This window comes from Drosophila tropicalis, unplaced genomic scaffold (assembly GCF_018151085.1).
Source record: "Drosophila tropicalis isolate 14030-0801.00 unplaced genomic scaffold, ASM1815108v1 contig_108, whole genome shotgun sequence".
NCBI classification, from domain to species: domain Eukaryota; kingdom Metazoa; phylum Arthropoda; class Insecta; order Diptera; family Drosophilidae; genus Drosophila; species Drosophila tropicalis.
In genome coordinates this window covers 1090884-1162972 of record NW_027172444.1, presented here as the reverse complement: position 1 = coordinate 1162972, position 72089 = coordinate 1090884, and the positions used below count along the sequence as shown (strand labels likewise).

The window sequence follows — 72089 nt, the reverse complement described above, 5'->3', positions numbered from 1 at the left end:
GAACAAATTTGCGAAAATAAGAGAATAAGCCTAAGCACGAGTGTAACGCTTTGCTGTTAAGTGGTTCTGGGTATTCTTGAATAGCTTTTAAATGTGTATTATTTGGTAAAATTCCCTTTTCACTGACTTCATATCCTAAATAATCTATGCTCTTCTGTAGGAAAATGCTTTTCTTCAAATTGAGCTCTAAATTGTACTGAATAAAACGATCTAACAGTTTTGCTAACAACTTAAGATGCTGATCTACAGTGCGGGTGGCAAGAATAATGTCGTCCATATATACTACAAGTTCTCGATCTCTAATCATATCACTAAGTATGTTCGATATAAATCTCTGAAATACAGCTGGTCCGTTCTTTAGACCAAAAGGCATTCTCAGATATTCGAACTGCCCATCGGGTGTAACGAATGCTGTGTATTTAATTGAATCCTCTTCCATGCCTACATGGTAAAAGCCACTTTTCAAATCTATGACGGAGAAAACGGTCTTGCTCTCCAGGTATTCTAGGCAATCTTCTATCAAAGGCAATGGAAAATTATCCCTCACAGTCTTCTTATTTAAACCTCGATAATCAACGCACATTCGTATATTGCCATCCTTTTTTCGCACTAGGACGATGGCGGACGCATAGGGGGGAGTTGCTTGGTCGGATTACATTATTGGCTAACAACTCACTAACCGTTTTAGAAACGATTCCTCTTTCATAATATGATAACCTTCTAGGACTACTATGAAATGGTGTTGTATCTGTCAGACATATTCTCATCATATATTTAGGCAACCCGTAATTAATTGAAAATCGGTCAATGTAATGCTCATGCACAATGTCTCGGCACTCACGCATCGCGCCTAATCCAAATTCACTGCCAACAGTAGTATTCCCGGTATCTGACAGCGTTGCACAAACAGTTTGCAACTCTGTTAGCCATTCTCGAAACGGGGATGCATTCGTGTTTACATTAGGGTTATTACAATTATTATGTAGATCAGTGGTGTTATTACTAATGGTATTATGCTTAGGATATTTAGTAAACAGGGATGCACAGAAGGATTTGTAAACAAAAGCAATGGTACTCTTTAATGATGCAGAATTCTTTTCATACTTTCTTACATTTTCAATCAATGAGAACTTAAGACCTATTTTATTCAAGGCGTCTCTACCAAGAAGTAGTTGCGTCGGCATAATATTATCGGGAATAACTAAAAATTGAATTTCATAATATTTTTTGCAAAACAGAACTAAACATTTGACTGTTCCAAAAGTCAGAATAGAGCCACCGCTCAGTCCATGAAAAGAACTTTTAACTAATTTATCGCAATCTAAATGCGGCATCAACGCTCTACTGGCAAAACTTACTGGGCTTCCGGAATCTAATAGGGCAAAAATATTATTAACATCAGTGCATCCCTCTTTACAAGATATTCTTAAACTTACTAATTGAATAAATGACTTATCATCAATGGTGTCCGGGTCTTCACTAGAGCTCATGGCGGCGATCTGGGTTCGCATTGGACAATTCCGGTACTGATGGCCCACTTTGAAGCACCGATAGCAACTTCCTTTTGGTCTCTCCGGGCGTGGACAGTCAAACATTAAGTGACCAATCTGGCGGCAATTGAAACATCTCTTATCCTTTGCAGCAGGCGTAATGGCCTGCAAACGGTCTGAAGTCTGACGAGCCTGAGGAACGTAGTTTTTGGCTGGTGGCTGAACTGATTGAAAACGCATCATCTTCTCTCGCAATTCATTCAGAGAAGTACAATAATACAAAGGAGCTGACAATCCGGTTCGATCTTGTAGTCCGTCAACAATGTATTTGACCACATCGGTGTCTTCAAAATTGCCCTGCTGAGCAATATTTCGCATAATGATGAAATACTGCAAGAGTGACTCTCCTTTGCCAATTGAGCGCTTCCTCATCTGGTTAGCAATCTCGTAGTTTGTCATTTGTAGGCCAAATACCTTCACAAGGGCATCCTTCAGCTCGCTCCAGGTTGTAGTCTTTTCATATGTCATGTATGCTTTAGCAGATCCCTCCAGCAGTCGGTTGCCCAACGACCAACATTGGGCATCACTCAGTACATACACTCTTGCTGCTTTCTCCAGCTCACGAATCCATACGTGAATGGACAGATCACCATCACCAGAGAATTTAGGTACAGTAGTTTCGACATCTTTCAAGTTCATGCGGCAATTATATTCCGGTCCGCCTAAGTTCTCCTCCAGCTCCATAACACGTGTTTTTAGCTCCGCCAGGTTTTTACGTGCTGTATACAATTCGATGCTACTAAGAATCGAAGACAATTCGTCGGTTTCGCTCGCTTGTGCGCTTTCACGAACATGCACGTTCGCGTCTGGTCCTACAGAGGTCTCACGAGACATCGTCGGCGACTGGTTAGCACCCACTTGATCCGGTGTACTTGGCTGCTCAATGTTTCCCACGCCGCGCTGCTCAATAAGAGGCTCCGGACCAACATCCACAAGTTGTCCGGCAAGCACATTTGCAGACACTGCTGGGCTGACTGCCTGCTCTTCGGGTACATCACTCTCTCCAGACTGATTCTGTGCCATGACTTGTTTTACCAATGCTCGCAATTGGTAAATTGACGCTTCTTTGTCGCAAGGTACTTCCTTGGCCGCTAGCAACTCAAACAATGCGGTTTTGTTTAATTTAATAATCTCGGTGTATTTCATGAAAATACGTTTTTTAGGGCAAACCCCACACCTGATTTGTAAACTCTCTACTTTTTAAAGTAATTAATCCCTTGGGATTGATTTTATATTTCCGGATTTTATTTATTTTCAAATTAAGTGCACATGCGGTCTTATTCACTATATTCAAGAGAGTGTGCCCGTACCCCGCCTTAGCGTATTATACCCTTTTAGTGTGCCCAAATTCGGTTATCGGGGAAATTCACTGAGACGAGGAGCGGGCTTATTTAAAATACTCCTAATGTTTACAAAAGGTAAGTTTGCATGCATTTCAAAATAAATCAAATAAAGTTTCATGAAAATAAATTTTGAAAATAGAAGTGACAAATTTTAATTTTTTATGTTGCAGATGTCTGAAGGAGGACAGCCGGCGGAGAAAGTACATAGTCCGAAATGCCATCGGCTGCACCAAAAATAGTCAACAAAATGAAGAATCGCCGTACGAAGGCATTAGAAGTTACATAATTTATTGTTTATGTTTATTGTTATACCCTTGCTGTGAAGTAAAAATTTAATAAATGAATAAATTAATTAAAAGAAAATTTTGTATTTTGTATTTTATTTTTCTATGGACAACACTATCCACATTCAATGTAATTGTCGATGTAACATCCTCTGAAGCGCATGAAAAGAAGATCCGTCGATCAACAGTCGACATTCAAAGCAAATGTCGATGAAACGTCCTCTGACACGAACGCAAAGAAGACCTGCCGACGTACCGTCGACGTTCAGAGGAAATTTCTTTGCAAATGTCCCTCAAAACATTTTCGAAAAACCATCCGCGGACATACCGTCGACTTTGTCGCTCAGTTGTCCCGATTGTCCTTATTGCTAGGCCATCTAATGTTAAATGTCGCCGCAACTCACATGAACGTGTCGCCGCTATGTCCCCCAAGACAGCGGACATGTCCCCGTAAACTCGACGGAGAGTCTCCGCAGACGCGTACTGCAATATATGCTTAGGGAATGAGGGAAGAAAAAGAACAAATTGTAGTTTGTATGTATATTGATTAATTTTTAGAGCTCTCTTAGGCACGTCGCCGTAGGAAATTATTTTTAAAAATCGTCAGACGTCAGATCTGCAGCGCGTCAGATTTTTTTTTTCTTGTAGCGCAATAAAACGATAATTTATCCATTAACTTCTACATGCCAATGTAGTTCTGAAGGTGTGTGTTGGCCTCCCCTGCACCTGGCCCGTGGTTCAAATGATGTAGAGGGCGTCGAATATTTTTTTTTTTTTTTTTTTTTTAATTAAATGCTCTTATTATAAATATGTACATACATATGCATATATACATTGTACATAAATATATCATCTGTACTTATATATGTATATTTTGTATAATAATTATGCTAACAAATTTTTAAGAATATATGTATGTATGTATGTATATATATGTATGTATGCATTTATGAACGTGAAACTTTATGTATATGTATAAAATAGGGTTGTGAAAATGTGTAAAAAATATCGTATCGATGATTATCATTGTTTAAAAATATCATCAGGTCTTTTGCGATATTTGTCACCAAAATATATCGATATATCGGATATTTCTGATTTTTTTCTTAAATCTTAAACCCCCCAAAATAACATTAACTTTAAATGCATTCTAATTTTTGTTTATTAATTAAAAATAAAACAATAAACTTTTTTTCAATTAAAGAGATCTTAAGGTTGAAGCAAGGATATAATAAAATAATAAAACTTAAAAGACTTCATTTCATTTTTTAAACAATGAAAAATTAATTACAGGTTTGTAGAGTGGTGTAAGTAAAATTTGATATATGTATATGTAACATGATTTTACCTCCAAAATTCTTTTTTAAGGATTTCAAAAAAACTCTTTGTTTTATATGAACATCTGTCATGCGGTTTCGCGTGTCGTAGACAACGCATTTTATGGCGGAGGCCAGACGCTCTGAAGGAACCGAGCTACCTGGTGTTATAAGGTAACTCATGGCCAATTGATTTGATAACTTTTGAACAAAGGCTGCAGGTGGCATTTTGTGCGTTTATTTTTATATAAAAGTTTTTTGCCGCGCTCATCTTTCTTTAAGATTTCTGAGTGAAGTGTGACCAGCCATAATATCAAAAAATATATTTCCAAATAATATCGATATGCGATATATCAGGGAAAAAAATATTTCGATATAAATATTAATTTGTTTTGTAAAAATATCGATATATTTTTACATTGATATATTATCAACAACCCTATTTTGCATCTATCCAGGCAGAGGCCTGTGAGGAACATTATATAGACAAGAATAATGTCCCACACAACAAACAAGCTACAACAAACAAGCTACAAAGCCACAACAAACAGCCAGATACAAACGCAGCCAAGACACAAACTAAATACACGATATAAGACCAAGCACAGAATTGGTTGTATAAAAATAGAATTGGCGGTATAAGAGTGAAATCGGCTGTAAATGTACAAATGAAACAAGGCCGGTCAAACATGGCCGATCGAACCCCACGCAACCGCTGGCAATTTCGTACAAGCGGGAAGATGCGTGGGAAACATAATACGATAAGTTCGGTCGTATAAGAGCCAATGAAAGAGGCCGGTCGAACATGGCCGATCGAACCCCACGAAACCGCTGGCGATTTCGTACAAGCGGGAAGATGCGTGGGAAGCATAATGAAAAACCCAATATACACGCACATGCGATGGGCAACCAAGTCCAACATGGCTCGATCGAACCAATTCGAACCCATGATTTACGATCGAACATGACAGATCGAACCACATGCGACCGCTGGCAATTTCGTACAAGCGGGAAGATGCGTGGGAGGCATAATGAATATGAGTGGCTGTATAAGAGTAAATGAAACCGGACTTGAGGGCATAATTGCATGCAAAAAGGGGGCATTGGCCTCATTAGATAAATTAAGAGCATGGAGAGGCAAATATAAATGCATGCATTAGCGTACATACACGCACGTCACACGTACACTATGCGTGAGTGACGGCAAGGGAGAGTACCGGTGGCCAATGGGTCGCGCTATGCCTACGTCACGCTCATGAGAGCGAAAGCAGTTAGATTGCGAGCACCAAAAGAATTTCGTGAGCGAGAGAAAACAAAAGTGAGGGCCAAGCAAGCCCGAAAGACAGGTGCGGGGGACGCTTGGTAGATGCGAGAAGCAATAATGGTTTGTGGATTTGTGAGGGGAATATGCAAGCCGAAGGGGGAGGGATGAGCCATGGGGGAAGCCCTCTATCCAATAGATACGAGATGCGTATGAAAGTGTATTTGCATGGGGAATTAAATAATGTAATAGATTAAAATAATCAGGCTAATTATGTTTAAACGATAATTTAGTTATTACAATTAGTATATATGTATGTAAATAATAATATTGAGCAAATATGGGTGAAATTGGGTATGACGAGTGGATCAAAGGGAGCGACGGGCGACGGCAGCGCTGGCAGAGAAACGGGATACGAAGGGCGGCCAATAGAAAGGCGACGCCAATGCGTGAAAGTGATGGAAGCACGTAGATAAAAGGGAGCTAGACAAGGACAAGGGAATAAATGGGCGCTCAGCCACAAAGAAAGTGGACATATGCGCAAAGGATTTACGGCACTTTCACCACGCATAGCAACAAGTGGATGCGTGGGTGAAGGCAGAGGGCCGATGGAAATGTACCAGCTGTATAGCGGTACTACACCAATATATTCCTGAGGCCGTGGGATCTGCCTATATAAAGGCAACGCCCATCAAGCAAATCATCAAGTCATCAAGTCGTGATCAAGTAACAAGTAATTAAGGCCTTACGAGTAACCTTAAGAAACTTATCAAGGAAACACAAGGAGCAACAGAAAAACTAAGAACTATACAGGCCTTACGAGTAACCTGTACAGTTTCATTCGATAGTAACAAGTCCTTAAATAAGGATAACAAACACCGTACCCAAGCTAGAGTAAATTAGAGAGAAGCCAAGCAATCTCCAGGAGTGTCCAAAGTCAGTGGTAGGCACGAGGATATATCCTACTGCCGAAATTCAGGATCTATATATCCTGACGAATACCAATTTCTGAGAAACATCCTGCTTCGTGATAATAGCTACGGGATTCGTCCTAAAGCCTTAAAGCAAAAGCATTCTCAACGAATCTAGCGAAAAGGGTGCAGAGGTGTGTAGTGCAAATCAAGCACACTATACAGATCGAGACGGTAACCAGCAACGGCTACAAAAGCAAGAGGAAGACAGGAGAGTACGACGAGGGATTCGAAGTGATTCGCCAACGCTGTCCAAGCCCAGAACTACCATCGAGAAACCGTCATATCCAAGCGAGTCCACTAACGATTTGAATAAACATACAATTAAACAAACTAATAAAATCAAACGTGTTTTAATTTTACCGGGGCACAAAATAAATTTGTTGTGCCGAACCTGGCCCAAGAGATATTGTGAATATCCCGAAGGACGAAAAAGGATCGTTACAGGCCTTTTAGGCACTGCGATTGTGACTCTGCACCATCGTGGTGTGGATCACCATATTCGGGCGTTGATCGACTCTGGGGCTGATTCAACTTTTATCTCCGAGCGTGTCTTCAACATGGTCCAGCCACCCTGTTACCCAGTAGACGCCGCGGTTACTGGCATGGGCCAGAGTGATGGAGGCTGCGCCGACAAGGTGTGTCTGCTGGGGGGCCATTCCAACGGCTCCATTCCTTAACACGGTTCCGACGCAGTGCCTCGATCGCCTCCTGGCTGACCCGTACTACAACAAGCCCGCGCCTATTGACATGATTATCGGTGTAGACCTGTTTCCCCACATCCTCGGAGAACGGATCAAAAAGGATATTGGTGAGTTCGTCGGGCTAGAAACCATCTTTGGAGAGGTTCTATGTGGGGCTATCATGCCTGACCCTCCGGTGTCTCGATCAGTTTTCGCTGCACAGACGCGAGTTAGTCCAGAAGCAAAACTTGAGGTACTCCTCACGAAGTTTTGGGAGGTGGAAGACCTTCCCGCAAAGCCGGAAAAGGAGGATGACGTATTCTGCGAGCGGAACTTCCAGGAGACCACCCAAAGAGGGAAGGACGGCCGATATGTTGTGTCCCTACCGTTCAAAGGTCTGAATAGCGTCGACTTGGGCCACTCAAGACCGATCGCACTGGCTCAATTCCTGCGAAATGAAGCACGCCTTCTCAAGGATCCCGTCCTAAAAACGCAGTACGATGCCATTATTCAAGAGTACGAGGAATTGGGTCATATGATTCGGTTGACGCCGCCTCAAGATGGAAAAAACTTCTATCTCCCCCATCATGCGGTGTTTAAGCCCGATAGCACCACCACTAAGGTACGCGTGGTATTTAACACGTCGAGCCCCTCCACACGAGGCGTCAGCCTTAACGATGTCTTGCACACCGGGCCTACTCTTCAGGCCGATCTCAAGCTTCAGGTACTGAAATGGCGATTCGCTTCAACGCTGACATAACGCAGATGTATCGACAAATCCGAGTCGACCCCAGGCATACCCCCCTTTCAGCGGATCCTCTACCGAGATCGCTGCGGCAATATTCAGGATTATGAGCTACAAACTGTCACGTTTGGGGTTAACTGTACGCCATTCCTGGCGATCCGAGTCCTTTTACAACTGGCACAGGACGTGCAAGCGATGTATCCTCAGGCGAGCGAAATCCTTCGGAACTACATGTATGTTGATGATGTCCTTGCCGGCGCTCACACTGAAGCCGACGCCCGTCTCGCCATACGAGAGCTTCAAGCGGCCCTCCAATCTGCGGGCTTCCCGCTTCGGAAGTGGACTTCCAATAAGAAGGAAGTACTTCAAGCCATTCCGACAGAGCACCTGCTGCGAGAGGACTTTCTCGAGCTGGAAGACGCGAGCACTGCAAAAACCTTGGGCATTCGCTGGCAAGGTGCTGAGGACGTCTTCTTCTTCACCATAGCGGACCCCCCCTTGAAGGAGTCGATCTCCAAGAGGCAGGTTCTGTCCCATATCGCTAAGCTCTTTGACCCCGCTGGTTGGCTAGCCCCATTTGTCATCCGAGCGAAGATATTCATGCAGCAAATCTGGCTTACCGAACTGGGCTGGGATGATGTTCTGCCGCCTCTCCTGCTGCAGCAATGGCACGAATTCCTGCAGGAGTGGAGTCTCCGCGGCCGAGTTATCGGCCAGCAGCCTCTGGTGGCATGGGCCGGACTGGCTCCAGCGAGCCCCCGAGTATTGGCCAACTCCCCATAACGAACTCCCAGACACCCAGCTGGAGCAACGGGTCCAGTGCCACACCACCGCGACCACCCTACTCGAGGACGTCAGCGAACGTTTCTCGAATTACGAGTCATCGCGTACATCCTACGCTTCGCCACCAAGAGGATTTCGACGCCTTCCACGGTTCGCCTCACCAATGACGAACTTCTTTCCGCCGAGCGGTCCTTGATTCGGACCTCCCAGCGGCGAAAATACATCGCGGAGATACGGGGTGAAGGGCGACCCATCATCCAGCACGCTACTCAATTTAAACCCATTTCTCGACCAGCAAGGGATACTCCGCGCCTGCGGACGACTCCGGGCCGCTGAGTCCCTCCGGTATGATGAACGTCATCCTATTCTCCTCCCCCTATAGCACTCATTTCACTCGCCTGCTTGTCGAATTCTCCCACCGCATCACGTTGCATGGCGGCTATCAACTGATGGTGCGGTATTTGCGCACCAAATTCTGGATCCCACGGATAAAGAACATGGTAAAGTCCCACATCAAGGGGTGCAAAGTCTGCATCGTTCATCGTCGACGACTACAGACCCAGATGATGGGTGATCTCCCTCGAGAACGCATCACGTACTCCAGGCCCTTCACCCACACGGGCATTGACTTCGCAGGGCCGTTTGAGATCAAAAATTACACCGGGCGTGCGTGTCTAAGGGTTATGTCTGCGTCTTTGTGTGTTTCAGCACGAAGGCAATCCATCTCGAGGCTACCTCCGACCTCACCACTGAAAGATTTCTTGCAGCCTTCTCTAGGTTTGTCGCACGGAGACAATGCCCACAGCGCATTTACTCCGACAACGGCAAAACCTTCGTAGGGGCCTCAAAGGCGCTCGAAAAAGATTTCCTGAACGCCACCAAGCTTGAAATAATGAAGGCATTTCCCCAGCACATTTTATCCTGGCAGTTCATTCCGCCAAGCGCGCCCCATATGGGAGGACTGTGGGCAGCAGGGGTCAAAAGTTTTAAGACCCTGTTTTACAAGTCCTCGTCCACTGTCAAATACACCTTCGAGGAACTTTCCACTCTCCTGTGTAGGATCGAAGCGTGCCTAAGCTCCAGGCCAATCTCTCCCATGAGCGAGGACCCAGAGGATCTGCTGGCCCTAAGCCCGGGACATTTCCTGATTGGAGGACCACTCTTATCCATTGCGGAACCGGAGATTCTGGTCGAGCCTATGTCGCTGATCAACCGATGGCAGCGACTGAAGGCAATCCAGCAGGCTTTCTGAGTACCTCAAGGAGCTCCACAAACGGAATAAGTGGAAGTCATCGACTCGCAGCATCCAGACCGGCGACCTCGTGATCGTGTCCGAAGATCATCTCCCCTCCAACGAGTGGCGCTTAGGGCGAATTGAGCGCACTCTGCCCGGGGCTGACGGTCTCGTCCGAGTGGCTGATGTCACCACCGCGCGTGGGTCTATCCGAAGACCCGTAGCGAAGCTCATTCTGTTGCAAGACAGCAGGAGTCCTGAGTCTAAAACCTTATCGTGACTCCCAATCCCTCTATGTTTCCTCCGAATGTCCTCGTCTCCGTGCATGTTTCTCGTTCCCGTGCATAGACTAATCCACTCCCCCCTACGTAATTTCTTTCGTTACAGTTCGTTCAGCTCGCCCCTTCATAGCGACATGGCCCCCACGCGTCTGCCGCACGACCGCAGCAAACGAGCTCCACAGGGCACGAACGTGTACCGATGCCGGGTCTGTCGGGGGGTTCATGCACTCCGGCAGTGTCAGCGCTTCCTGAACCTCCGAGGGGAAAAGCGGCTTCGGGCGGTGCTCATAAATAAGTATTGTCCCAATTGCTTGGCACACGAGCATTCATCCGACGCGTGCCGGACTCGCCATGGTTGCCGACGATGCGGGCAAAGGCACCATACCCTGCTCCACATGGCCGACCAACCGCCGAGACAACGTGCCTCCGCCCGGCGTCGCAGCCAATCACCCCCTCCGGGCGTGCTGCACCCCCGCTACAACCCCGTTCCCGATCATCGTCCGACCGCTCCGCTTCCCCAGAAGGCGCACCTGAGATTTCTCTATCCTCCCTGCTCCACGCCAGGACGACGACTGTCCTGCCAACCGCAGTCCTCCGGTTGGGCAATGGCTCAAAATCCTTCGAGACCCGCGTCCTCCTCGATGCGTGTGCGGCGGAGAGCCGCATCAATCTCTCCTTTGCCCGGTCACTGGGGTTGGCTGTGACCAAGGTCTGAATATATATATATATATCTGAATTCCAAAGTGTTCCAAGTCGTTTCTTTGGTTTTATGTTTGAATTCCAAAGTGTTCCAAGCGTTCCAAGTCGTATCTTTTGTTCTATATGTGAATTCCAAAGTGTTCCAAGCGTTCCACGTCGTGCCTTTGGTTCTATATTTGAATTCCAAAGTGGTCTATGAGTTCCAAGTCTTATCTTAGGGTTCTCTATTTGAATTATAAGGTGTTCCAAGCGTCCCAAGTCGTATCTTTGTGTTTTATATTTAAATTTCCAGGCGTTCCAAGCCGTTCATAAGGTTTTTGGCAGCGTTCCAAGTTTTCCCAAACATTCCAACTCGTGTTTGTGGATTTAAGTCTGTGTTTTTCGCCAATAGCAAAGCCGTGCCAAACCAGCTCACTACCTTTATATCCGCCATTCTGTGGGGTTATGAGCACTAGACCGCCAAATTACGAGAAAGAGGCAAAGACCACTGCAGCCACGCGCAAATCTTCAATTGTAGCTTCAGGTCCCTACTACTCCTCCGTTACAAGCGTTTCCGACCCTTTCTAGTCCATTAACTCTCCCGTCCGCACCATTAAGTTCGACTTCTCAGCAATCCACCTCAGAGCAACGTCGGGCAGGCCAAAAAAAGGTCAAGCCACTGGTATCAGCTCCACAGATTTTGGTAACCGGCCCAAGAGTCACTCGGTCCGAATACAAAAAGACTTTAGTTGCTTCCACCATGACTTTGCAAAAGTTTATCTCGATCGGCGATAAACTGATTCAATTTGAAGTCGAAACTCACGTCACTTCACTGTCCGAGGTCAGCGTTTTTACGCTCCAAGTCATTCGTGATCGAGTACGAACGTTGTGGGAGAGGGTCGAGCAGGAATATGGGAAATGTGAGGCACTCCCAGATACTAAAGACGGTAGCTCTGAAAATTTAGCCATCCAAGCTAAATATGACAAATGCTATCAAGTTAACGAGCGATGCACGGCTCGATTAAGCGAGCTTATCCACGAAGTCTGCTCCCACTCCTCCGAACCGTCATGGGCCTTTCTCAGCAGAAAGAGGCTGTCGACTGCCACCCATTGACACATAAGTCTTTACGGGAGATTACTTAAAATGGCCTACGTACCGTGACTTGTTTACGGCCATCTACATAAGCGATTCTCGAATTTTCCCCCGTTGAAAAGCTGTACCATCTCCTAGCGAAAACGAGGGGTGAAGCCAATTTCATTGTAGCAAAATTCCCCCTTACAAATGATGGTTTTGAAACGGCATGGACTCACTCAAACAGCGTTTCGAAAATAAGCGACTTATCGTAAACAGCCAATTCCGAGCACATGAGTCCGGAAAGGCATTACAAGAACATCAGAATGCTCTGCAGGCATCCATTCGTGCTTTTGAGCACTGCGGCCTGCCAGTCACCACGTGGGGTGGCATGTTCGTATATTTCTGTTCCATCAAATTGCCGAAGAACACCCTTTCACTGTGGGAACAGTCTCTTGGAGTTAAGACTGCCTTTCCAGAGTGGCAAACGATGGACGATTTCCTCACCGAGCGGTTTCGTACGCTCGAAGCGGTTGAAAATACAACTGCAATGGCTATTTCGGTTCCCACATCTAAACCTTCGCAAAATCCTCTTCCAGTCACCCGAAAGGCTAATACATTTGAAGCTAAGGTGACCATCAAACCAAAGTCCTGTGATCTCTGTATGAAGGAGAATCACCCGCTGCCTCGATGTCCCCGGTTTCTTCAGATGCCGGTGCCAGAGAGGGTGGCATACCTCAAGAAAAAGTCCCATTGTCTGAACTGTTTCGCAAGAGGGCATCAAGTAAAAATGTGCCCGAGTCAACACAATTTCTTCACATGCAGGGTGCGTCACAATACCCTCTTGCACTAGGACGCCCGACCGGAGAATAGTCCAACGCCGGTCCCAGCGCAACCCAGTTCTCACAATATTGTCCGGACATACCTGAGGCAAGGTGCTCACCAGATAAGTTGCTAGGTACAGCCATCGTGGATTTTTGACACAAGGGCACTACTTATCCTTCACGGGCGTTATTAGACCCGGCTTCGGAAGCCAATAGCCCAAGCCACACTGGAATATTCCGCTAGCCGACGTCTCCTTTAGATTAAAGGCGAAGATCGATCTGCTTCTTGGTATTCATGTCATACTAGCGGTGACCATTTCCGGCATCCAGACCGAAGTGCGCGGATCTTTAATGGCTCAAGAGACGAAATTGCCAAGAGCCAAATTGTTTATGCAAGAGCTTTGGCTACAAGAGCTAGGGTGGGATAATCAATTACCCAGTGAATTCCATCACAGGTGTCAGGAATTTACAAAGAGCTACTCCTTTCTTCACAAGATTCGAACTCCACGGTGGGTCCTTCATGATCCGAGTTCCGATATCCAATTTCATTGCTTTTGTGATGCTTCACAGCGGGTAGGGTTGTTGATAATATATCAATGTAAAAATATATCGATATTTTTACAAAACAAATAAATATTTATATCAAAATATTTTTTTCCCTGATATATCGCATATCGATATTATTTGGAAATATATTTTTTGATATTATGGCTGGTCACACTTCACTCAGAAATCTTAAAGAAAGATGAGCGCGGCAAAAAACTTTTATATAAAAATAAACGCACAAAATGCCACCTGCAGCCTTTGTTCAAAAGTTATCAAATCAATTGGCCATGAGTTACCTTATAACACCAGGTAGCTCGGTTCCTTCAGAGCGTCTGGCCTCCGCCATAAAATGCGTTGTCTACGACACGCGAAACCGCATGACAGATGTTCATATAAAACAAAGAGTTTTTTTGAAATCCTTAAAAAAAGAATTTTGGAGGTAAAATCATGTTACATATACATATATCAAATTTTACTTACACCACTCTACAAACCTGTAATTAATTTTTCATTGTTTAAAAAATGAAATGAAGTCTTTTGAGTTTTATTATTTTATTATATCCTTGCTTCAACCTTAAGATCTCTTTAATTGAAAAAAGTTTATTGTTTTATTTTTAATTAATAAACAAAAATTAGAATGCATTTAAAGTTAATGTTATTTTGGGGGGTTTAAGATTTAAGAAAAAAATCAGAAATATCCGATATATCGATATATTTTGGTGACAAATATCGCAAAAGACCTGATGATATTTTTAAACAATGATAATCATCGATACGATATTTTTTACACATTTTCACAACCCTAACAGCGGGCTTATGGTGCCGCAATTTACGTGCGCGTTAGCAATGACCAAGGCATATCGCGCTGCCTTCTTGCAGCGAAATCCAGTAACAACGGTTTCATTGCCCCGCCTTGAGTTATGACGAGGCACGCTCCTAGCTGAACTGGCAGCTGAAGTTCTTCAACAACATCCAGTTGATAAAGCTGAGGCGTTTTATTGGTCAGATACCACCGTCGTTCTGTCGTGGTTAAATAAGCCACTCTGCACATGGACAACGTTTGTCGCCAATCAAGTAGCTAAAATCGTTACGGCAACAAGTAGCGCACCATGGAATCACGTTCGTTCAGTGGACAACCCGGTAGATCTCCCTAGTCGTGGCCTGAGTGCGCATAACTTGTAAACAAGTTATTGTGGTGGCATGGCCCACCATGGCTACGAACAACTTTGTAAAATGTGTGTCAGTGGCAACTATGTTTGCAATTAAAAAAAAACACCTAGAAGTGAAGAACAAAAAGGAGTATAATGAATTGGCCGAAAGTCAACCAACTGAAGCGCCTGAAAAAAAAAAGAAATTTTCTGTTGTTTTGGGACAAGAGGAAGTTAAGAATGCCTGTATCGACCTTGTCACCACCGCGAAAATACCGCTGGCTGTATTGGACTCGGAAGATTTAAAGACTCTAACAGTTCAAATATTTCAAGGATTCGACATGCCATCTGTTAATTCAAGGAATGTTATGAGATTAAATATATATGAGGTTTTTTTTATTTTGAATGTAGGTATTAATTACGGAGGAGCCATTGCCACAACCAATTTAAGATCTCGCGACTCGGTAGAATTCCACCTATAGTATGTTTAGTCAGCTTAAAAACCTTGAGGACTTTTGTGAAATGTTCAATGAGGCTTACAACGACTGAGTGAGATGACTTAAAAAGACTCGTTACCACCCTGGAACCGGCAAACACAGCTTATCGGCAAACCAAGCTTACTGTTGCATCAGTAAACATGGCTGAAAGCAAGCTTTGAGCGAAGTTGGCCTCTTAGGGACTGACATGGTGATTTGCAGATCACGGGTAACCCTATAAATGTTATGCTAGCTAAAAGCAAGCTTAAGCAGCTTTTTCTGCAAATATTTAATTTAAAAGAACCCGTAGTACTTACGTCATTGAAATATATAAAACGAATACTAATAATTTAATTTCTATTTTAGATCATTGCCTTGCTCAAGTACGTCCGTGGCATCCACATCCTATAAGGCGGACATCGCATTAACGCAAAGTGCAAAAACTTGCTCTCTGTTGAACGATTTTTTGCAAACCATTGAGGTAGCTTCGGAAGACGAAACTGACGATGAAGAGCGCCCGGAACTGCTAATGAAGGGGTATGCGGAAATTGAAGCCTATAGCCCGAAGCCAATTTTCTTGTCCTCCAATATAATGGTGTATTGGGAGGAAAAGCGCTACGTATATCCAACTCTTTATCAGCTGGCCAAAGTGGTGCACTCGGTTTCCGCAACACAAGTGAGTGTCGAAAGATCGTTTTCAGCCCTTAAAATGATTATGACGGATTAAAGATGTAACCTCGCCGATAAGTCACTGGATCAACTGCTTTTGTCAAATTAAACAGCAAATCATTAAAAAATATCAAAGAAGCTAACATCTGTAATATTCATATAGCAACGGTGTAGTGTTCTTATGATAAAGCCTTCACTGTATTGTGCGGTACACCATCGAAGCATATTCAATTTATCCATAAGTACACACACGCGCAGTGTAGGTTATTAACATATTCGTTGCAAGACGGCCAGTTATGTTGGCCTGCACACGGCCCCACTGCATTAGCTAAGATTGCAATGTAAGCATAACATTGGCCTATATAAAGGAACGATTTTATTAATAAAGAATCAATTATAAGCCTGACCATTGGCTAAACATAAAGCTTCCGCCTTTCATTACATGGCAATCCTGCCTAGTTGGCAAAACAGATCCTGCCTATAATTGGCAAAACAGATCCTGCCGAATACTGGGCGCACCCCTAGCCCAAGTAAACAGAAACCCACCACCACAGTGGGAAGAATCATGCCGAATCTGGCAGAAAATATTGGAACTAGAAGAGGAGCAACAACAGCAGCAGAGCACCAACAACACCAGCAGCGGCAACAAACAGGAGAGTACGAGTAACAAATAATACAAAATACGAATAACAAAAAAAAAAGTGGAAGTGGACGTGGCAAAATTTTTAAATAGCCAATATCTGCGCGTCTATTAAGCCAATCTACATACCAAATTTAATGTGGGTAGCTATCATAGTTTTTAAGAAAATCAGTTTTATGTAAATTCCGGGGGCGGAAGGGGGCGTGCAAAAAGTTTGAACAATTACTTTCTGCGCGATAACTAAACGAGTATATAAACTAAATTTGATGTCTAGCTGTTATACTTTTTAAGAAAAATAGTTTCATGTGATTCCTGGGGGCGTAAGTGGGCGTTGCCGAAATTCCAAATTAACTCTATACATTTACATACTACACGGGTATACATAGCAAATTTGGTGGCTCTAGCTCTTATAGCCTCCGAGATCTGCGTCTTCATACAGACGGACTGACAGAGGGACATGGCTAGATCGACTCGGCTGTTGATCCTGATCATGAATATATATACTTTATAGGGTCGGAGAAGCTTCCTTCTGCTTGTTACATACATTTTGGCGACTTTAATATACCATTCCACCCTATGGGTGTATACAACCATTGATGAAGTACACATACGCTGTCATAACGAGCACATGCAAAATATGTGGATCAAGCTACCCAACTCAAAAGCATGAGCCACAACAGAGTACATGCATACACGCAACGCTACATAAACTGTATGTGTATGCGTGCGTTGCTTTGCTTAGGGAATGAGGAATGAAAAATAGTACTAAAGAGTTGAATTGAGTTGCAGAAAACAAATTTTCAGCATGTAAAATTATTATTGCCAAGGACTGCAATAGCCGAAGTTAGCTTCTTTGATATTTATACCCTTGCAGAGGGTATTATAATATTGGTCAGCATGAGAAGCTGAGTTGCTTTAGCCATGTCCGTCGGTGCGTATGCGTTTTACTCAGCCATCTTAAGAGCTACCGGGCTGAATTTTTTTTCTTTGCTTTTTATTATCTGGAACAGTATTAGAATTATCAGGATCGGACTACTATATCATATAGCTCCAGAACAAACATTTTTATAAAAATTGGTGTATCGCTATGAAATTTACGTATGTGATAATATTAGATATAAAACCCCAGATCCCAATTTGAATCGGATAGGATAAATATAACACAAGTTACAGTCAATATAATAATACCTGCTCTGCTCCCAGCAGCGCTTCTTGCTGTCTACTACGTCATACGTCATCAACAGAGCACATGCATACACACACAGACGCAACGCTAAATAAACTGTATGTGTATGCTTGCGTTGGAAGAAGAAGAACAAATTGTAGTATAAAGAGTAAAAAATTCATTACCAAGTGGACTTCAGAAGCAACAGCTTCAAAGTATAGTGGTTCAAGTGTGAAAAAAAAGCGCTAAAATTTAAATCAAATTCCACAGATCAGTGGAAATAATTTTATTTCTTTTTTGTACAAGAAATATTATAATAAGTGTGAAACCAAGTGGAATTAATTCGTATTAAAACGGGTAAAACTACCCACAAAGAGATGGCCACCGATACCAGGGTGACACCCGCATCCTCGGAACGGTACTGTAACGATCCTTTTTCGTTCTTCGGGATGTTTTCAATCTTTAGGGCGAAGTTCGGCACAACAAATTTTATTTTGTGCCCCGGTGAAATTATAACTCAAGGATTTATGGGTATAAAGGTGTGTTTCTATTTATTTCGTATACTTTTGGGTTTGGTTGAATATATATGTATATGTATTTTCTTTACTGGTTTGGTTGTTGATTACACTGGATACGTGGTTAGTTGTGTTATGTTTCCGATTTGTTGATGCTCGTGGAGTTCATAAGGTTACTCGTAATGCCTTATAAACTAGGTCATCGAGTTTATACTTGTACTGGTAATTTGCTAGGCGCCAAATATTCTTAAGGTTACTCGTAAGGCCAAAAGAGATTTGATGCTTCGTTTCTTATCGATGACTTGATAGCTTGATCTTTACTCGACGACTTGATGATTTCCTGAGCAGCAGCCTTATATAGGCATCCTGGGGCCTCTAGATTCACTTGGTGTGATACCGCTATACAGCCGGTAACTTTCCATCGGCCCATCGCTTTCATCCACGCTTTTGCCATGTAGTAGTCCTTGGCGCAGCCGCATCCACTTTCTGGCCTGCTATGCGCCCATTGACTTCTTGTCCTTGTTTCTCTGCTCTGCCCATATAGCGCCTCTGTTGCTTTGCGGGCTTCCATCCTTCTCTCTCCAATTCTTGATTTCTCTTCGCTGGTAGCATATCCGCTCTGATTGCTAGGCGACGCTGCTTTTTCAAATGTCCTTCCCCATTTCGCTCGTTCTCTCAACTTTTGGGAATTGTTGCTTTTCTCCCTCAATTCCCCCCTTCTTCGGCTTGCACATACCCCCTTTGCCCATCGAACTTGATCGACGATATTCGTTTGACTTGGCATGCACACAGCCCCCACTACCCCTCGTTCGACTTGACACTGACAGTTGACGTCATGTCAAAAGTGGAATGTGTACTTCGTCGCGTCCTGGTTTTTTCTGTGAAATTTCTGCGTTATCCCTGATCGTAAATCTTGTAGTCCTACAACTTAATAGTTTGTTAGTGTAGCAGTCTCACTCTTGTTGTTACTCACGTTCCGCCGGCCGCCAGTGAAAAAATTAAATCATGTTTTTTTCCCGGCCTCCCGCCGCGTCTGTCTTTTGGTGGTCAGAGGGGTGCGGTGCGCCTTCTTTCTGCATCACCAAACTTTTTCCGCCATATTTGTGTAAGTGGGGTGCCAGTCGCACCTTTTAAAAAATTTTTCAACCACCCACGCTGTAAGTAAACACTCAATTGGTGCGATAACCAGCTGTTGGCGGACCTGCCAAGCCGGTCTCAAAAGCTCTGCAGGGTTGTCATTTGGGAGTCGAGCTTTCCCCGCAAAACTTCTGCCTCTCATCGCCTGGTGCCTGTTTCGAATCCGCCGAGCGGAGCGAACAAATTTAAAATTAGCATTTTTTTTTTTTCTTTCGGAAGTGGGCCTCCAAGTACCTGCTTCGAGGAATTAAACTAGAAAAGAATGTGAAATTCAATTAATACAAGTGGCATTTCTGCGATACTCCTTGGCACGGTGGGGGGTTCAAATCCGCTGCGGGTAATCTAGGATTCAAAAAAAATTATTTTTTATTTTTATTTTATAATATTTTATAATTTCCATATTCCCGCTGACTGCCTGAATTATCTAAAGGAAGGCGAGTCGGAGCGGTATAACTCCCAACGCCCACCAGGCTGAAGGAAATGGACGGCGAGGAGCTAATGGTGTTTGGGCGTAGTAGATTGCTGCTACATTCGCCTCCAATCCATGGCGAGTTGCCACTGCGAGCGGCTGCTAGACAGCAAGAGGACACCCCAAAGAGATCACGGGACGCCATGAGCCCAGACGGAGAAGCAGCTAATGCTAACGACTGTGCCCCACCGAAAAGGTAAAAATTGCAGCATGTCTGCAAAGAACTATCGGAAATGGGCGTACTGTTTGAGGAGATTTCGGAAAGGATCAAGCCCGAGAAGGAAGGAGGCAAGCGGGCCATCACCAACGCTCTTCGTGAAAAGGTGGAGAGGCTGAAAGAGCTGCAGGCGGAATTCAGCTCCCGGCTAGCGGACACCCGACAGATACAGTTTCATTGGAGGCATGTTCCAATTGCTTAAAGGCGCCACCTGAGCGTGCCAGTCGTGGGCAGCAGACCGACGCAATGTCTCCCATGACCATGCTTTCCCGGCCCACTCAGACTTCACCATTGGCAAAGCGAGAAGACAAGACACCAGGTCCGTCTGAACCCACAGGAAATCAACTGCGGCAGCCGAGTGCTCACGCATCTAAGCAGCGTTCTAAAATACGGCACCCTGTGGAACCCCAGCAGCAGCAGCATGAGTCACCCACTCCTCAAGGCGATAAACCGCACCTCACAATAGCGGACCAAGGGACATCCGAGGACAACCAAGGCTGGAAAACAATTGGTCCACCAAAGCTTTGAAGTGGTGGCTCTTCGAAGCAGGCCAAGCCCTAATAACGGACATTAAGTCACTCGCAGGTAGGAGGTAGGTAAGGGCTCTCCAACAGCAAAGGGCCATAGCGATCTATAACTTAGATGCAGCGGCGACTCGGGAGAAGTTACTGACTGCGATAGCCTCACAGGCTAAGGTCGACGAAAATGCGGTCTCAGTTAAGAGCCTACGGCCGGGCCTGCGGAACGGCCAGACGGCAATAGTGAGGGCGCCTGAGGCGGTAATCACGAGGCTCACTGATCTGGGTTTCGTGACGATAGTCTGGGGACGTGCCACTGACGTGCTGAGAGATGCTCAAGCTTGGAGGACAGGTCACGCTGCTGCTTTAAATGCGGCGAAGCAGGCCATATAGTAGCCAATTGTCCTTCAAAGATTGCCAACTGCTTCCTATGTGCTGGACAAGGCCTGAGTCCAAGAAATCACTAGCGGGCAGCCGCCTATTCACAGCGAGGGGCGACCCGAGGACTACAAAGCTGCTCCAATGACCTCGTCAGCACTGAATATCCTGCAGCTGAACCTAAACCACTGCATCGCGGCCCGGGACCTACTGCAACAGACGATCAGAGAGCAGTCAATCGACATAGCTCTTCTAAGCGAGCCCTGCTCTATAGGAAAGGCATCTAAGTGGGTGACTGACGCCGACAGGAGATCCGCAATATGGTCTTGTGGGACATCAAACCCGCTGCTGGACACAAGGTGTTTTCATCACTTCAGCAGAGCCAAGGTGAATTATCTGGTAGTGTATAGCTGCTACTTGTCATCTAGTTTACCAATTGCTCGCTTCGGGGAAGTCTTGGATGACCTCGTAGAGGACGCCAGAGGCCAGCCACGAGGCATCATCGCGGGTGACTTGAATGCCTGGGCAATTGACTGGGGCTGTCCAAGAACGGATGCACGGGGACGTACCCTGTTGGAGGCCTTTGCATCAACCTTGTGACGCTGAATACAGGGGGCAGGAATACCTTTAGCAAAGCGGGAACTCGCTCCATAATAGACCTGACATTCGCAAGCGAGACTATCGCCAGGTCGTCATTATGGGGCATCGGTGATTTCTACACGGCGAGCGATCACGAGGCCATACTGCTTACCCTGGCAGGTCGTCCTAGAGCGTTGCAACGAGTTTTCCCACAGCGAAAATCCTTCCGCTCTGACACTCTGAATGTACCAACTTTTCGTGCGAAGCTGGCGGGGCTGCAAGTACGCTCGACCGCTGAAGACTCCGCAATCCATGTCATGTCTACATTAAGAGCAGCCTGCGAAGGTAGCATGGCGCAGCGTTCGTCGTACGGCAGACACCACAAGCCAGTGTGCTGGTGGAACGAAAAAATTGATGAGGCCAGGCGGAACTGCCTTAGAGCGAGAAGGCTTTACCAAAGGTCCAGAGGAACCGCTCAGTTCGAGCCTCTAAAAAGCCAGTACCAACTCCGGAGGAGACTTCTGAGGCAAGAAATCAGCTCAAGTAAGAGAGAAGCCTTCCTATCGCTATGCGATACGGCCGAGCAGGACCCTTGGGGCAAGGCGTACCAAACGATAGTCAAAAGACTGCGCTCGGACCCATTGGATAACCCCCGCGACCCACTGATCCTAGAGCGGATTGTAACGACTCTTTTTCCCAGCTGCGACAGCGCTTTGGGCGACCATCCACTTCGTCACAGCGAGGATAGAATAAAGGAGCGTACACGCGAGGAAGTAATCTCCATAGTCCGCAGGATAAAACCGAAGAAGTACCCTGGACCAGATGCTATCCCGAACAGGGCTCTCGGTTTAGCGGTCTTAGTGAGATGTACAACCAGTGCCTGCGTGAACGCAAATTTCCGAGCATCTGAAAACGGCAAAATTAACTGCTTCTACCTAAGCCGGGCAAACTATCAGGCGAGGCATCCTCGTATCGGCCAATCTGCCTGATAGATACCGCGGGAAAGGTCCTGGAATCTATCATAGGGGCTCGGTTACAGCAAGAAATCGAACGACATGGAGACCTATCCGAAATGCAGTTCGGCTTCAGGAGAGCACGGTCCACGACTGACGCGATCAGCAGGGTAGTCAATATCGCGGCGGATGCCATTGCTGGATCCCTGTGGAAAGGCGGATCCAAGAAAAACGGCTTAGTGGTTACATTGGATGTGCGAAATGCCTTCAACACGGCGAGATGAGGCAGGATCCTGGATGGACTAGAGTCGTTCGGAGTAGCAAGAGGCTTGGTGCAGCTAGTAAGGAGCTACTTTGAAGGACGCGCTCTACAGTACGCCACTTCAGAAGGTACGAAAGAGCAGGAGGTTTCATCGGGAGTCCTGCAAGGTTCCGTCCTGGGCCCGCTTTTGTGGAACGTCATGTATGACGGTATTCTGAGGCTGCAGCTGCCGTCGCACACTCAAATCGTTGGGCTTGCGGACGACGTAGCTCTGGTTTTGGTAGCGAAGGACCTGAAGGATTCGGAGACGTGGTGCTCAGAAGCAGTCGCCAGTGTGGACCGATGGCTAAGCTCTGCTGGACTAAGCCTGGCGGCCTACAAGTCCGAGGCAGTCCTAATCAGTAGCAGGAAGCTAGTCGAACGGGCTGAGATAATGGTCGGTAACACACGGATTCTGTAGCAGAGGGCCATCAAGTACCGGGAACACCTTGACTACGTGAATCAAAGGGCCCTAGTATATGTAAGGTCCAGAAGGGACGCAGAAGACTGCTGACGAGTGTTACAAGGTCGATAGCCGCTCCCAATCTGGGCCGACGCAATGGGCACAAGAAGCTACCGCCGCGACCTTGAGGCGACCTAAAGACTCAGCGCAATCAGGGTGTGCAGCGCCTTTAGGACGTTGTCGGACGAGGCGGCGCTGGTTCTAGCAGGCATGGTTCTAATCGACGAGCTAGCCAGAGAGTCCAAGGCCATGTACTACGGCAAAAGGACGAACGCCCACAGCGGCGCTTTATCAGAGATTGGCGACCGGCAACATCAGCGGCTACAAAGCTTAGGCCGGTTAGCAGAGGCGCTGGGACCTATCGCCTAAAGGTAGATGGACGCATCGGCTTATCCCGAAGCTCGAGTCCTGGCTGAACAAAAAGCACGGAGAGGTGAATTTCTACCTTACCCAGCTCTTGAGTGGCCATGGCTGCTTTAGAAGCTACCTGAAGCGGTTTGGGCACGATTCTGGGGACGAATGTACATGGTGCCGGCGCTACGATGCAGCAAGACACAGCTTGTGCGAGGAGGTCGGACAAAGAGTTACTGCGGACAATTTGGTCCTGCTAAAGCTGGCTGACCTTGAAAACTGGGAGGCGGCCAGCAAGTTCGCAGTCCTCATAATGAAGGAGCTCAGGAGACTAGAGAGAGAGAGAGGACCTGGCTAGGATCTGGCTAAGCAGCATGCGAAGCAATGCCTAATAGGCGGTTGCACATCTGCTGATCCTGGTCACTCGTCTCCCACCAATCGCTTGAAAAAATTTTATGTATATATGTAAAAAGTTTTTGTTCTTGTAGTAATAAATAAATGAAATTAAAAAAAAAAAACCCCGTTCGACATGCATAGCCATCAGTTTGGCCTTTTTTTGTTTCTCTGCTTGCCGTCGGCCTCTCCCGAGATATGCTCCACCGTCCAGCACCATAGAGCACGCTCGCATCATCCACCGGTACCCGCGCTCAATCTGCACACGCATAGTGTAGGTGTGCTGTGCCTGTATTGCTGGATTCCCTATATTCATGCATAATTTCTCTTAATTTCACGTATCGGCCCATGCCCTTCTATGATTGGAGCACAGCAGCCCTCTCTCTTGCGTGTATGCTCTCCAGCCGTTCGGTTCTTTCGCTCTCTGCCTCCCACGCATCTTCCCGCTGTGACGAAATTCGCTGTTGGTCGTATGTGGTCCGATCGAACATGTTGTGTCGTATCGTAATGTTGCGTGTTTTAATTGTAGCAATATGTTGCGAAGAGTGATCTTTAGCAACATGTTGCCGGGCCCCATGAATCCTTGTCCTTGCGTATATTTTCAGTGCGTTGCTTCTTAATTACTTGTTTGTTGTGTGAGACAGTATTGTTACAATTATGTTCCTCACACTCCCCCTGATTTGATTTGTTTTTTCATTGTTTTTGGTTTTTTTTTGGACTAAGCTCGCATCTTTTGTTGGCCGTTTAGCATCTTTCCGATGTTGGCGATTACTGAGTATCTTTTCCAAAGTTTTTGGCGGATTAGGGCATCTCTATGGCCCGTTCCGCATCTTTTTTACCTCGTTTTTCCTCCTTTTTTTTTATTCATAGTCCTGCCTCATTTGCTCCTCCATCTCTCGATGCCACCACGCCGCCCAGTTTCGCTGCTGCTCTTGCTCTTCCAGCTTTTTGACCTGTCGCTGCACCTCCAGGTCATTCGCCACCGCTCTCGCCAGCATCCGGTTGAATTCCGGCATCGCGCCGTCTCTCCACCCATAGCGTGCCTCGTTCTCCGCCATCTCTATTACCTCATCGACCTTCCGCCATAAAAAGCTCGTCGAGTGCCCCATCTTCTCGGGCTGCCACCACCGAGTCAGTGGCACTCTCCTCGCTCGAATAGCCGCTGTCTCCGTTTACTTCTTCGTCCTCTTCCTCGTCGAAGGAGATGACGATGACCGGGTCCAGCAAAACCGGCCTCTCGTCACCGGACTCCTCTTCGGACCCGTAGCCGTAGCCACCATGCCGGCCACCACATACCAATCGGGGCCGCATCTCGATCTACGCCTTCATCCTGGCCATTCATATTATAATTGTTGTTGTTGTTCATCATAATGTATTTCCTTTTTTTTTTTTTTGTCTTTATTCGTTGATTGATTCTGTCAGAGTGATTTTGCATTTGCTGTTCATGTCGCTTGGGACCTCGCATCTGGTGCATATTTCCGGTACCGTTATCTGCTTCCTCCACTTGCTTTACATGCATTGCACTTTTGAATCATGAAGAGATTATTAGAGCGAAGCTCTCTTAGGTGATGTCAGAGTGGACGCGATAAGCGATGCGATAATATTGAGCGACAATGAGCGAGAAAGCTCTGCATTCAAATTTATATGTAATCGTTGAATGTATGTCAGAGTGCAAGCGAAGCGAGAAGATAGCCAAAGCGACAAGTTGAAGCGAGTTGCGAGAAAGCGATTCTGAATCGCTTTATCGCTTCATCCAACTGTTGTTATACGTGTGTTTTTGTTGCGTTCTGAGCTTTAAAAATAGGTTGTTTTTGGTTATAGTCAATGGACATGCGAAAAAAAATGCTTTGCAGAATGAAAATTCAAAAGATCGTACTTTCTTATTTTGGAGACGGAAATAATTCCGAAAACAATTAAAAAAATCAAACATTTTTGTTGCAAAAAAAAAAAAATATATATAATTACATAGTTACCTCAAAGTTAGAATAAGTTTTTCACATGGCGTTATGGGATTAACAACAAAATTTGTCCAACACTTTTCCAGTTTTGAATGAATCTTCGTCAAAATATAATCGAATGTATTGATCGACATTCGAGTATAATTGAAATATTTGTCAGGATACTGCCTTAAATTTTTATACAAACTATTAAACTCTCCTTTTAAACGGTTTCTATTCAGTGGATGGATCCCGGTGGTTTTTTTTCATTACAACATTTATAACTGCTGCTGACGCAAAAAATTCTTCGTCTGAATCCATGACGACGATGATTGCAACTGAGACTAAAATTAGAACCCACGCTAGGTTTCTCGCTTTACGGAAAGCTTTCACTCTGTCATGCCATCGCTTTGCAGATCGCTGCGATAATTGTCCCTTGTAGCATCGCATCGCTTATCGCGGCCACTCTGACATCAGCCTAAGGCACGTCGCGGTAGGAAATTATTTTTAAAAATCGTCAGACGTCAGATCTGCAGCGCGTCAGATTTTTTTTTCTTGTAGCGCAATAAAACGATATTTTATCCATTAACTTCTACATGCCAATGTAGTTCTGAAGGTGTGTGTTGGCCTCACCTGCACCTGGCCCGTGGTTCAAATGATGTAGAGGTCGTCGAATATATATATATATATTTTTTTAGTTAGAGATTGCGACCTATTGAAATTTAAACCGGCTCGAGGTCAATCTTACAAAAGAAGATTATTTCAAAGGTAACACACAAAAAGGTGAGCAGGTTGTCTGTATAGCTATTTCAAGAACTACCAAGTTCTATCATCAGCCATACCATGTCTTCAACGCTAAAACTAGTTGGGAATTACATTGCCAACTAAATGAAGCGAAAAAAGCTGGCGAAGCCTACAATACCGAAGACCACCTTTTGTGCATTACCCTTAGGCGCTATGAAATATTAGTGTAAGAGCTTCGCCCTTAACAAACTAAATTCAAGACCTGTTTCTTTTTATACACGGTATATTGTACCATATAAAAAAAGGTTTTTTTATTTTGGAATTTTATTCCAAAAAAAACCCTTTTTCTATTTTATTCCAAAAAACCCCTTTTTCTATATGGTACAATATACCGTGTATAAAAAGAAACAGGTCTTGAATTTAGTTTGTTAAGGGCGAAGCTCTTACACTAATATTTCATAGCGCCTAAGGGTGGTCTTCGGTATTGTAGGCTTGACCTCGAGCCGGTTTAAATTCAATTTATTTTTTTTTTATTTATATGCTTTTATTATAAATATGTACATACATATGCATATATACATTGTACATAAATATATCATCTGTACTTATATATGTATATTTTGTATAATAATTATGTTAACAAATTTTTAAGAATATATGTATGTATGTATATATATATATGTATGTATGTACATATATGAACGTGAAACTTTATGTATATGTATAACTTTATTATATGTACCTATGTATGTATGTATGTATGTAACGTACATTTTTCTCATTTAGCTTTGAAAACGCATGCATGAATGTATATGCAACCATGTAAATGCATTCATATGTATGTACATATTTATGTATGTTATCATTACTATTGAATACGTATGCGTACATACATTTTCCAATGTTTGTAGACACTTGGCCTTAAAACCCATGCGTACACACATCTATGTACATATGTACATATGTATGTATGTATACATTTTCGGCAGGCAAGTGTGCATGCATATACATATGGCGTGTTTGCTAAATTGTTGAATAAATTACCAATCAACTTTTTTTCACGGGTTCTACCTGTAGCAGCGGCTGCCAAGTATCCTCAGCGCATGTTTTTTTTTTTTTTTCTTTAAATTACATACATATGTATGTATATTATTTTTTATACATACATATTTAATCTTATATACATATTCATTTGCCTATAAAACTTATACATATACATATACATGTGTATATGTACATATATCTATGTCAGTACATACATACATACATATGTATGTACATATCAGATTTAGTCTTGTTAACGTATGCATACGTATACATAACTACATATATGGAAATACGTATGTACATATGTATGAACATACATACATATGTATGTATTAGAGTTACGCTTAAACCAGAGGGCCGGGGCTAACTTTGACCGCGTCAAAGTTTGTATACCCCTGCAACATTTTTGGTAACTCTTTCCTTACCTATAGCCATCAAAGTGGAAAAACGTTTAAGCTAAAAAGGCTAATGTTTCCGAAAAAACAGCGTACAATCTTAGCATAGGAAATAACGAAGTTATTGACAAAAGTCACTGTTTTCGAAAGATCGCTATATGATATAGTGATCCGATCCGGCTGAATCCGAGATATACAAGCCTACATGCAAAATTTCAGCTCTGTAGCTCTTACGGTCTAGAAGGAGTTTGCGTTGATCCAGACGGACGGACGGACATGGCTATTTGAACTCGTCTCGTCGTGCTGATCAAGAATATATATACTTTGTATGGTCGGAGATGCTTTCTTATATGCGTTGCACACTTTTGACCAACATTAATATACCCTTTTTGCAAGGGTATAAAAAGTATGTGTACACAAGGGCGTCGCCTAGTACTGGCATGGGGTGTTACCTTCACTCCCCCCAATATTGCGATCAATTTAGTGAGACTTCAAATCGAAATGTATTAACAAAATTCAGCTACACTTCAGTGACCCCCTAAATTCGACGAATTCCTAGAGAGCTTCGCTCTACCCGGGTGTCCCGTGACACCTCATTGTTTTTGTATTGATGTACATCTGTACGTGCCAGTTGTAGCGATCCTTTTTCGTCCTTCAGGATAATTTCAATCTTTAGGCCGAGGTTCGGCACAACAAATTTTATTTTGTGCCCCCGTGAAATTATGACACAATGATTTATATGTATAAATGTATGTTGGTGTTTATTTGTCTACTTTGGGTTTTGGTGGAATATTTACATATTATTTTACACTTTTTTTGGGTTGCTGTTTATACTGGCTGCGTAATTATTGGTTTTATATTCGGATCTGTTCCTGCTTTGCCCCATTTTTGTGGGTTCAATTGTCTGTCTTCTTTGGTTATTTTTCCCTTCGGTTTTGTCCAGCGCTCCTTCACTTCCCCATCTTGGTCGTACGAATGGGGAAATCGTCAGAGTAGCCCTGTTTATTTTATGGAACGCCTCGGCCTCCTTGTCCTCACCGTTCTCGCCTGTCTGTGTTGCGTTCGTTCCTGGTTTTGGTTTGAATATTTTTGTGAACTTGTCTTCTAATCTGCTTATCTCTTCCTTTCATTCTGGGTCAGACTCGTTGTTGTCTACCCATTCGCCTAGCTGTTTTCTCATCTCCTCCACCATGCTTCATGCTGACTCCGATTCTTTGGCCTGTCAGTAGCAGATCCTCCTTCTTCATGTGATAAATCAAATGTTTACCCAATTTGATCTAGTATACACCTTTTTTTTCGTTTAAATTTCACCAGCATAGCACGTTGGGCGCCAGTTGTAACGATCCTTTTTCGTCCTTCAAGATAATTTCAATCTTTAGGGCGAGGTTCGGCACAACAAATTTTATTTTGTGCCCACGTGAAATTATGACACAATGATTTATATGTATGTGGGAAATGGCATAGGGTTGTGAAAATGTGTAAAAAATATCGTATCGATGATTATCATTGTTTAAAAATACAAAAACAATGAGGTGTCACGGGACACCCGGGTAGAGCGAAGCTCTCTAGGAATTCGTCGAATTTAGGGGGTCACTGAAGTGTAGCTGAATTTTGTTAATACATTTCGATTTGACGTCTCACTAAATTGATCGCAATATTGGGGGAGTGAAGGTAACACCCCATGCCAGTACTAGGCGACGCCCTTGTGTACACATACTTTTTATACCCTTGCAAAAAGGGTATATTAATGTAGCGTTGATTTAGCGATCGTTACGTATTTATTTATTTATTAATATTTTAATTGTTTGATGACAATTGAGTTCAATATATTGTTAGAATTTAAACATACTTATTGAAATAACACTAAACTAATTATGGACCTTGACGTGCGACTCAGTTGACAGTCTCTGTGCGAATAATTCACGGCCTCTTTAACAAGCTCTCTCTCAACTTATATAATGATCCTATGCCCTGCTCTCTCTACTACTACTAGAATGTTCGGCCACTACGCGTTTGTCTCCTCTCTTCTATCACTTTTGATTGCTCTCTCTCAATACCATTTCCCACATTCGGCCCTCCTGACTGTACATTCGACCCGAATGACGGTCCCCACAATTTCATATATTCCGATACAGTTGATGTCCTATTAGGCCCTTCCGCCTGTCCAACTTTCTCTACTTCATATCTACCATGATTTTTAATTGCCGTTACTTTATAGGGTCCTAAATACTTTAAGTTTCAGACCAACGCCATATTGGGTACGCTTAATAGCAACCAAATCATTTATTTTGAATCGTTTTCCCTCTTTTCTTTTTAGATTAGCTGACTTCTTGTTCTCCTCCTGAATTTGTTTTATATTTTCAACTGCCTCCATTCGTATTTTCTTTCTGTGTTCTGCTAGTTCTTCGATTAGAAGATCATCGAGTAGTTCTTTAAGGTTTACATCCTCTGATCTACGCATGTCAATACCGGTTAGGATCCTAAAAGGAGCTATCTTAGTACTTCTAGGTGCCGTATCGTTGATGATTTGCTGAACTTTCCCAACGTATTTATACCATGAAGCTGGATTATCTAAACTCATTTTAGCTAGCATTGGAATAACAATCTTGTGAATCCTTTCAACCTGCCCATTTCCTCGCGGTACTTCGGTGGTAATCAATAAATGCACGATGTCGTGATCCTCGCAATACTTTTTGAAAATATGCGATGTAAAAGCCGCGCCTCTATCAGATATCAATCGTACTGGGTTCCCAAAATTTGTTGCTTGAACTTCTAAACACCGTATCACTTCATCTACGCCTGTGCTCCTAGTGGGATACAACCAAACGTACTTAGAAAAACCATCGATAATAACCAACAAGTAATTATACCGTTTATTTGTAAGTTCCATTGGTCCGACGTGATCAATATGGTAAGAACAAAGTGGTTTGTCACCCTTTTCTATCGAAGTTAGATATCCCTCACTTTTGCCAGCCTTTGCGTTAACAACAATACACTCCACACAACTATGTACCACACGAATAACCTTATCTCTCAATTCGGGAATATAGTATGATTTCTCGATTAAATCTTGCGTTTTCTTGACGGAAAAGTGACCCTGGGTATGTGCAAGTCTAATAATCTCATGTTCCATTGCCGAAGGCACTACAATCAACTCACAATTAGGGTCTTTAAAGAGAATCTCGTTCTCTATATAGAAGTCTTTATAACTTTCCTTTTCGACTAGCGTCCTTACTGCCTTGGTCCACTCATCTTCCAACTGAGCTTCTTTTAATCGATGTTTAATAGTGTCCTCAACAAGCATACAACATGCAAAACGACTCAACGCATCGACGTGCCTCATTTGAGTACCTGATCGATGTACGATAACATAATCAAAATCTTGAAGATACATAGCCCAACGAGCAACTCTCAAAGGAACATCTTTCTTTTTCATGGTCATAGCAAATGCGTTACAATCAGTAACTATGGTGAATCGAGATCCTAGGACATAAACACGCCATTTGGTTAGTGCTCCAATTATAGCAAGCACTTCGAGTTCGTAAGAATGATACCTTTCTTCGCACAATTTTGTCTTACGACTCATATATTCAACGGGATGAAATGAATTATCCTCTGGATGCTTTTGTAACAAAGCTGCCCCAAATCCGTATTTTGAAGCGTCCGCATGTATTTCAGTTTGCAATTTCGGGTTAAACAATTTAAGGACGGGTTCTTTAGTCAACGCAGCTCTTAGTTCCTCGAAAGCGAGTTTGTGTATATCTTTGAATTCAAACTCAGAATCCTTACGCATTAAATCGGACAACGGTTTCGCAATTACTGCATACCTTTCAATAAACTTTCTAAAATAGGAAGTTAGACCCAAAAATCTTTGTAACCCCTTTTTGCTATTTGGGATAGGAAAATTCGAAACAGCTCTAATCTTTTCTTTGCTCGGCGTTATGGTACCATTTTCCACATCATACCCTAAAAATAGGACTTTTCGTTGTAGCATCTGACATTTACTCCAATTAATTCGTAAACCGTTTTTGGCTGACACGTCTAGTACGCGTTTCAGCTTGGCCAACCCATCATCGATACCTGTACTTGGAATGATGATGTCGTCCATGTATACTACACAATCGTTTGCTTTAATCAAATCTCGTAACACAACCATTATAAATCTTGTAAATACAGCTGGTGAATTTGAAATACCAAAAGGAACATACAGGAATTCATATTGTCCACTCTGAGTAACAAAAGAAGTGTATTTCTGAGAGCTTTCTACTACCGGTACATGGAAAAATCCGTTTGTTAAGTCTAAAGTTGAAAACATATTGGCACCTTGCAACTTTTCTAAAACGCTGTCCATATGAGCCATGGGAAAGTTATCACGAAGAATCTTCTCGTTTAATTTCCTGTAGTCACAGCATAAACGCTTTTGACCATTCTTTTTCGAGACTAAGACAACTGGCGACGCGTACTCAGAAGTACTGGTTTTAATTATTTTCTCTGCTAGCCATTCTTGAATTTGTTTATCAACAATTTCCTGATCACAAAGGGCTAAACGTCTCGGGTGCTGATACACAGGTATTTCGTCGCTCAATATAATTTTCATGCTTACTGGTGCGTTTGCATTTCTTTTTGGCTGGTAGTTCCGAATTAATTTCTCTACTTCCCCTTTTATCAAATGGTTTAAATGCGAAAGATTTATGTCTAGACTCTTATCCCTGTCTTCAATATTTGTGATGAAGATATTTCCAATATCATTTGACTCATTTTGTTCTCTTTTTGACATACTATGTGTGTGACAAACTTCTATATCGTTGCGCATAGCAAACCTAGATCCATTTGCTGTTACATTTATATTGACAGTGTTCAATATCGTTCGACCCAGTATAGCATCAAAACTTATGTCCTGATCTGGCACTACATGGAATTCTATGTTCATAACTAAACCATCCACTTTCACTGGTATGATAAAACTACCAAAAGTCAACACTTTACTGTCGCCAATTCCTGTTAAGTGTCTAGCTCCGCCTAATAACGGTTTCGATCCAATCATAAAATAAATATTGCTTCGCATAAGACATAAACCAGCGCCAGTATTAGAATATAGAATATACGATGTCTTTAAGTTCTAACCCTGACGGAGTATATTCGCTTGACGGCTGTATTACTACATCTTCATTTTCTACCACGTTTGTATTTCTCTCGTATTTAATTGGATTTTCTGGTTTGCACTGTGCCATTCGATGTCCTACTTTACCACATCTGAAACACTTTTGATCGTTCTTTGGACAGTCTCGTCTGATATGTGATGTATCACCGCAACCATAACATTTCCGATTCTTAGATGTATCAATTATTTTACCCTGATTAATCTTTCCTCCTGACTGAGCCTCAAACTTGTTTAACGACTTGTGTGAAACACGAACTTTCTGATACGTTTCTTTTTGAAACTTCAGTTCTTCTAGATTCCTGGCTTGAAATAGAATAGCTTTATTTACTTGTGAGTCTGGAATGCCCTTTACAAAGTATTCTATCAAGCTCTCATCGTCCAAATTCACTGGTTTGGCAATTTCCATTAAAGCATACAAATATTCATGCAAAGTCTCCTCTCTTTTCTGAGAACGTTGCGATAATATTCTATGAATCTCAGCTGCTGATCGTTTCGAACCAAATTCTTTGCGCAGTGCTGCTTTTAATATCTCCCAATTGTTTATACCATGTTGACTCCAAATAAATGATTTAGCTGCCGCAGCTAACAACTGTTTGGCGTATATAAAGGTCTGTAGCTTGTCCCATTGTACTGTAATAGCACATTCCTCTATCTCTTGCACCCACGAATCAATGTCGGCACTACCTGAGCCGGAAAAATAGGATACATTGCCCTCAACATTCTACTTCTTCCTCCTCCCTATCTTAGTCTTGAATATCGTAATGAGTAAGAAGTCTATTCTGTAAATCACGTTTTCTTCCCACTGTGCTTAGGTTCAATTCGGCCAACTTATTTCGCAAATCTGCGACTCGCAATGCCATAACCTCGTCAAGCTCCATATTACCTACAATATTTTTTTATTTTTTTTTTTCAATAACAATAATTAACGCTAAGGTTAGTTTTAGTAAATTCAATTAAGGTTAGAACTATCTACATATAGTCCCCAAAAATTTACCCAAGTCCGCTCCTGTCCCACGAAGTCTTCGTTTAATTTGTGCCAGCAGGTTTTCTGTCCTCTTCTAACGTTTTGTCTCTTGCCGCGTCCAGCTTCTGCCTCTGCCAACGGGTTGCCTCTGCCTCTGCCGACGTTTCACCACGCGCTACGTCCAGCTTTGCCTCTGCCAACGGTTTGCCTCTGCCAACGGGTTGCTTCTGCCAACGGTTCGCTTCCGCCAACGGGTTGCCTCTGCCGACGTTTTGCCACGCGGTACGGTTAGCTTTGCCTCTGCCAACGGGTTGCATCTGCCTCTGCCGACGTTTTGCCTCGCGCTACGTCCAGCTTTGCCTCTGCCAACGGTTGCCTCTGCCTCTGCCGATGTTTTGCCTCGCGCTACGTCCAGCTTTGCCTCTGCCAACGGGTTGCCTCTGCCTCTGCCGACGTTTTACCACTTGATTCGCTCTGTCCAAATATTTCTAGACTGTTCTAGAAAGATTCACTGATCGCCGTCCCACATACATATGTAGGTAGATTTTGCAAAATTAGGCGGCCAAAAACATTTTTGCAATAGAATACACTTTAAATGGAAAAAATATTTAAATATTATTGTTTCCTATTAAAATACATTAATTTCCTATTAAAATACATTAATTTAATTTTTTTTTAATTTAATACTAAAATAGCAAGGTTTTCTATTGAATATGGGCTAACTTTGACTACCTATATTTCGTGAATAGGTGGCTATAGGTGGCCAACTATAACTTAATATAATTATTGAAACTATGAATAAATTATTAAATTAAGAAATATTACAGGGACGGACAGGGAAAGTAGTTATACATAAGCCCCTTTGAAAGTTTTATTTTTAGAAAAATCTGTTTCAAAAAATGTGGTCTTTTATAACAATGCTAATGTATGCAAAACATTCTTAAAATTGGTGAGTACTACATAACACATAAAGATACATATCTGGACTATTGATATCCATCACAATTACTTTGATAGTAGCTTTGCAAAAATAAATATTGACTTTGGAAAAATGTATCACTGAAAACGGCGAGAATTAAATACATATGAACACTGTGAATGATAATCGAAGTTTGACTACCTGTAATTCGGCGCGGGCGCTATTTTGAAAGGTGGGAATGATGAGGTTAGTTTCCCGGAAGTATCTCCTAACAATGTGCATCAATAGTTTGTTCTTAAAATGATTTTTTTTTTTTTGACTTTTGGCCGCCTAATTTTGCAAAATCTACCTATGTATGTGCGTCCGTTACCAAACATGCTCGTGCGAGTAGTTTTGCGTCGTAACGTATTTGGGCACCAACGATTTTATGCAACAAATTTAGCACAGCCTATCTCGCTTGCTCTTAAAAGCAGCATTGCGCAAAGAATTTGGTTCGAAACGATCAGCAGCTGAGATTCATAGAATATTATCGCAACGTTCTCAGAAAAGAGAGGAGACTTTGCATGAATATTTGTATGCTTTAATGGAAATTGCCAAACCAGTGAATTTGGACGATGAGAGCTTGATAGAATACTTTGTAAAGGGCATTCCAGACTCACAAGTAAATAAAGCTATTCTATTTCAAGCCAGGAATCTAGAAGAACTGAAGTTTCAAAAAGAAACGTATCAGAAAGTTCGTGTTTCACACAAGTCGTTAAACAAGTTTGAGGCTCAGTCAGGAGGAAAGATTAATCAGGGTAAAATAATTGATACATCTAAGAATCGGAAATGTTATGGTTGCGGTGATACATCACATATCAGACGAGACTGTCCAAAGAACGATCAAAAGTGTTTCAGATGTGGTAAAGTAGGACATCGAATGGCACAGTGCAAACCAGAAAATCCAATTAAATACGAGAGAAATACAAACGTGGTAGAAAATGAAGATGTAGTAATACAGCCGTCAAGCGAATATACTCCGTCAGGGTTAGAACTTAAAGACATCGTATATTCTATATTCTAATACTGGCGCTGGTTTATGTCTTATGCGAAGCAATATTTATTTTATGATTGGATCGAAACCGTTATTAGGCGGAGCTAGACACTTAACAGGAATTGGCGACACTAAAGTGTTGACTTTTGGTAGTTTTATAATACCAGTGAAAGTGAATAGTTTAGTTATGAACATGGAATTCCATGTAGTGCCAGATCAGGACATAAGTTTTGATGCTATACTGGGTCGAACGATATTGAACACTGTCAATATAAATGTAACAGCAAATGGATCTATGTTTGCTATGCGCAACGAAGTTTGTCGCACCCATAGTATGTCAACGAGAGAACAAAATGAGTCAGATATTCATTGGGCAGGAGGCATTGGAAATATCTTCATCACAAATATTGAAGACAGGGATAAGAGTCTAGACATAAATCTTTCGCATTTGAACCATTTGATAAAAGGGGAAGTAGAGAAATTAATTCGGAACTACCAGCCAAAAAGAAATGCAAACGCACCAGTAAGCATGAAAATTATATTGAGCGACGAAATACCTGTGTATCAGCACCCGAGACGTTTAGCCCTTTGTGATCAGGAAATCGTTGATAAACAAATTCAAGAATGGCTAGCAGAGAAAATAATTATAACCAGTACTTCTGAGTACGCGTCTCCAGTTGTTTTAGTCTCGAAAAAGAATGGTCAGAAGCGTTTATGCTGTGACTACAGGAAATTAAACGAAAAGATTCTTCGTGACAACTTTCCCATGGCTCATATGGACAGCGTTTTAGAAAAGTTGCAAGGTGCCAATATGTTTTCAACTTAAGACTTAACAAACGGATTTTTCCATGTACCGGTAGTAGAAAGCTCTCAGAAATGCACTTATTTTGTTACTCAGAGTGGACAATATGAATTCCTGTTTGTTCCTTTCGGTATTTCAAATTCACCAGCTGTATTTACAAGATTCATAATGGTTGTGTTACGAGATTTGATTAAAGCAAACGATTGTGAAGTCTACATGGACGACATCATCATTCCAAGTACAGGTATCGATGATGGGTTGGCCAAGCTAAAACGCGTACTAGACGGGTCAGCCAAAAACGGTTTACGAATTAATTGGAATAAATGTCAGATGCTGCAACGAAAAGTCCTGTTTTTAGGGTATGATGTGGAAAATGGTACCATAACGCCGAGCAAAGAAAAGATTAGAGCTGTTTCGAATTTTCCTATCCCAAGTAGCAAAAAGGGGCTACAAAGATTTTTGGGTCTAACTTCCTATTTTGGGGCAGCTTTGTTACAAAGGCATCCAGAGGATAATTCATTTCATCCCGTTGAATATATGAGTCGTAAGACAAAATTGTGCGAAGAAAGGTATCATTCTTACGAACTCTAAGTGCTTGCTATAATTGGAGCACTAACCAAATGGCGTGTTTATGTCCTAGGATCTCGATTCACCATAGTTACTGATTGTAACGCATTCGCTATGACCATGAAAAAGAAAGATGTTCCTTTGAGAGTGGCTCGTTGGGCTATGTATTTTCAAGATTTTGATTATGTTATTGTACATCGATCAGGTACTCAAATGAGGCACGTCGATGCGTTGAGTCGTTTTGCATGTTTTATGCTTGTTGAGGACACTATTAAACATCGATTAAAAGAAGCTCAATTGCAAGATGAGTGGACCAAGGCAGTAAGGACTCTAGTCGATAAAGAAAGTTATAAAGACTTCTATATAGATAACGAGATTCTCTTTAAAGACCCTAATTGTGAATTGATTGTAGTGCCTTCGGCAATGGAACATGAGATTATTAGACTTGCGCATACCCAGGGTCATTTTTCCGTCAAGAAAACGCAAGATTTGATCGAGAAATCATACTATTTTTCCGAATTGAGAGATAAGGTTATTCGTGTGATACATAGTTGTTGTTAACGCAAAGGCTGGCAAAAGAGAGTGTTTGTGTAGGGGGTCGAACTTTCTTCTGGTTTGGGGCAGCTAGATGAATTTTCCCTTTTTCCTCTTTTTCTCCCAGTAAAGTGTTGACACGCAGAGAAATTTCACTTCACTTGTATGTATGTATATTCAGGTATATAATTCAACTAACTCTAGCTTACTTAAGAGCAGGGCACCAAGCCCCGCTTGGAGCGAAGTGTGGGGAGTTCTTTTGTGGGGAGAGCGATGGGCATCATCGGGAGAGCGGCGCGAGGTGAAAGCTTCCGCCTCCTTTAACCCTTGTGTTGCCCGGTTGGGCATAAACATGCTCCCCCCTTGCAGGAGTGCAAGACCCAGGCTGTCTAATGGCACGCTCTGGACAGGGTCCAGCCAAAGACTGTGCGCATCGTAATTGGCCGCCCGCCAACCCCGTGTAGACTCCCCTCCAACATGACCTCCGTGATCACATCCGCGCCCAGGACCAAAGACACTGACGACGGTCGGTAGAACGTATCATCCGCCAGGACGATGCCCTCGAACTTTTTGGCGATCTGCGGGTCCACCGGAGCGCTTGGAGTGCGGCAACACAAGCCATCGACCACCTTCAGGATCGCCTCCAATCGCCATCCTTCACTGATTGGGGACCGGACCACTGCTGCCACCGCTTTCTCTGCCCCTATATTGACGGCTGTCAACTTAAAGGCCGTGGGCAGTGACGTCGCCATCGACGATACCGCAGAACAAGGGTCCACCAGGGCCTTCACGTCGAAGGTTTTCCCCCGTCTCAAGACGCACCATCGCCGTGGGCATCAGATGCGGATTGCGGTGCTACAGCAGTGTGGTCAAGGTCAGTTTTGGATCGGCGGCTGGCGTTGCACACTGGTTGCGTCCATAGGCCAAAAATCAAAAATATCATCACAAAATACTTGGACAAAACGAACACAAATTGACACTAAAATGTTCAATCTTCAAAACGCCAAACCGGGTTTTCCGCAAATCTAACGGAACTTTCTAAAAATAGCATTGAAAGAATGAACTTGTGTACATTTTTGCAGCCCGTCTGAGCTTTGTATGTACTTTGTCATTGCAAATTCGTACTTCAAAGTGATCAAACGTTTGACAAAGTGGTCCGATATTAATAATTTAAAATGGGTTTTGTAATTGAAGGTATTTACTTTAATAAATGTTTATTTAAAGATTAATTTGATCAATTCAAACATTTTTGTGTGATTTTGAACGTCTTAACCTTTTTTGTGTATTTTGTGTACGTCTTTTTTATGTTTACTAAAAGTTTTAGTTGTGTTGCCCCCATTGAAAGTGCCATCACTGTATTTGTCAATGTTTTAAGGTAATAATCATGAAAAGTTTAGTTGCTAAAAGTTGCTAATTAGCTCATATTCATAAATAAACTAAAGTGGTCTTATTTATTTTCATAGGACAAATATCCACCGTTATCAGTTGATCTTTGTGTTGTTGGTTTCGTTTTCGTTTTCGTCGTTTGTTTTGTACCTTTTCTTACATTCAATTTACTGTAATAATTTATGTTTGCTTTGCACATTTTATTTTGATTGTATAGGAGCATCTTATAACTGTGTGTTTTCACGCATCCACATTTTTGATCTTTGGTGCAAAGAAAAAGGCACGAATGCCGAAAAAATGCAAGGCATAAATAATTTGCTGGCACTAAACATAAAAAGCAAAGGTTACGAAGTCAATACGATTGACCTGAAGAAATGTATTCAGTACATTTGCAAAAAGATAGATGCCTTCTGGATTCAGTACAAAAGAATTAAAAGTTTAGTTGTACAATACCAATCTGAATGACTAAAAACTAAAGTTTTTATCGTCCTGAAGCCTACTGGTAGTGCTCAACAAATTGATCTGAGTTCTTGTCGTGGACGGCCCAAAATGGATTTTGTTGAGTCCTCAAAAAGGACGAAACGTCGCCGAATAGCCCTACTACAAAAGCATGATGAGTCTGCAGCTTCTGTTTTGCGCTCATCTGATTCTCAGTCAAGCCTTAATGCAACTGAAATGAATATTGAAAAGGTCTTGTCGCTTGTCGTCGACATTGGGTTGTCCAAACACCAATACTTGGTCATTAGATCATTTATAAATTCAGAAGTTTCCTATAACTTATTGCCAAGTTACGAAAAAATTCTTAAGTTCAAAACATTGAGATATCCAAACAATATTGTTGTAGACGAAACATATGCAAAAGTGGAACTACAAAGTCTTTTAGACAACACGGCTTCAAGTATTTTAGAGCTACAAAAGAATTTAATTGAAGAACGTTTGGATGAAACTGAAAAAACTTTAACATTAATTGGAAAATGGGGATTCGATGGCAGCCGGGCCACAGCGAATAAAAACAAACTTTTTCAATGGTATTAATGACGAGAAAAGTTTATTTGTCACATCGTACGTCCCACTTCAGCTTGTAACCGACTCTAAAGTAATATGGAAAAATCCCAGGCCATCGTCTACCCGATATTGTAGGCCACTCAGGCTTCAATTTAAAAAGGAGACCGCTGCACTTTCCGTCGAAGAAGAGTTCTACTTCAAGGAGAAAATAGCTAACTTGAAGACAACAGAGCATACAATTTGCAATACAACATTTTCTATAAAGCACGCCCTTCAATTAACCATGGTGGATGGTAAAGTTTGCAACGCGTTAAGCAACACGTCCTCGATGAAATGCTTTATATGTGGAGCAAAGCCCACAGAAATGAATAATATTGAAGAATGTGTTGGAAGAGATGTGCAAGAAAAGTATTTTGAATTCGGGCTATCACCACTTCATTCATATATCCGGTTCTTCGAATATTTCTTGCACATTTCGTACAAGCTGGATGTAAAGCTTTGGCAAGTACGATCGGGAGAACTCAAGTCTATTGTATCAAAGAAAAAACATCAAATTCAAGCGGAGTTTCGAGAAAAAATGGGGTTACTGGTCGATACGCCAAAGGATGGAGGTAGAGGAAACTCCAACGATGGCAATACTGCCAGGAAATTTTTCAGTAACCCAAGCTTAGCATCTCAGATTACAGGCATTGATGAAGAAGTTATTGCCCGATGCGCTACGATACTGCAAGCCTTAGCATCAGGATACAAAATAAATATAAAAAAATTCGCACTAGATACAGCGAATAAATTAATTGAAATGTATCCGTGGTACTACCTTCCAGCAACAGTGCATAAAATTTTAATTCATGCACCAAAGGTTATAGAGCACGCTTTGGTTTCGATTGGAGAGCTCTCAGAGGAAGCTGCAGAGTCAAACAACAAAGAAATAAAAAAGTGCCGGCTGCAGCATACTAGGAAGATGTCTCGTATACTGACAACTACAGATTTAATTAAAATGCTTCTTTTGAAATCAGACCCTTTTATAACAGGTCAAAGAAATCTGCCAAAGAATCAAGCCTGGGTCGGGGAGTTTCTTTTTCACAAATATTTACTGTATGCTATCTAAATTCATCTCTAATACCCAGAAAAAAATTTCAGCTCTCTATCTTTACGGGAAGTATTTTTGGCCACCAGCCCCATATAAGCGCAACCAGTGTGCGTTGGTGCGACCCTTCGTCTGGAGGACTCAGGGGTGGCTCGGCGTACGACGGAGCATGGAGTACGTCGACGTGGCTCCTCGTGGAAGTGGAGTAGCGTGTGGTGGTTCTCCTTGCATATTCGGCACCTATCACCGCTCAAGCAGCTTCCTCCGGAGTGTTGGTGGGCCAGGCAGTTGGCGCAGTACTTGTTTGCAAGCACTGCCCTCATCCTCTTCTCCACGTTCAGCCGCAGGAAGCGACGGCATCGCTTCAGAGGATGGATTCCGCGACAGACTCGGCAACGGAAGGACTCAGTTTCTCGCGAACATCTGCGCTCCTCCTTCGATGCCTGTACTGAAAGTGGTCTCGGAGCCATGGAAATGGGATATAGATTGGTTCAGGAAGCTGCTGGGACAGATAGTGAAAAAGCGGATTAATGTAGGACGATAGAATACACATATTACTACTGGCAGCTCGGCCCTTCTTAATTGGGAGGAAGGACCAAGTGCTGGACGCTACTGTAGTTTTACGTAATGGGTTTGAATTCTTTTTTCTGGAGGAAGAAAGATCAACTTTTCGACGGGACGCTTCACAATACCGCGAGCGGTAAGCAGTTCGACGGATTGTCTGGATTGTCCTCTGAACGAACGTGATTCCATGGGGCGTCATTTGTTGCCGTCACAATTTTTGCTACCCGATTTGCGACAAACGTTGTCCATGTGCAGGGTGGCTTATTTAACCACGACAGTACGACGGTGGAATCTGATCAATAAAAAGCCTCCGCGTTATCAACTGGAAGTTGCGGAAGAACTGCAGCTGCCAGTTCAGCTAAAAGTGTGGCTCCGCATAATTCAAGGCGGGGCAAGGAAACCGTTTTAACCGGGGCTACTCTAGATTTCGCTGCAAGAAGGCAGCATGATATGCCTTGGTCATTGCTAACGCGCACGTAAATTGCGGCACCATAAGCCCGCTGTGACGCATCGCAAAAACAATGGAATTGGATGTCGGAATTCGGGTCATGAAGAACCCATCGTGGAATTCGGATCTGGTCAAGGAAGGAGTAGCTCTTTGTAAAATCCTGCCACCTGTGATGGAGTTCACTGGGCAATTGATCATCCCACCCTAGCTCTTGTAGCCAAAGCTCTTGCATAAACACCTTGGCTTGAATCACAAAGGGAGCCAGCCAGCCAGCGGGATCGAATAACTTGGCGATCTGCCCGAGGACTTCTCGCTTAGTATAAGCTGACTTGACATCTTGGGGTGAGATGACAAAATAAAACTCATCCGTAGTCGCTTTCCATCGGATTCCCAGTGTTTTCGCTGTGCTAGCCTCTTCGATATCGAGGAAATCAGCATTCAATAAATGACTCTTTGGAATGCAACTGAGCACGCTCTTCACATTCGATGTCCACTTGCGCAAAGGAAAGCCAGCTGAACCAAGAGCGTCTTGAAGTTCATTGACCATTGCGATTGCCGTTGCTTCATTATGAGCCCCTGCCAGGACATCATCGACATACATATAGGACTTGATAATATCGCTAGCCAAAGGAAATTTGGATTGTACATCACTTGCGAGTTGCTGAAGTACTCGGATGGCTAAGAACGGAGCACAGTTAATGCCAAACGTGACGGTATTCAGCTCGTAATCACCAAGTTGCCTCTCTTTATTTCGGAACAGGATCCTCTAAAAAGGCGTATGGATTGGATCGACCATAATTTGGCGGTACATTTTTGTGATGTCGGCATTGAAAACTACTCGGAAAAAACGCCACTTCAGAATCTGAGTAGTGAGATCGGACTGAAGTACCGGACCAGGGTAAAGTACGTCGTTGAGACTTACTTCGTTGGTGGACTTGCTAGAGGCGTTAAAGACTACCCGTACCTTTGTTGTGGTGCTGTCGGGCTTGAAAACCGCATGGTGTGGCAAATAAAAATTGTTATTAGTGCCGTCAAATGGAACCTGACGCATGTGGCCCAAGTCCAAATATTCTTGGATGACGGCGTCATACTCAGTTTTTGCCGGAATATTTTTAAGGAGCCGGTTTTTTAGGAACTGAGCCAATGCCCCTGGTCTGGAATGACCAAGGTTGATGTTGGTTGGATCTCAAAACGGAAGTGAGACCGTATATCTCCCCGAAACATCTCTTCTTGTGGTCTTCTGGAAATTGACCTCGCAAACAGAGTCAGAATCTTCTACCGGTTTGCCCGGTAGATCCTCCACCTCCCAAAACCTTGTGAGAAGAGTTTCAAGTCCCTCCTCTCTGCTAACAGCGACCCTCGTGGTGAACGCGGCACATGAACTAACGGGGACCCCTTGCAACGGGCCTGAAATGACCCAACCGAATCTCGTCTCTTGAGCCATTAAAGATCCGCACACTTCGGTCTGGATGCCGGAAAGAGTCACCGCTGGTATGACATCAATGCCAAGAAGTAGATCGATCTTTGCCTTTAATCCGAAGGAGGGGTCGGCTAGAAGAATATTGGGCATTCCTTCCAGTGTGGCTTGGGCTATCGTACATGACGGCAAATCATCAGCAACTTGGGACAAGACAAAAGCTTCTATCTCTATCTGGACTGGAGGTCCATGCGATGACCGAATGCTTATGTGACAGACCTTCAAGATTCTATTGACCTTTCCGTTAATGCCTGTCACTTCGGCCCTGACAGTTTGGAATGGTAACTTCATGAGTCGGAACATTCTTTCGGATATGAAATTGGCTTCCGAAGCCGGGTCTAATAGCGCCCGTGAAGCATAAGTAGTGCCCTTGTGCCAAAAGTTCACGATGGCTGTACCTAGCAACTTATCTCGCGAGGACCTTGCCTCAGAGGTAAAGTAAGTCCGGACAATATTGTGCGAACTGGGCTGAGCTGGGACCGGCGTTGGATTATTCTCCGGTCGGGCGTCCTTGTGCAAGAGCGTATTGTGACGCCCCTTGCACGTGAAGCAATTGTGCTGACTCGGACAATCTTTTACTTGATGTCCTCTTGCGAAACAGTTCAGACAAAGGGACTTTTTCTTTATGTATGCCACCCTCTCTGGCACCGTCATCTGAAGGAAGCGTCATCCTTCATACAGAGATCACAAGATTTTGTTTTGGTGGTCACCTTGGCTTCAAATGTATTAGCCTTTCGGGTGGCTGGAAGCGGATTTCGTGGAGGTTTCGGTGTGGGAACCGAAATAGCCATTGCAGTTGAGGAAATCGTCCATCATTTGCCACTTTGGAAAGGCAGTCTTGTCTCCCAGAGATTGTTCCCATAATGAAAGGGTATTCTTTGGCAATTTGATGGAACAATAAAATACGAACATGCCTCCCCAAGTGGTTACTGGCAGGCCACAGTGCTCAAAAGCGCGAATGGATGCCTGCAGAACATTCTGATGATCCTGTAATGCTTTTCCGGACTCATGGGAAATTTGAGGCAGGTCAAGAAGTGCTCGGAATTGGCTGTTCACGATAAGTCGCTTATTTTCGAAACGCTGTTTGAGTGCATTCCATGCCGTTTCAAAACCATCATTTGTAGGTTCGGAGGAGTAGGAGCAGACCCTTCATGGATAAGCTCGTTTAATCGAGCCGTGCATCGCTCGTAAACTTGATAGCATTTGTCATATTAAGCTTGGATGGCTAAATCTTCAGAGTTATCGTCTTAACTATCTGGGAGTGCCTCGCATTTCTCATATTCCTGCTCGACCTTCTCCCACAACGCTTGAACTCGATCACGACGGACTTGAAGCGTAAATACGCTGACGTCGGACAGTGAAATGACGTGGGTGTCGACTTCAAACTGAATTAGTTTATCGCAAATGGAAATAAACTTCTTCAAAGCCATGGTGGAAGCAGCTAAAACCCTTTTGGTTTCGGACCGAGTGACTCTTGGGGCGGTTACCAAAATCTGTGGAAGTGGTACCAATGATTTGACCTCTTTTTGGCTTGCTCGTCGTGGCTCTGACGTGGCTTGCTGAAAGGTCGTGCTCGATGGTGCGGACGTGAGAGTTAATGGACTAGAGAGGGTCTGAAATGCTCGGAAGAGAGGAGTAGTTGGGCTGGTACTCCTCTGGCGCTGACCTGGAGCAGCAATTGAGGATTTGCTCGGGGCTGCAGTGTTCTCAGCTGCCTTCTCGTCCTTTGACGGGCTCGTGCTCATAACCCCAGCGAGTGGCGGTTATAAAGTGGTGAGCTGGTTTGGCACGGCTTGAAAATTAGCCAAAAAGACCAACTGGAACGTTTGGGAAAAACTGGAACACTACCAAACTACTTAAAGAACGGCTTTGAAACGCCTTGAAATATATTGAAAATCCAGGAAACGAGCTGGTACATTTGAAATGACTTGGAACACTGCCAAAAAACCCTAGGAGCGGCTTGGAACACCTTGGAATTCAAATATAACTACAAAGATGCGACTTGGAACGGGTGGAAACACTTTGGAATTGAAATAGAACCAAAGATACGACTTGAAACGAGTGGAAACACTTTGGGATTGGAATCTAACTCCAAAGATACGCCTTGGAACGCGTGGGAATACTTTGGATTTGAATTATAACTCCAAAGATGCGACTTGAAAACGCGTGGAAACACTTTGGAATTGGAATCTAACTCCAAAGATACGACTTGGAACGCGTGGGAATACTTTGGAATTGAAATAGAACCAAAGATACGACTTGAAACGCGTGGAAACAGAATAAACAAAAGCGCGGAACACAAATTTTTAATAATTAAATATTATTCGATTTTTCCTCAACGTGACCCTTCAACATATATACCCCACAAAGTGCCTGCCAACCTAGGGTATACAGCACAGCTACTTTTGGTCGTTTGCTTTGTGCAAGTCTTTGGCACATGAGCTTGCAGCTGTGCTGGTATACTACAGTTAAGCGGTACTTATGTATGCACGTATGTATGTATGTATATAGGCTGCAAGGGGTAGCGGGATTTTGTTCGCGGTGATGGAAAAATATATTTGTGTGCGAAAAAATTAGAAATTTTTTGTGGAATATACATATGTATGGATATGTATATGAGTATCAATATGTAAAATTTTATGTATGGAAAAAAATATGTACATATACATATGTATATGGATATGAATATATATATGTAAAATTTTATGTATGGAAAAATATGTATATATATGTATGTATGTGTATGGATATGTAAAATGTTGGAGTATATATACATACATATATGTATTTAAAATTTGTTTTTTTTTTTTTTTAAATATGACAATATGGAATGGCGATATGCAGAGGTGTGAATGGTTCGGATTTCTTTATATAAATATATAAATTAATTTTTTTTTTTTTTATACATATATTCTTTTGCTGTGTCTAACCGATATGCCCCAGTGTGGCTTTTATACGTGAGAGGGTGGTTCACTTTCGTTTTTTTTTTTTTTAAATCTTTATTAGTTGTATTAAAAATTTTCTTCTCTTCGTTGGAACCACCTTTCACTGCGCGCACACTTTTCCCAGGAGTGGACTGTATTTGCACAAAACCTTTATTTTTGGATTTAATGTAGCACTGGATAAATTTGTAATTTTTTGTCACATTCACACACTCTGCTTGCATATATGTATGTACATATGTATATATTTTATATGTAGGAGATCACTTTTAATTTCGTAGGTTTGATTCACTGCATACATACATACATATGTGTTAATATTTTTTTGAAATTGCGAAAAAATATATATTGGAAATAGGCAAATAAAATATGGCGCCTTATATATGTACATACATACTTGGCCAATATATGCCAAAGTGCGAGAAAAAAAAACTTGAAGTGGGCGAACCAATATGGCGCCTTATGTACTGGACACATATATACATATGTATGAAAATTTGGGGACCAAAATTTTCTCTCCTTTGAGGAGGAAAAATTTGCGTGAAAGTAATTTTTACTTGGATTAGGAGAATCAATGGCAACAATTATATGTATGTGAGTATGGGTACGGATGCTGGAGGCATGTACATACATGTACTCATATACCTATAATTTGGAAAAATCGGGTAAAGCTAGATTTCAGTGTTGTCAAACGCTATTTTTTATTTGGCGCGCTGTTTGACTGCCCTGGTAGCCAAATATTTTAATCTAAACTCAAAAGTCGAGGAATATTCGGCTGCTCTGGCAGCCGAATATTGTATTCTAAACTATATTTGGGTAAATGTTTACTGTTACTACTCGAGATTTCAGTGTTTAAAAGTGGAAAAATCGGGTAAAGCTAGATTTCAGTGTTGTCAAACGCTATTTTTTACTTGGCGCGCTGTTTGACCGCCCTGGTAGCCAAATATTTTAATCTAATTTTTAAAGTCGAGGAATATTTGGCTGCTCTGGCAGCCGAATATTGTATTCTAAACTATATTTGTTCTATAAAATCAAGAAATATTGTAAACTCAACAATATTTTCGTTTGTTGAGAATAGTGCTAACAAAAGATTCAAAAAGCCCGCGTATTCGAGTATCCAAAATTCGGCATTCGGCAACACCATCTCAAAATTGAACAGCTTTTTTTTTAGCCGGAAAAAGCTACTTTTAGCTATAGTCCCGCTAAAAATATTAATTGTCTTTTGTTAATTACTCAAAAACTACGAAATAAATCGCCAAGGCGCACCTGAGGTCGTGCTCGTGGAATTTTTCTCTTTCGTTTGATACCAAAACCAGCGTTTGCAAAAACTACTCTGTAGCAGCAATAGCTATAAAAATTGTGCTATGCTCTCGCTACCGCTCTTATTTTTGACGAGAGCCGTAGCCTAACAACAAAAAGTTTGTGCTCTGCTATGCTCTCAGTTTTGTCGCGTCAAAAAGTACAGCTGTAGCAAGTAGCACAAAAACAAATGATGCGCTACGCTCTGCCGTAGCGATAGCTGAAAACAGAGAGCAGATGAAATCATAGCAAGATGAGAACAGAGCCGGATGAGAACATAGCGAGATGATATCAGAGCGAGATGAGAGCAAAACAAATGTGCGAGAGCGATATGAGCAGCAGCAGATCTTTTGTGTGTTTGTTTTTACTGCAATTTTTGGTCGATGTTATATTAACGTAGGCACAAATTGTGAAGTTACAGAAATCAAATAATAAAAAACATTTTATTCAGTTACTAAATTAGAAATTATAATGAACTTAGAAATGTTTATTTATATTCATTTTCAAATAAAGACATTAAAAAAAATAAAACAAAAACTATTTCAGTCACGAAATTAGAAATTAAAGCTTATGACGAACTTTTACTACATAAACATCTACTAATCTTCATTTTCAAATAAACTTAAATTATCGATAGCACTATCTAAATGATTCGAATTAAGCCTAACTAAAAGTATGTTCTCCAAAGTCTCATGACTTAATCGATTTCGATTATCGGACAGCACCAGTTTTAACGAGGAAAACGCTCTCTCTATTGTAACCTGCAAGTGTAAAGAAATGTACATATACATATATTGTTTTTATCTTTATTTTGTATTTATTAAAACACAAATACTTACTTGAGTTGGCGGTATAGCAAAACATACTTTGCTTAGGGCATAAAGTTCGGGATCGGTTGTCTTTTTGTATTTCCAGAAACATAAAACATCAGTATTCGCTTTCATCACTGGTAACTTTAATGTTTCAATCTTTGCATAGACATTAGTTGACTCATTTGGAACAACCATACTAGCACTTAAAAAATCGTCTAATAGCTCGAAATTATTATCTTTGGTGTGTCCAGAGTCCGTATCCAATGAATTAGTTGTATGTGTCATACTGGGATTGGGACCGAAAATTTTAATTTTTTCCCACAAAGTCTTTAAAAAATCAATTGCTCTTTTTTTTTTGTGAATTGTCTATAATATGATGAAATCTGGGGTCCAAATAAAGGCAAGCGTCGAAGCCCACATTTGACACTAATGTTTTGGTCAGTGCTTCCATATTTTGAAGAAGATTATTTGCAATTATAGAAATTATTGAATCCTTACTTGAAGAGTTTGTCGATAAAATCTGATTAGTGGTGTGAGGAACATTATATAGACAAGAATAATGTCCCCCACAACAAACAAGCTACAACAAACAATCTACAAAAATACAAACACAGCCAAGACACAAACCAAATACACAGTATAAGAATTGGTCATATAAGAGTGAAATCGGGTGTGAATGAGCAAACCTAGCGAGGCCGGCCGAACATGGCCGATCGAACCCCACGCAACCGCTGGCGATTTCGTACAAGCGGGAAGATGCGTGGGAGGCATAACAAAAAACAATTATACATGCACAGGCGACGGGCAGCCAAGTCCAACGTGGCTCGATCGAACCGAATCGAACCCCATGCAACCGTTTGGTGATTTCGTACAAGCGGGAAGATGCGTGGGAAGCATAACAAATATGAGTGGCTGTATAAGAGTAAATGAAGCCGGGCTTGAAGACACAATTGCATGTGAAAAGGGGGCATTGGCCTCATTTGACAAATTAAGAGCATGGAGAGGCAAATAAATGCATGCATTAGCATACATATGGGTCACACGTACACTATGCGTGAGGCGGCGAGAGAGAATACCGGTGGCCAATGGGCCGCGCTATGCATACGTCACGCTCATGAGAGCGAAAGCGGTAAATTGCAAGCGCCAAAAGAATTTCGTGAGCGAGAGAAAACGAAAGTGAGGGCCAAGCAAGCCCGAAAGACGGGTGCGGGGAATGCTTGGTACCGAAATGAAACCAAGTGAGGGCTATGCTTATGAAACGGGGAGTAGGGGGGAGAGCAAAGAAATTGTAAAACGAAAATGGTTTGTGGATTTGTGAGGGGAATATGCAAGCCGAAGGGGGAGGGATGAGCCATGGGGAAGCCCTCTATCTAATAGATACGAGATGCACATGAAAGCGTTTTGCGTGGGGAATTAAACAATGTTATATATTAAAGTAATCAAGCTAATTATGTTTAAACATTAATTTAGTTAATACAATTAGCATATATGTATGTAGATGATAATATTGAGTAAATGTGGGTGAATTTGGGTATGACGAGTGGATCAAAGGGAGCGACGGGCGACGGCAGCGTTGGCAGAGAAAGCAGAGAGAGTCACGGGATACGGAGGGCGGCCAATAGAAAGGCGACGCCAATGCGAGAAAGTGATGCAAGTCAAGATGTACAAACAAGAAAGACAAGGACAAGGCGTAAATGGGCGCTCAGCCACAAAGAAAGTAGTTATATGCGCCAAGGATTTACGGGACTTTCACCACGCATAGCAACAAATGGATGCGTGGGTGAAAGCAGAGGGCCGATGGAAATGTACCAGCTGTATAGCGGTACCACACCAATGTGTTCCTGAGGCCATGGGATCTGCCTATATAAAGGCAACGGCTGTCAATCAAATCATCAAGTCGACAAGTCGTGATCAAGTAATAAGTAATTAAGGCCTTACGAGTAACCTTAAGAAACTTATCAAGGAAACACAAGAAACAACAGCAAAATTAAGAACTATACAGGCCTTACGAGTAACCTGTGCAGCTTCATTCAAGTATAACAAGTCCTTAGACAAGGATACCAAGCACCGTACCCAAGCCAAAGTAAAGTTGAGAGAAACAAAGGAATCTCAACAAATTTAGCGGAAGGGGTGCAGAGGTGTATCGCAAATCAAGCACATTGTACGGATCGAGGCAGTAGCCAGCAACGGCTACAGAAACAAGAGGAAGACACAGACAGGACAACGAGGGACTCAAAGTAACTCACCAACGCTATCCGAGCCCAGCACTACCATCGAGAAACCGTCATATCCAACCAACTCCATTAACGATTTGAATAAACGTACAATTAACATCGGCACTTAAAATCGAGTGTGTTTTGATTTCACCGGGGCACAAAATAAATTTGTTGTGCCGAACCTAGCCCAAGAGATATTGTAGATATCCCAAAGGACGAAAAAGGATCGTTACAACTGGCGCCCAACGTGCTATACTGGTGAAATTTTAACAAAACAAAAGTGTAAAATTGTAAAGAAAACATTCAAAATGGGGAAAGGATGGATTTACCACATGAAGAAGGAGGATCTGTTACAGACAGGCCAAAGGATCGGGATCGAGATGACCGGTACAGTGGAGGAAATGAGGAAGCAGCTAGGCGAATGGGTAGAAAGGAATGAAACGGACCCAGACTGGAAGGAGGAAATAAATAGATTGGAAACAAAGTACGCGAAAAATATAAAAATGAAAACAATAGCAAGCACATCAAAAACATGCGAAAGTGAGGCTGAGGAATTCCAGAAAATAAACATCGCCACACTAGCAATCCCACCATATTTACCACCAAGATGGGGAAGCGAAGGAGCCCTAGATAGCACAGAAACAAAGAGGGACATAAGGAGACAAACGATAGACCCCAAGAAAACGGTACCACAGGCAACAAACAGGACCACTGAATACGCCAAGGTGGCAAAACAAGTGAGGGAATGGACATTCAGGTTCGACGGCAATTCCAGACCACTAGAGTTCATAGAACAGATCGAGTGGTCAGCAGACATGTATGGCATCGAGCTGGACATGATCCCAAGAGCAATGCCAGAACTACTGAAAGACAAAGCACTCAAGTGGTACGTCGCAAACAACAAGCAGTGGCGATCGTGGAAGGAGTTCGTTGAGGGCTTCAAGAAATACTTCCTGCCAAGAGGATTCTTCAACAAATTGGCGGACCAAGTGAAAAATCGCAAACAAAACAGAAACGAGTATTTTAAGGATTATATGATCGACATGCAAACAATGATGAGACCCCTCAAAATACCAGAGTACGAACAATTGGAGGTTATATTAGAAAATTGCACTCCAGATTTGAAGATATTCGTTCGGCCGCACAGAGTCAGAAACCTAGAGGAGCTGATGCAGTTGGCAGATGAACATGAGATGCTTGAACAAGAACGAGCAGATTTCCATCGCCCAAATAATGCTCAAAGAACACACAACAACCAATCAAGCCACAGAGGAGAAAATAATTACGGGCCAGCAGTCACACAGTGCCGGAGATGCCAAGACAACGGCATGGAGAACAACTCAAGACCAAGCCAAGAAAACAAAAACATCCAAGATGGAAAGTTTTGAACCCAAACCAGGCATGCCGCAGATGCGGAGGAGCCGGACACTGGGCAAGGGAGTGCAACAATCAGAGACTCATTTTCTGTTGGCAGTGTGGAAGGATGGGAAAACGAACAAAAGAATGTTGTTGGACTTCGGGAAACGAAAGGCGGTTCCAGCCTATCAGGGGCGAGCAGGAACCCAGCCAACAAGCTCCTCAGCACTAATAGGCCAACTAATAGAGGAAGAGGATCAATTGTCGGCAATCATCGAAGTAGCAGGAGTCCAGATGAAAGCGACAATTGACTCCGGAGCCACGAGTAGTTTCATCAGCAAGCAGATGTTGGAAACAGTGAGGAATAAGGGAAAATGGGAGAACACACACAAACAGGTATACATGGCAGACGGATAATATCAGAATATTGTTTACAGTGCGGACGCGTCTTCGTCTCCGCTCCCAATTATTCATCTATATTGTGTTTCTACCTGTGAATAAAAGGCTTGAGTTGGTGGTGCAAGTGCCCGCGTTAAGTGTCTACTCGCCAGAATCCAAATCTCGTCCGGCGGTCGTCGAACACCCGGTGACCAGGGCCTGCTGCGTGCACCGGCCCATGAGCCTGCACTTTCCTTGGGTGACCAGGGGGTGGGAGCTGCTCTGCCTCGTCCCGTTACTTGTGGATGCGTCAGTGTTGGTGTGTGTCGGGTTTGACATTTCTTTCGGTTCCCGCTTTTGTTCCTCTTTGCCCACACAAATTCGTTCCTGCGGGATAGAACCATCAGCTGATACCAGGTTTGCCAGATCAGTAGTTAACTAGCCGTTAACAGCGCCCACTGCGCTAACAGCACGCCTTTTACCACACGATCTGCCTCTGTTAACTGTGCACTCTGTAAACTGTTAACAGTTGGGCACTTTCGATTCTGCATTGCACTTAATCCGATACTCGAACCCGCTCGAAACATAGCTGAGTTCCAGCACCAAGCTACACATCTGCTCGGTGGCGTTGTACGAGTCGCGCAAGTCGCTGGCGCATGGGTCGCTGGTTCAACTCCGCGCTGGGGATTCGTGAATTTCTTGGATTATTTGTTATTTGCAATTGGAACAAAATATAATAAAATAAAATAAATACAACAAAACAAATTTATTTATATATAACAACAATAACAACTAGCTATTCAATTGTCACCCAATGGAATTCTCCCCCCCACTATACTATACACATATACATATATTCTTTTTTGTTGTTGCTTGCTGTTGCCGGCACCGGTAGGCCAAGGCTCAAATCCGCTGGAAGCATCTGGAAATTAAATATATTTTTTTTTTCCCTTTTGGTTGTTTTTGGTCTCTTATTTATTTTATTTTTTTTTTTTAAATAAATAAAGATCCAGGAAGAAGTTCCCGAGTCGGAGCGGTATAACTCCCATCGCTAGGCAGGGGGAAATACTTGCCCGCCGAGGGAATGCCAGTAGAGCGGACGCCTCCGCCAACAGGGCAAGCGCCAGAACAGCAGGCTGCCTTAAGTCTCGTGGCTCAAAATGTGGCGCTGTCGGTGGCGACTGGTCAAGACGCGACCCCGAAGCGAACTAGAGACTCCCCAACGCATGGTCCTAACAGCGGCGGTAACGTACCCCCAAAAAAATCGAAGGTACAGCCAAAGGTCAAGGCACTGGACGAAATGAGTATCCTCCTGGACTCAATTGCTGTCCACTACTCCAAGGAGAAAGATGCTAGCGGCAAAATAAACCGCAGCATCACAAACACTTTTAGGGAAAAGGTCGCCAGACTGCAAGAACTAGTCGTGGTTGTCAGTGCGATGTTCCACGGGCGAGAACTCCCTGCCACAACAGAGCCGAGGTGCGTATCCTGTAGTAGACCGCCTCCCAAGCGCGTGAGTCGCTACCAGCAAACGGAAGAGGCAGTCCCTCCACTTAAACAGGACAAGCCGACGCAAGTGTCACCCAGAGTAAGGGTCATCAAAGATGCAAAAAAGAAGTCTGCACAGCAGCCTGCTGATAAGCGAGAGGAGCAACCCCACGACCCTGCCCAGAAGGACACCAGTACGTGGCTGCGGGTCGGTGCGTCATCGCGGGCGTCCCGTCACAAATCTGGGGTACCTCGCAGAGTCAAGCCGGAGGCTCTCTTGGTCCAGCCAGCATCGGGCCGCAGCTACAGCGAGGTCTTGGCCATGGTAACGAGGCGCAGTGATGATAAGCTCAAACGCGTATGTGAGCAAGTCGTCAAGGTTCGACGCACCGTCAAAGACGGGTTGTTACTCGAGCTAAAGGGGGCCCCTGAGGACAAGCAGTTCCTGAAGGACGAGCTGAAGCACGTCCTAGGGGATTCAGCCGGAGTACGTGTCCTTGCTCCAACCAAACACGCAATTATTCGCGAACTAGATGAATTGACTGAGCCTCGCGACCTTATTGTCGCACTGGCAAATCAAGCAAGTGTCGACGAGGACTGCTGTACTGTCAGGAGTCTACGCCGCGGGCTCTCCGGGTCCAAAGTCGCAGTCATAAGTGCAGCTGAGACGGTGATGAAGAAGATACTGGCATTAGGCAAAGTCCGTGTTGGATGGTCCTGTTGCCGTATAAAGGAGCTGGACGAGCTGCCTAAGCGTTGCTACCGCTGTCTCAGGGCTGGCCATATATCGGCGAAGTGCCCCAGCCAAGTGGATAGGTCCAACTGCTGCCTGAGGTGTGGAGCGGAAGGACACAAAGCCGCGAGCTGTGGATTAAAAGACCCCACCTGCTTCCTGTGCCAAGAGGAGGGCCTTCAGCCTACGAACCACTTTGCGGGCAGTCATCGGTGCCCCCTTAATGGAACAAAGAGGCAACCACGGGCCCATCAATGATGCGCCTAAAATTCATCCAAGTGAACCTTAATCACTGTGCCGTCGCGCAGGATCTCCTCCATCAGACGGTTCGGGAAGGCGGCTACGACTTGGCCCTAGTCAGTGAGCCGTATAGAACGGAGAGGAACGCCGACTGGGTATCCGACATCAACGGAAAGGCTGCTATTTGGTCCTGCGGGACTATCAGGCTCCCAATTGAGGAAGTCGCCCAGATGGAGGGCTTCGTCCGGGCAAAAATTGGAGGGTACTGGGTCTATAGCTGCTACCTGCCTCCCAGCTACACCCTAGAGAGGTTTGGATGTACCATCGACGCCATTTCTGTCGACGCCAGGGGCCGCCAAGGTGTCATCATTGGCGGTGACTTTAATGCTTGGGCAACTGAATGGGGTAGTACTCGCTCCGACGCACGGGGCCGCCTTTTGCTCGAGTGTTTCTGCAATCTCAGTGTCTCGCTGCTCAATTCCGGCTCAAGATTCACTTTCAGTAGAGCCGGTGCAGGATCCATTGTCGACCTTACGTTCGCCAGTGACTCCATAGCTTCACAGTCGAATTGGGAAGTTGGGCGTCACTACACCGGTAGCGACCACGAGGCCATTGTCTTCACCGTTGGGACAACCATGCCACGAGCTGAGCGAACGCCTCCCACCGGGAAAAGCTACAAGTTTGAGTCCTTAAACTTGTACACGTTTAGCAGAGTGTTGGAGAGTTTACGTGATGCACGCCTAGGAGATGCAGACACGGCAGCGAACTCTTTCATGTCGACACTGGAGAGGGCCTGTGATGAGAGTATGTCCCAGCGCAAGGCATACAGAAGGCACCACAAACCAGTCTGTTGGTGGAATGACAGTATCGCCGACGTTCGCCGCAGATGCTTCCGCGCGAGGCGCATGTACCAGCGTGCTAGAGGGACGCTAGCCTTCCCAGACCTATATCTGGAATACAAGCAGTGCTGCAAGGCTCTCAAAAAGGCGATCAAAGACAGCAAACGCGAGTGCTTCCTGGCCCTATGCGACTCCGCAGAGCAGGACCCATGGGGTAAGGCATACCAGACTGTCGTGAAGCGCTTGCATATAGACAAGACTCCGGCACCAAAGGACGCCCCGACTGTTAGGAGCATAGTAGACACCCTCTTCCCTCAAATCGTGGACGAATTGCCTGTCCTGCATCCCCCCGCTTCACCCACAAATAGAGGAATGCACAGTGGACGAGGTACTCAACATAGTCCGGAATCTTAAACCTGCGAAGGCTCCGGGCCCCGACGGAATCACTAACCAAATACTAAAGATCGCGGTGTCGTTACAGGCTGAGTCCTTTGTGGACTTGTACAACAAGTGCATGAGGGAAGGCGCGTTCCCATCCAGATGGAAAAAGCAGAACCTAATCTTGCTTACGAAACCAGGGAAAACTTCTCTCGATGCGTCTTCATTCAGGCCGATCTGCCTCCTGGACTCGGCAGGTAAAGTTCTAGAGTCTCTAATTTGCGCAAGGCTTAGCTCAGCCATCCAAGCCAACGGAGGACTTGCGGAGCAGCAGTTCGGTTTCCGGAAGGCTAGGTCCACAACTGATGCCATTGCACGCGTGGTTAATATTGCGGCGGACGCGATCGCCGGTGCTAGATGGAAAGGGGGGTCGAAAGAGTACTGTCTGGTAACCACCCTAGACATAAAAAACGCCTTCAACTCGGCCAGATGGAGCCGTATCCTAGTCGCATTAGCCGATTTTGGAGTCCCACACTACCTCCTCAGTTGTGTGCGACAATATTTCCAAGGAAGGACCATCTGCTACACCACAAATGATGGCCCAGTAGTGCGGACAGTGTCTGGAGGAGTGCCCCAAGGCTCGGTGCTGGGACCTTTACTCTGGAATACAATGTACGACGGAGTCTTACGCCTGCAGTTTCCGCCTGGCACCCACATCACAGGGTTCGCGGACGACATAGTCCTTGCCGTGGTCGCTAAGACCGTCAAGGAAGTTGAGGAACGCTCGAATGCCGCCATTAGAAGCGTCGAGCAGTGGCTCCAGGCCGCCGGCCTCCAGTTGGCAGCTCACAAGACGGAGGCAGTGCTTATCAGCAGCAGAAAGACTGTGGAATCCGCAAAAGTACGGGTGGGCAGCGCTGTGATTGAATCCAAGAGGGCTATCAAATATCTCGGCGTTCTACTGGACACAAGGCTCAGTTTTAGGGAGCATCTGCAACATGCTGGAGAAAAAGCAGCCAAATCCGCACACGCTTTATCGCGCATCCTCTTAAACACGCGCGGCCCGAGGCAGGGACGACGGCTACTGCTCTCGAGCGTCACCACATCGACGGCGCTTTACGCAGTACCAGCGTGGATCGACGGCATGAGAGTGAAAAGCTACCGACGAGGACTCGAAGCAACCCACCGGCTAAGTGCGATAAGAGTCTGCAGCGCATTCCGCACGATCTCGGATGACGCGGCGCTCGTTATCGCAGGAATGATGCCGATCGAAGATCAGGCAGCGATCATCGAAGCAGTCGCTAAGGCCAGACGAGGTAGCTCAGTAGGACCGGGAGAAACACGCAGTCTAGCGCGGCAACATAGTATACAGAGGTGGCAAGAGCGCTGGGACACCTCGACCAAGGGAAGGTGGACGCACACGCTCATCCCTGACATTAGCGCGTGGGTCCTGCGCAAACACGGCGAGGTAAACTATTACCTGACTCAACTGCTGAGTGGTCACGGCTGCTTCAGGACGTATCTGAAGAGATTCGGCCACGAAACTTCGGACGAATGCACCTGGTGCGGCAGCGGAATACCCGAAGACGCCGAGCATGTTTTGCTGCATTGTCCCAGATTTGAAGCGGCGAGAATCTCCATGGAGTGCGCAATGGGGCATCGCGCAACACTGGAAAATTTGACCAGGCTGATGGTCGCTAATCCTCGAGCCTGGGAGGCCGTCAGTACTTTCGCGTCGGTTGTGATGAAGGAGCTCAGGAGGCTCGAGCGTCAGAGGCACGAGGAATGATCGCCCAGGGCCCTGCGAAGCAGTACCCAAAAGTAGTCCCGTTTGACCCTGTATTCGTATCCACCTCCCCCCTCTAACTCCACGAGTGTATTGTATTGTTCTCTCCTTGATTTGTGATGCTTAAAATTTATTGTTTATTATATTCTTTTTTATATATGTTACGTTAATAAGTTGTTATGTATGAGTAATAAATGGAATTAAAAAAAAAAAAAAAAACATGGCAGACGGAAAGGTACGAGACATTGAAGAGCAATGGACAGGATACGTGAGATTTGGGGACAAGGAAATCCACATGCCATTCCTGGTCATGCCAGAAGGAATGGATGCGTTGATACTAGGTTGGAATTTCCTCCGGATTATGAACACAGAGATATCGTGTGGAGGCCACAAAGTGCTAATACCGACAGTCAAGCGAATACAGGGCAGGCTGGTAGAAAGAATATCCATCATGGTCACTCAGAACAGTGACCAACAAGAAATACAAAGTTTCCTAAATCAGGAGTTGAAGGAATTAGGGAAAGTGAAGGGACTGTCAAAAGTGGGGATACATCGCATAACGATGAAGGATGATATCCCAATAAAACAAAGATACTACCCAAAGAATCCAAAAATACAGGGAGAAATCAACACAAAGGTCGATGAACTGTTGACAATGGGATGCATCGAACCATCACAAAGCCCTTATAGCTCACCCATAGTGATGGTGAGAAAGAAACAGACGGGAAAATGGAGATTATGCGTAGATTTTAGACAGATTAACACAAAATCTATAAAAGATGCATACCCAATGCCACGCATCGACTACATCTTAAACCAACTACGTGAAGCGAAATTTATAAGCAGCCTAGACCTGAAGGACGGATACTGGCAGATTCCGTTAGAAGAAAAAAGCAGACCAATGACGGCATTCACAGTCCCAGGGAAGGGGTTATTCCAATGGAAAGTAATGCCATTCGGTTTACACTCAGCATCAGCAACTTTCCAACGCGCACTGGACCAAGTCATTGGCCCAGAAATGATACCAAACGCATTCGCATACCAAGATGACATTGTGATAGTGAGCAAAACAATCGAAGAACACATGAATCATCTACAAGAAGTGTTCAGGAGATTGAAGGAAGCAAACTTGAGAATTAATGCCGAGAAGTGCCAATTCTTTAGAAAGGAGCTAAAATTTCTAGGCCACTTGGTGACAGAAAACGGTATTGCAACGGACCCCGAAAAGGTGGCCGCAATAGCCCAATTAGAACCACCAACTTGCACAAAGGAATTACGCCAGTACTTAGGAGTGGCATCCTGGTACAGACGGTTCGTACCAGGTTTTGCAGTACTTACACACCCATTGAACGAACTACTAAAGAAGAGATCAAAGTGGCACTGGAGCGAGGAGCATCAGGCAGCATTCGATGCTGTAAAGGAAAGGCTGACGAGTGGCCTAGTATTGGCATGTCCAGACTTCACAAAAACGTTTGTGCTCCAGACGGATGCAAGTAACATGGGATTAGGAGCCATATTGGTACAAAACACTGAGGATGGAGAGAGAGTGCTATCATACCTGTCAAGAGAATTAAACCCAGCGGAAAAGAACTATTCGGCAACAGAAAAGGAATGCCTAGCGATAGTATGGGCAATACGCAAACTAAAACCATACCTTGAAGGATACCGATTTAAAGTGGTAACAGATCACGTTGAAGTGGTTGAATAGCATAGAAAGCCCTACGGGCCGTATAGCCCGATGGGCACTGGAACTGCAACAATACGATTTCGAAATAGCATACAGAAAGGGCAAATTAAACATTGTCGCAGACGCTTTGTCAAGGCAACCAATGGAAGGGTGCAAAAGAATAATAGATAATGGTGCCAGATTAAGACAAGCAAACAACGAGTGTGGGTGGATTCAAGACATAATGGGAAAAATAAAACAACAACCACAGAAATATCCGGATTACATTATAGAAAATAGTCAGGTATACAGGAACATTCCGCACAGAGCAGGCCAAGAAGAAGTGGTAGCTTGGAAACTATGTGTGCCAAAAACACTACGTGATCAAGTAATGGCCGAAAACCACACGGCAACAAAAGCAGGGCATACAGGGAGCAGGCGAACTACTGCCAGGGCTGCAGCAAGATATTACTGGCCAGGAATGCAACGAGATATCAGGACATTTGTAGGAAAGTGACGATATGCCAACAATATAAACCCAGCCAACAGCAGGCAGCGGGAAAGATGCTAACACAAATTCCGGAAGAACCATGGGCTACAGTATGCGCTGACTTTGTAGGACCGTTGCCAAGATCGAAACACGGAAATTCGATGCTACTAGTAATCATTGACAGGTTTTCGAAATGGACAGAACTGATACCGATGCGGAAGGCAACTGCAGAAAGTCTAGTTAAGGCCTTTCGAGAGAGGATACTATTTCGATTCGGAGCTCCAAAAAGGGTGATAACGGACAATGGAGTTCAATTCACTAGCAGGATATTCAAAAAAATGTTAGAAGAATGGGGATGCCAACACCAACTGACAGCACCGTACACGCCAAAAGAAAATCCAACCGAAAGAGCAAATAGAACAGTAAAAACAATGATTGCTCAGTTTACGGGGGAAAATCAACGCAACTGGGATGAAAGTTGGCCAGAAATAACTCTAGCAGTGAATACAAGCCAATCAGAGGCAACAGGATTCACGCCAGCGTATGTAATACAGGGGCGAGAACCAAGAATGCCGGGTGCACTATACGATAATGTCACGATAGGCACAGGGAAGCAAACGATACCACCAGACGCGAAGGTAAAACAAATGCAAGAGCTGTTCGAACTAATACGGCGAAATCTGGAAACGGCTGCACAGGTTCAGGCCCGCCATTACAATCTGAGACGAAGAGAATGGAGACCAGTGATCGGAGCAACGGTATGGGCAAAAGAACACCACCTTTCAAATGCTGCAGAAGGATTCGCAGCAAAGCTGGCACCAAAGTTTGGAGGCCCATATGAAGTGATAGGCTTTGCATCTCCGGTCATATGCAAAATACGGCACAAAGAAACGAAAAAAACCAGACAAGCACACATCAGCCAACTGAAGCAACAAATATGCGAAGAAGCGGATGGCACGAAAAGTGATGAGCAATGAGGATGGACGACTCGAATGACATGGCGGCGAGAAAATCTGCACAGACCGGCCGGCTGGACAGAGAACTCAAAACATGACTTAGAGCTGAAAATCTAAAAACGCATCGCATCAGAAACAAATTATAGCAAAGTTGCAAACCGCATCGCAGATCACAATGAAGATGTGCGAATATCGTAATGACACATATACAAGCATGCGAAAACGAATTTAGAAACTGGTAACGGATACCCGAATATCGTAACGATGAAAACAATATGCAGGCATAATAGAAAAAAAACCAGAAATAGAACGATTGGGGACAGCACCAATACATATGCGCACACACCGCGAAAAGAGAGGGGAAAACGCACCCACACAGGCGCATGATGTTACGCACCCACAGATACGCACGATATGACGTATGTAGTGGTGAGTCACCGCAATACACATACACATGCGCATGATACTATGCATATAATGGTGGAGCATCTCGGCGTTTTAAAATATGCCAAGAGAACAAGGGCAAGGAGGAGAAATCCTAAATATCGGTAAATATCAAAGAAATGACCGAAAGGCGAGGTTTCATGCGTGCAAGTGTCAGGATCAGGAAACACTCAAAGTTTATCACTCGGCGAGTAAAGAAAAAAAACACAAAGAAAACATGAACGCATTTAATGCAAATTTTGGCCAGGATGAAGGCGTAGCTCGACGAGGTGCGGCACCGCGGGCCAATATGGAACGCGGTGACTGGCACTGGTCCGATGAGGAGTCCGACGACGATGAGCCGGATATGATGGATCCGGTAATCGCCGCCTCATCGGACGAGGAGAACGATGAGGACGTAGAGGACAGTGGCTACTGGTCAGGAGAGAGTGGACAGTGGCTACGGGTCAGGAGAGAGCGAGGCAGAGTCGGCGATGGACCCGGGCCACCAGGAGGAGGAAGGAGACGACGAAATGTGGAGAGAGCTGGGCGAGGTGATAGCCATGGCGGAGAACGAGTTGGCGGATAAATCAAGTAGCGGCCGAAGCAGCCCAGCTGAGTATGCACCGTGGGAGCAGAACGAGGCATACGAGCCGCCGGCAAGTTTGTGGGAGCCAGCGCGGCCACCAACGCCGTTTCACATGGTGGACTCAAGGTCAGAGGCCAGTGAAACGGCTGAGATGGCCGTGGCTGATGAAGATGCGGCTGATGCCAGCCCACCTCCACTCGAGCCAGAGAGGATAGATGAGGAGTCCGAACATGCCATGATGGAATGCCACCAATGGATGAGTTGGTGGCGCCAGCAGATCCTGCAGCAGCAGGAGGCGGAGAGGGATCTGCTGGCGTGGGAACAGCGGCAACAAGACGAGCTGGAAAGGGCCAGGGAAAGGCTGGCAGAGGCAATGAAGTGGCAACAGCAACAAGCCGAGCTAGGAAGGGCCAGGGAAAGGTTGGCAGAGGCTGTGAACCAGCAACAACAACAGCAGCAGCAACAACAGCAACAACAACTGCAGCAGCAACAACAACAGCAGTAGCAACAACAGCAACAACAACTGCAGCAGCAACAACAACAGCAACAGTAGATAGGGAAAGGAGGGTATAATAAGTAGGATAATTAGATGTAAGTAGGAAAAAAAAGATGCGGAACGGGCCAAAAAAAAAAAAAACAATGAAAAGATGCCCTAATCCGACAACAGTTAAGAAAAGATACTCAGTAATCGCCAACATTAGAAGATGCCAATTGGCCAATAAAAGATGCGAGCTGAGTCCCAAAGAAAAAAGGCACAAAACAAGCAAAAGACAAGCCAAAAACAAAGAAGAACACAAAACAAGCAAAAACACATGCCAAAGCTACAAAGGCAAACATATTAAATGCACAAATACGAGAATGGAAAATATACATACAGAAAACAAACACAAGGTACAAGGGACAGGGGAGGGCAAATCCCTCCCGAAGAAGAGGGGGAGTGTGAGGAACATTATATAGACAAGAATAATGTCCCCCACAACAAACAAGCTACAACAAACAATCTACAAAAATACAAACACAGCCAAGACACAAACCAAATACACAGTATAAGAATTGGTCATATAAGAGTGAAATCGGGTGTGAATGAGCAAACCTAGCGAGGCCGGCCGAACATGGCCGATCGAACCCCACGCAACCGCTGGCGATTTCGTACAAGCGGGAAGATGCGTGGGAGGCATAACAAAAAACAATTATACATGCACAGGCGACGGGCAGCCAAGTCCAACGTGGCTCGATCGAACCGAATCGAACCCCATGCAACCGTTTGGTGATTTCGTACAAGCATGGGAAGCATAACAAATATGAGTGGCTGTATAAGAGTAAATGAAGCCGGGCTTGAAGACACAATTGCATGTGAAAAGGGGGCATTGGCCTCATTTGACAAATTAAGAGCATGGAGAGGCAAATAAATGCATGCATTAGCATACATATGGGTCACACGTACACTATGCGTGAGGCGGCGAGAGAGAATACCGGTGGCCAATGGGCCGCGCTATGCATACGTCACGCTCATGAGAGCGAAAGCGGTAAATTGCAAGCGCCAAAAGAATTTCGTGAGCGAGAGAAAACGAAAGTGAGGGCCAAGCAAGCCCGAAAGACGGGTGCGGGGAATGCTTGGTACCGAAATGAAACCAAGTGAGGGCTATGCTTATGAAACGGGGAGTAGGGGGAGAGCAAAGAAATTGTAAAACGAAAATGGTTTGTGGATTTGTGAGGGGAATATGCATGCCGAAGGGGGAGGGATGAGCCATGGGGAAGCCCTCTATCTAATAGATACGAGATCCACATGAAAGCGTTTTGCGTGGGGAATTAAACAATGTTATATATTAAAGTAATCAAGCTAATTATGTTTAAACATTAATTTAGTTAATACAATTAGCATATATGTATGTATGTAGATGATAATATTGAGTAAATGTGGGTGAATTTGGGTATGACGAGTGGATCAAAGGGAGCGACGGGCGACGGCAGCGTTGGCAGAGAAAGCAGAGAGAGTCACGGGATACGGAGGGCGGCCAATAGAAAGGCGACGCCAATGCGAGAAAGTGATGCAAGTCAAGATGTACAAACAAGAAAGACAAGGACAAGGCGTAAATGGGCGCTCAGCCACAAAGAAAGTAGTTATATGCGCCAAGGATTTACGGGACTTTCACCACGCATAGCAACAAATGGATGCGTGGGTGAAAGCAGAGGGCCGATGGAAATGTACCAGCTGTATAGCGGTACCACACCAATGTGTTCCTGAGGCCATGGGATCTGCCTATATAAAGGCAACGGCTGTCAATCAAATCATCAAGTCGACAAGTCGTGATCAAGTAATAAGTAATTAAGGCCTTACGAGTAACCTTAAGAAACTTATCAAGGAAACACAAGAAACAACAGCAAAATTAAGAACTATACAGGCCTTACGAGTAACCTGTGCAGCTTCATTCAAGTATAACAAGTCCTTAGACAAGGATACCAAGCACCGTACCCAAGCCAAAGTAAAGTTGAGAGAAACAAAGGAATCTCAACAAATTTAGCGGAAGGGGTGCAGAGGTGTATCGCAAATCAAGCACATTGTACGGATCGAGGCAGTAGCCAGCAACGGCTACAGAAACAAGAGGAAGACACAGACAGGACAACGAGGGACTCAAAGTAACTCACCAACGCTATCCGAGCCCAGCACTACCATCGAGAAACCGTCATATCCAACCAACTCCATTAACGATTTGAATAAACGTACAATTAACATCGGCACTTAAAATCGAGTGTGTTTTGATTTCACCGGGGCACAAAATAAATTTGTTGTGCCGAACCTAGCCCAAGAGATATTGTAGATATCCCGAAGGACGAAAAAGGATCGTTACAGTGGCTAGTTTGCAAGTTAGCCAAACAGCATAAAAATTTCCGTAATGTAGCTGCTCTGCTTGGAACTGAACTATTGCCTTTTGTAGTGGAGCCATAATAGTAATATAGGACTTCATAAAATCCCATAAAGCGTCATTTGTTTCAAAATTTTCTTCTTCTGTCTGATTTTCTACAGTTTCGATTAGATCCAATATTGTTTTTGCGTTGTTAAGTTTTTCAACCATGTTGAAGGTTGATCCCCATCTTGTAGGACAATCCAATTGAGGTAATTTAAAATTTTTAAGTTCAAATAAATCACGGTAGCCGTTTGAAGACTTTCGAACGTATTTTGTAAGGTTGCGGCATTGAAATAAAAACTTCTTTATAACTGTGTGTTTGGTAACATCAAGTGCACAAAGCTGTGCAGTGTGGGCTGCACATCGGCATATTTGTATATCAGCCACAAACATGTTTTCGGTTTTTTCAAAATTATCAATTTGTCTTGTGTACTCAATATTCTTTTGCTCAATTAAAGATTCGTCCAAATCTTCATCGCTTGTGTACATTTGTGACAAAATTTTTGAAGTTTTTAACATATTGGCCCCATTATCCGAAGTTATTGATACGATTTGGGTCAGAGATATTTCGTAATTTTCTAAAACAGAAATAATTTCCTTAGCAAGATTTTTAGATTTACTGCAGTCAGCTCCTTTAAGTTCCACCATGCCAAGAATTCGCGATTTTATTTCATTTTTGCTAATGAATTGTGCACTGATGCCAAAAATATTTCGCCCAAGCCGCGTTGCACTATCAATTTTTAAAGATAATAGGCTATTTTTACTCTCTTGTTTTATTTCAAGTCTAACATTCGCTGCCACGTGTTTAAGAACAGACTTGCATTTGCTTCCATTCAACTTAAAATTTATTTCATGTTTTGTTTCAAGCCCTTCACATATGGGGTCAATTATATTGCGCATATTAATTGAATTAAGCACATGGAATGGAACGCTTTCTTCAGTTACAAGGCCAATATATGACCGAATTAATGTTTTTCTGTTGATTTTCACTTTTACTAGTTGATGTTTTAAATTTTTTTTAAAAGTGGCAACAGAATCACTAATCTCACTTCCTTTATCATCGATATGAATTTCGTGCAACAATAAATGCTTTTTTAAATTAAAAAAACGACCTTTTTTAAAAGTCTTTCGCATTTTTTGCATTTAACGTAATCGTCATCACTTGCATCGAAATATTTATTAATATTAAAATTCTTTTTTGCGGTGGCATGTTTGCACATTGAATCAATACTTTAAAGTGCCAAATTTTCAGTCTACTATAAAGCAATATGAAAAAAGTAACGGTGCATTTCAAAAACCGACCAAAAATTGCAGTAAAAACAAACACAAAAAAGATCTGCTGCTGCTCATATCGCTCTCGCACATTTGTTTTGCTCTCATCTCGCTCTGATATCATCTCGCTATGTTCTCATCCGGCTCTGTTCTCATCTTGCTATGATTTCATCTGCTCTCTGTTTTCAGCTATCGCTACCGCTATCTGTTTTCAGCTACCGCTACGGCAGAGCGTAGCGCATCATTTGTTTTTGTGCTACTTGCTACAGCGTACTGAGAGCATAGCAGAGCATAAACTTTTTGTTGTTAGGCTACGGCTCTGCTACGGCTCTAGTCAAAAATGAGAGCGGTAGCGAGAGCTCAACGAAATGCTACGAAATAGCAGAGCATTTTCGAACGCTGCCTTTAACCCTTGTGTTGCCCGGTCGGGCATAAACAGAGAGGGACATCTAACTTCGATAGAAAAGGGTGACAAACCACTTTATTCTTACCATATTGATCACGTCGGACCAATGGAACTTACAAATAAACTGTATAATTACTTGTTGGTTATTATAGATGGTTTTTCTAAGTACGTTTGGTTGTATCCCACGAGGAGCACAGGCGTAGATGAAGTGATACGGTGTTTAGAAGTTCAAGCAACAAATTTTGGGAACCCAGTACGATTGATATCTGATAGAGGCGCGGCATTTACATCGCACATTTTCAAATGGAGGCAGTTGAAAATATAAAACAAATTCAGGAGGAAAACAAGAAGTCAGCTAATCTGAAGAGAAAAGAGAGAAAACGATTCAAAATAAATGATTTGGTTGCTATTAAGTGTACCCAATATGGTGTTGGTCTGAAACTTAAAGGAAAGTATTTAGGACCCTATAAAGTAACGGCAATTTAAAATCATGGAAGATATGAAGTAGAGAAAGTTGGACAGGCGGAAGGGCCTAATAGGACATCAACTGTATCGGAATATATGAAATTGTGGGGACCGACATTCTGGTCGAATGTACCGTCAGGAGGGCCGAATGTGGGAAATGGCATTGAGAGAGAGCAATCCAAAGTGATAAAAGAGAAGAGACATACGCGAATGGCCGAACATTCTAGTAGTAGTAGAGAGAGCAGGGCATAGGATCATTTTATAAGTTGAGAGAGAGCTGTTAAAGAGGCCGTAGATCAGGGCCCGGCACAAAGAGAGCGCTAGAAAAATGTAGTTGTATGTGTGCACTTGCTTGTCTGCGTGTGTTGCTTTACACTGCGCAAAATGAAAGTTGACAAAATTTTGCCTCAAATCAAGAAAACGAGTACAGCAGCTAAACTGATGCAAGAGAAAGATAGAAAAACAAAGTAGCGATCAATTTTTTCATGTGTCATCTCTCAACAAAGCGACATAGACCTGCTTGCGTCGAAATGCTGAAGAAAACTAAATCCATCTTGATTTTTTTGTGTGAGGACTTCGGCAGCCGTTCGGTTACACGCATACGAGGTGCCGAACGTGTTCGTCCCCCGGGGGATATGAGTGCCGGGCTCTGCCGTAGATTATTCGCAAAGAGACTGTCAACTGAGTCGCACGTCAAGGTCCATAAGTAGTCCAGTGTTATTTCTATAAGTGTGTTTAAATCTTAACAATATATTAAATTCGATTGTCATCAAACAATTTAAATATTAATAAATAAATAAATATAGTATCGATCGTTAAATCAACACTACATGTATAAATGTATGTTGGTGTTTATTTGTATACTTTGGGTTTTTGGTGGAATATTTATATATTATTTTTTGGGTTGTTGTTTATACTAGCTGCGTAATTATTGGTTTTATATTCGAATTTGTTGCTGCTTGTGGAGTCTATAAGGTTACTCGTAAGGCCTTGTAACTCGATGCTTTGCTCGTATTTGTAGATTGCTAGGCGCCGAATACTCTTAAGATTACTAGTCCTTACTAGGCGCAGCCGCATCCACTTTCTGGCCTGCTATGCGCCCATTGACTTCTTGTGCTTGTTTCTCTGCTCTGCCCATATAGCGCCTCTGTTGCTTTGCGGGCTTCCATCCTTCTCTCTCCAATTCTTGATTTCTCTTCGCTGGTCGCATATCCTCTCTGGTTGCTAGGCGACGCTGCTTTTTCAAATGTCCTTCTCTATTTCGCTCATTTTCTCAACTCTTGGGCAATTGTTACTCTTCTCCCTCTTCTCCATCTGAATAATATATTGATTTTTGTTTGTCTCGTTTTAACTAATTCAAGTCCAAATTAGTTAAATTCATTCGTCTACGTCATCAATATATTATTCGGCTCGTAGACAGGGCTTCCCCAAGACTCAATAACCCCCTTCTTCGGCTTGCACATACCTCCATTACCGTTTGATTCTTTCGCTCTCTGCCTCCCACACATCTTCCCGCTGTGACGAAATTCGCTGTTGTTCGTATGTGGTCCGATCGAACATGTTGTGTCGTATCGTAATGTTGCGTGTTTTAATTGTAGCAACATGTTGCTAACGATTATTCTTTGCAACATGTTGCCGGGCACCATAAATCCTTGTCTTTGCGTATATTTTCAGTGCGTTGCTTCTTGTTAATTACTTGTTTCTTGTGTGGGACATTATTGTTACAATTATGTTCCTCACAGTACACTGCAAAAGAAGTAAAATTTCCCCCACAACCAAGAAGACCAAAACAACGGTACACGAGATAGGAATGATTGCGGAAGAAATTGAAATGGAGGTTGATGTAATAGATAAGCAAAAGAAAAGCGAGGATGATATGAACATAAATGACAACGGTACACAGTACGAAGCTAAAAAGAATGCCACAAAAGAACTCAACGAATGTATGTATAATAGCACACACAAAGGCCCCTATATCGTATACATAGACAAATTTGACACAAAAGCAAGTAAAAGACATCCTAACGGTCAGTAAAATAGGCTATGGTAGATGTAAAGCAGAGTTCAAGACAGCAGAGGCAGCCAATAATTTATTAAATTTTTATCTTAAAAAAAAAAAAACGGTTATGAACCCAAGATCCTTAAACACTTCCTATTCAAAACCGGAATTTTATTTCAAATACCGAAACGTTTTCCAGACACGGTGCTAAAAGAGTACATCAGCTCAGCAGTTCCAAATCACGAAATAATACGTGTAAAAAGGAAAGAAAGGGATGAGCTGGTCCCCACGAGTAGGGTTAAGCTTATCTTTAGAGGAAACAATATTCCAACAGAGATAACTTTTCTGTGCTCCAAGGTCAAAGTAAATCCTTTTATTCCCTTCAGCCAATGTTTTCGCTGCTTCCGTTTTGGCAGCACCTGCTCCCTAGTCCATACAAAAAAACAATCTTGCTCACAGACAATCTGCATAAACTGCAAAGATGAACACATTGCCACACACACAGAATGCCCCGCTCGAAAAAGAGAATTCGCCATACAAAAAGCCATGACTATGGAAAATCTTGGAATTGATTGCCATAGATGTTCAGCCCTACAGCATAGTAGAGGATATAGGCTTTATAAAATACAGCAAAATATTAGACTGCAGATACCAGTTGCCAAGTCGCGCACTTCTAACAAATGTGCTAATGATGGATTTGTTTAACGACACATCAGCAAAGCTGTCAACAATTTTGAATGAAATTTCCGATATCGCGGTGACTTGCGACTTATGGACATCTCGTGCTAAAAAAGTTTTTTAACAGTGACTGGTCATTTTGTGCATGACTACAGCCTGAAAACAGTATCACTAGCAACAAGACCACTTAATATGTCACAAACCATTCGGAAGACAACATTAAAGACACTTTAGAAGAAGTATTAACATCTTGGGGTTTACTGGAAAAAACAGTATGTGTTGTGACAGACAATGCTAGTTCCATGCTTAAAGCTGGCGAACTGTTAAAGATTCGAAACATTCCGTGCTTTGCTCACACCTTAAATTTGGTAGTTCAAGATGGTTTAAACTTTGATGATGATGCAGCAACTAAGGCGTTAATTCAAAAATGCAAATCAATTGTCAGATTTTTCAATAAAAGTACAATTGCAAACTAAAAGTTTAAAATGGCACAAGACGGCTTTGCTTATTCGTTGCTACAAGAAACTCCAACTAGATGAAATAGTTTTCATTTTATGATTGAAAGAATATTAGTGACGCATGAAGAAATTGCTTTGGTACTATTATCAACAACAGATGCACCACTACCAATTTATGCTGAAGAAATAAAAGTGCTGAAGGACATGGAAAAAATATTGTCCTTTTTTCAACAAGTCAGCGAAAAAATATCTGGAGCACAATATGTCACAATCTCGCTTATTATTCCATTAACTTTTGGACTTTTACGAAAAATGCAAAATATATCTTCGCAATTGCAAACTGACGTTGGAGCAAAAATGGTAGCTGTTTTGTCGGAATCAATTGTAAAACGTTTGTCTCCATATGAAAAACGAACTCTGACGAGGATGGCGACAATTCTAGATCCGAGATTCAAAAAGGTTGGTTTTAAAAACAGTGCAAATGCTGATCAAGCCGGAATATGCTTTGAAAACGAGTTAGTGACCTTATGTAAGAGTGGCAACACTGTGGACTCGGAACCCATCCAAACAACTCATGACTCATTTTTCGACTTTTTGGATCATCAAGCTAGTGGTAGGCGTGGAAACGCGCGATCAGACGCCATTATTGTAAAGAGGCAGTATTTGGAAAGAGCCATAGTGCCGCAAGAAATGGATCCGTTGTTATGGATACAGGTAAAAAATTAGTTAATTAAATTAACTATGGATAGAAAAAATTAATCTGTTTTACATAAAATTTTCTTCAGGTTAACCAAATGGACTTTCCACCCATCAAAACATTAATGATGAAATATTTTTGCGTTCCTGCAACATCTGTGGAGTCGGAACGTATTTTTAGCAAGGCAGGGCAAATTGTCTCTGACCGCAGAACACGGTTGAAGGAGGAAAACGTCAATATTTTATTATTCTTAAACCAAAATCTATGGATAAACTCTTCCAAAAAATTATAGTAATAGGTAATACCTTTTTGGACATTTCTTATATCTTACAACATCGAATTAAACCATTTTTTAAATACTTTATTATAGTTACCTTTGCCTTGTGCACTATCGATGGTACTATCGTCTACTATCGATGGTGATGAAAAAACTATCGTCGACTATCGATGGTGCCGACTATCGATAGTTTGACACCTCTAGTAGCGACCAGCAACAGCAGCAGATGCAGAAACCACAAAAAAAAATTTAACAAAAAAAAAAAACAAAAAGTGTGCTAGTATATGTAGGCACCTTTGTGGCAAGAGGCGATTTTTGCGCTGCCAT

General features: G+C 43.4%; 2 protein-coding genes across 2 annotated transcripts; both read right to left on the bottom strand.

Moving 5' to 3' along the window:
* Positions 1-1182: 1182 nt before the first annotated feature.
* Positions 1183-2829, bottom strand: LOC137573093 (uncharacterized). The gene is made up of 2 exons (XM_068284950.1): positions 1437-2829; positions 1183-1372 (listed from the first exon to the last, which is right to left on the bottom strand). Exons 1-2 carry the CDS (start codon positions 2694-2696, stop codon positions 1355-1357), a joined length of 1278 nt encoding a protein of 425 aa, XP_068141051.1. The 5' UTR covers positions 2697-2829; the 3' UTR covers positions 1183-1354.
* Positions 2830-43722: 40893 nt separating this feature from the next.
* Positions 43723-44667, bottom strand: LOC137572948 (uncharacterized). The gene has a single exon (XM_068284806.1). It carries the CDS (start codon positions 44665-44667, stop codon positions 43723-43725), a length of 945 nt encoding a protein of 314 aa, XP_068140907.1.
* Between the last annotated feature and the right edge of the window lie 27422 nt (positions 44668-72089).

Bases quoted from the DNA above. Each gene is read 5' to 3' on its own strand.
- LOC137573093 (XM_068284950.1), bottom strand. From the start codon at position 2,696: ATGAAATACACCGAGATTATTAAATTAAACAAAACCGCATTGTTTGAG.
- LOC137572948 (XM_068284806.1), bottom strand. From the start codon at position 44,667: ATGACGGTGCCAGAGAGGGTGGCATACATAAAGAAAAAGTCCCTTTGT.